This window comes from Oxyura jamaicensis, chromosome 1 (assembly GCF_011077185.1).
Source record: "Oxyura jamaicensis isolate SHBP4307 breed ruddy duck chromosome 1, BPBGC_Ojam_1.0, whole genome shotgun sequence".
NCBI lineage: Eukaryota > Metazoa > Chordata > Aves > Anseriformes > Anatidae > Oxyura > Oxyura jamaicensis.
The window spans coordinates 81,001,843-81,069,975 of NC_048893.1; the positions used below are offsets into that span (position 1 = coordinate 81,001,843).

The 68,133-nt window shown below is 51.6% G+C and overlaps 4 protein-coding genes and 1 long non-coding RNA gene across 9 annotated transcripts; 2 read left to right on the forward strand and 3 right to left on the reverse strand.

The window, feature by feature from the left end:
- Positions 1-11,996: 11,996 nt before the first annotated feature.
- PTMS (parathymosin) lies at positions 11,997-14,353 on the reverse strand. The gene is made up of 5 exons (XM_035313982.1): positions 14,252-14,353; positions 13,730-13,801; positions 13,052-13,133; positions 12,825-12,889; positions 11,997-12,258 (listed from the first exon to the last, which is right to left on the reverse strand). Exons 1-5 carry the CDS (start codon positions 14,297-14,299, stop codon positions 12,208-12,210), a joined length of 318 nt encoding a protein of 105 aa, XP_035169873.1. The 5' UTR covers positions 14,300-14,353; the 3' UTR covers positions 11,997-12,207.
- A 4,617-nt stretch (positions 14,354-18,970) lies between these two features.
- Positions 18,971-25,855, forward strand: MLF2 (myeloid leukemia factor 2). Of its 3 annotated transcripts, none has more exons than XM_035313972.1 (8): positions 18,971-19,277; positions 20,920-21,046; positions 21,410-21,445; positions 22,980-23,033; positions 23,753-23,878; positions 24,240-24,399; positions 24,491-24,656; positions 25,274-25,855. In XM_035313972.1, exons 1-8 carry the CDS (start codon positions 19,228-19,230, stop codon positions 25,284-25,286), a joined length of 732 nt encoding a protein of 243 aa, XP_035169863.1. In that variant the 5' UTR covers positions 18,971-19,227; the 3' UTR covers positions 25,287-25,855. The 3 variants fall into 3 exon arrangements, 2 of the variants coding, with proteins under 2 accessions (XP_035169863.1, XP_035169858.1); XR_004747092.1 differs by having other exon boundaries at positions 19,228-19,277; positions 24,491-24,731; XM_035313967.1 differs by having other exon boundaries at positions 19,228-19,277; positions 24,491-25,855.
- A 2,184-nt stretch (positions 25,856-28,039) lies between these two features.
- LOC118160886 lies at positions 28,040-33,735 on the reverse strand. Its single transcript, XR_004747726.1, has 2 exons — positions 33,702-33,735; positions 28,040-28,167 (listed from the first exon to the last, which is right to left on the reverse strand). It is a non-coding gene; the product is annotated as an uncharacterized LOC118160886 (long non-coding RNA).
- A 2,032-nt stretch (positions 33,736-35,767) lies between these two features.
- On the reverse strand, positions 35,768-38,845 carry COPS7A (COP9 signalosome subunit 7A). Of its 2 annotated transcripts, XM_035314013.1 has the most exons (8): positions 38,616-38,845; positions 38,453-38,528; positions 37,952-38,040; positions 37,674-37,876; positions 37,106-37,211; positions 36,702-36,853; positions 36,319-36,384; positions 35,768-36,043 (listed from the first exon to the last, which is right to left on the reverse strand). In XM_035314013.1, exons 1-7 carry the CDS (start codon positions 38,775-38,777, stop codon positions 36,345-36,347), a joined length of 828 nt encoding a protein of 275 aa, XP_035169904.1. In that variant the 5' UTR covers positions 38,778-38,845; the 3' UTR covers positions 35,768-36,043; positions 36,319-36,344. The 2 variants fall into 2 exon arrangements, with proteins under 2 accessions (XP_035169904.1, XP_035169897.1); XM_035314006.1 differs by having other exon boundaries at positions 35,768-36,384; positions 38,616-38,844.
- A 5,665-nt stretch (positions 38,846-44,510) lies between these two features.
- On the forward strand, positions 44,511-60,748 carry PIANP (PILR alpha associated neural protein). Of its 2 annotated transcripts, none has more exons than XM_035313998.1 (6): positions 44,511-44,901; positions 51,006-51,075; positions 51,226-51,791; positions 51,937-52,018; positions 52,172-52,399; positions 60,108-60,748. In XM_035313998.1, the coding sequence occupies exons 2-6, from the start codon at positions 51,059-51,061 to the stop codon at positions 60,112-60,114; spliced, it is 900 nt and encodes a 299-aa protein (XP_035169889.1). In that variant the 5' UTR covers positions 44,511-44,901; positions 51,006-51,058; the 3' UTR covers positions 60,115-60,748. The 2 variants fall into 2 exon arrangements, with proteins under 2 accessions (XP_035169889.1, XP_035169882.1); XM_035313991.1 differs by lacking the exon at positions 60,108-60,748 and adding an exon at positions 52,583-56,776.
- The last annotated feature ends 7,385 nt before the right edge of the window (positions 60,749-68,133 follow it).

A 68,133-nucleotide genomic window follows, 5' to 3' on the forward strand; every position in this document is an offset into this window, starting at 1 on the left:
GCTCCGCAGCACGCCGCCATTTGGTCCCCTTCCCCTGCCGCTGCCCTGGGGACACACAGCTCCCTGCTTACCTCTCTGTCCCACCTCGTTTTTCACCCCTAGAAGCAGTTTCCTCGTACAATTCCCACCAATACCCAAAGCCACCCTTAGGTGAAGCCATGCCCATGCTCTAGGAAATGCTTCTTTCTCGTAGAAACCAGCAAAGGAGAAAGACAACATGCTCTTGCTGCTGCCGCTTCCCAAGAGAGGCGGTCACAAGGGGCTGGTGGGGACCCCAAGGCATTGTAAGGATCTCTCTGGCACTAGGGGTTGTTTGGGGCCGAGGGATTGTTATGCTGAGCGAGCATGTTGTGAAATGAAGGTTTTGGAGGGACTGTTTTACTCAGCACCAGGCTATCTTTAGCAGACACCTGTGACGTCTTTGCCTAACGACACACTTTAAATGCTGACTCCCTTGAATGGCATTTTCGTCATCTCCCAGAACAGGACCCCACCGCGCAAATAACAGTGGTGAGAGAAAGATCAGCACGGGGACACCTTCCCCAGGTGTCCTTCAGCCTGACTAGCAAAGCGGCTGATAGAGAAGGGTGTGGGACTCGGGCAGAGCTGTGGGAGACAAGGGGCTGGCTATGACTGGGGCAACCCAAAGCTGGGGCACAGAAGCCCAGCTCACTAAATCCTCCTTCATCTGTCTTAGGCGTTAAATGGCTTCAGCCAGGTTCCAGGCTTACCTGTGGTCGCCTCACTCAGAGCCTTTACACATTGCTTTTCTTGTCTTGCTTGGCATGCTGCATGGTTGCAAACTACCCATGTGAAGAAAAAGAGAAATAGAAAACACTGTTCTGCAGTATCATTGAGTTAATCTTGCTGAAGGAATTTTCCGTTGCATTTCCAGATTTCTGTGATATCATGTTTTTCTCTGAGTGATTCCACTTTCATGTTTTGGTCCTTGTAGCACCAAGTCTGAGGCTGGTCGCAATTTTCTGCTTTGTGCTGACTTTTTAAGGTGGACTATAGTTTATCTGCAGACTTTAATTGCCGTAAGAAGCCGTGCTGTGACTTGAAGACTGTGAGATCAGCTGCACGACTTGAGATCAGCTGGTCTGAGTGTTCACCAAAAAGGAGCTCATTCAACATGTCCTGACTGCTGTTTGCCCAGAGCTAACAGCAACAGCTAGCAGCTAACACCTCGTATCTGGTCAGCATTAACTGTGGAGAAGCGTGTAAATCTGTGGTCTTTAAAAAGTGCTCCAGGTCCCTCCTGGAAGAGAGATGGGATGCTGCTGGATCCTCTTTGGACATTCACAGCTACCCATAGAGATGGTGATGGGTATTGGCACTTTGGCCAATGTCTAGTTAAAGGATATCTATGATGCCACAGGATGTGGGTTTGCAACCCAGAGGGTAATGCTGACAGTGGAGCTGGGTGGTGGAATAACAGCGATGGTTCTGTGGGTGCCCAAAGAGAGAGGCTGATCCAGATATGCCAGGCACAGATCCCCAAAGTTGCTGTTGCTTTCAACTGACAATGCAGCGACTGTGCTCCTCAAAGAAACACTGCTACAGAAGGATGTGCCTTCTGCTCACGGGGCTCAAATCCTCTCTCTGTCTTACTCTAGGCAGTAGCATGTGTCTTTGACACAGAAGAGGCACCTTGAAAATGTTTTGGATGCCGAGGGATGAGCATTGCACAGGTCACAGAGGGAGTCTGGCTATAGGCTTAGTCACACGTGTCCCAAGGAACTGTGAAAAAGTAGATTTGGTCCATGTGCTGTGTTTTGACAGAGCATCATGCCAGGAGAACACGAACCTGTAGTTTATGGTACACTGGAGCTCTGAAGGCTACAGGCAAATTCCACTTATTATTATTATTTTTTCCTTAGTAGGAAAGCTAGGAATGAAATAAAAGAAGATGGGTAACTAAAGGAACATGTGATGCTATGAAAAATCATTTGCAGAAGAATGCCACCCCTGGGAAGGTTCGTGTGGATGGTGGCAGAGCAAAGAAGGGGAGTAGAGCAGTGCTTCAGAATACTGATAAAGAGAATAAAGTCTCTGCTTTGGTGATCTCCAACCACTTTGCTTTGAGCAATGCGAGGGAAGGAGATGGTGCCTTTTTAAACTGAAAGGGTTCATTGTAAATAAAAATGGATTTTTTTTTATGGTTTAATTTTCAACTGGATCAATTCTCTGATGGTCATCAGCGTTAACAAAAGGGAGGTAGCAGGAAAGAGATGAAAGTAAAGATGGGATCACCCCTTGCTACAACACTGCATTTACACTGGATTAACATGGTTGTGTGATAGACTGAAATTCAGAGTGTGGTGGCAGCTGAGATGGTTTTTCAATTTCTTCCCCATTTGTCACCTCATGGCTGGTAGCAGCCTGCATCATTTGATAAGATTGCCTCTACTGCCCCACTAAGAAAAAAAAACACAAAATCAAGTAAGCCCACTTGTTAGTCACAGAATCACAGAAAGATTCATATGGAAGGGACCTCTACGGGTCTTCAGTCCAGCCCTCTGCTCCCAGCAGGGTAACTCCAAAATGAGATCAGGTTGCTCGGGGCAAATCCTCAACACCTCCAAGCACAAAGATTCTCCAGCATCTCTGAAAGCCTCTTCCACTGCTGAAACAGCCTTACAAGAGAGGCTTTTCCTTGCATCCAGTATGAAGTTCTTCTGTTGCAAACTGTGCTCCTTGTCTCTTGTCCTTTCTCTGTGCCCCTGTGAGAAGACTCTGGCAGGGTCTTCTCTCTGAACTTCTTTAGGTATTAGCAGACAGCAATTAGCCCCCCCTTGTCCTCCTCTTCTCCAGGCTGAACTAACACCCCTATTTATGTCCTCCATCCCACAACCACCTTAGGGCCCTTTGCTGATTTTGCACCATCCAGAGTGTCAACATCTCACTGTATTGCAGATGTGGCTTTCGATGTGCCATGAAGAGGGGATTGATCACTGCTTGCTATATTCTTGTTAATAAAGCCCTGCATACAGCTAGCCCTCACCAGTGCAAAGATACCTTGCTTGCTCTGCTAATATTATGGCACATAAAAAAAGCTTTTGTTGGAGGTAGAACTGGCTCTTAGTTATCCTCAAAGGAGGCTGGGACAAAAAAAAAATAATAAAAAAAAAAGGCTGTAATTAAATATCTATGCAAAAGGGGCTTCAAAATTCACAACAAGGGGTGGGACCTCCCATGTCACAACGAGGTCTGGGAGAGATCTAAGTTCTGAAGATGTAGCTCCAACAAAGTAAATTCATAAAAACAGAGGAAGTTCTGACAGGAGTTAGTCACCGGGATTTAGCAATTTAGCAATTAAGGTCATGTGGGGAATATATGTTTTTAAGCTCATTTTTGGGGGGTTGGTGTAGTTTATCATTTTTCCTGGCTCTAGGAATTTTTTCTTTGCAGATATCAGCTCCTGTTCTCCAGGAGGCATTTGAGCACCATTCACTCTGCTGGCTTCTCTGTCAGGCTTTTCTCAGAAAGCCACAAATGACCAAAGGGCCCTCTCTGGCTGTACAGTGTGCATGAGAGTATAAGACAAAGTGGCTAATGTTTTTGTGTCCTGTGTAAATACTTCAGACCCTTTGCTGATGAAATGAAAGCGTCCCTGAAATTCAGCCTCTCTGTGCTTCCAGTGCTAGGCTGCCACATGACTTGTTCAACATCCAAATGCTTTCTGATGTCCATGGCTGTTTCATGCTGCCAAAATGTGGTTAGGAGGGCTTCACAGCTCTGCAGGTGTGACTGTCTCTCCTGGGTTCATGTTTGGCAAGGCTAATGGGAAGCAATTATGGACCCCCGGTAAAATCACACTTGGCATTAAAACATGAGGTTATATGTTGGGGAACAAAGTATGGGGACCACACTTCCAGAACAAGATACCGAATCCTGGGCAGCAAAGACTCCAGGGAGGGAGGCACTTGACAACATGATGTATAAAATGGGATCTCCAAGAGCGAACAGATTGTGTTACCTCTGTTTACAGCACAAGTTACTGGAACGTGTCCATAATTAAAAAAGGATGTGGAAAATGGAAAAGGAATTAGCAGAGTGATACAGAAATAAAACCTGACTTGGGGACTAGAAATCTTGCTTTCAGATGTACAGGGCTTGAGCAGTTTGATGTATTTTACCTAATCCAAACGAACTACTGGTGAGCTCAGGCAAGTTTAGTGCAAACAAACAGACACCCATTTTGCATCTCATATAGATGGTAGAATTATTGTCAGAGGATGCCGTGAAGGCCAAGAGTACAAACGAGTTCAAAAAGAAATTAGGTAATTTGTGAAGGATCAATTCTTCACTGGCTTTTGAATATAATGGCCTGGGTATGACTGCCAGCTCAGGATGTCCTTAACTCTGGCTTACAGGAAGCTCCTATAGATGTCTTGTCTCTCATTGCCTCTTCTTCAGGATTGTACATCAGGATTGTACATTATAGCAGAGCACCAGACTAGAGAGACCATTGTTCTGATCCAATACAACCATCTTCATGCTCTTACATTTGCAATCTGTCATCATATTTTCTCCCCATGATGAGAAGATGTAAAATACTGGCAGGTTCTCTGCTCTGGTAGATGAGCATTAGGACAACCAGTGGCTCTAAGTTAAAAACAAAATCTGGCTGGAAATGAGGTTCATGTTTTTCACAGCAAGGCTCTGACATGGGAATAACTCTTGTGGTAGCCTCCTCACCACCTGCAGACTGTTAACATGAAAAAAAAAAAAAAAGCCAGCTGATCTTGCTCCACAAGGAGACACCAAGCACTGGGCTGGGAAATGGCAGAGGAGCGTGATTGCTGAGCTGAGGCACGTAACCCAGAGGGAGAAGGAAGGGCGAGGGATCATGGACTCAAATGAAATGAGGTAGTGGTATGTGGGTGTGGGGACTTTCCCCTGAGTTTAGAAGGGAGATGCTGTTTTTTCCCTAGCTACAGGTGGTCAGAGGGCTCACTTGTTCCAGACTTGAAGAAGCTTTAGGGGTTTCTTTATATACATATATTTTAATTACTTTAGTTTTCTTCTGTCTGTTCCTTACTAACTTAAGATAAAAGGCACTCTGAAAGACTGGCAAACCCAAGGGTTCTCTGTGCCCACTGTAAAAGCAGATCAATTTGTGGACAATATGGACAAAATTGTCTAGTCATGAGGCAAGGTAAAGCTCAGTATCTTTAACAGAAAAGGGTGCTACAGTCAAAACACCGGCACAAGAATTAGGGAGGAAAAAAAAAAAAAAAAAAAGTGTAAAAAAAAAAAAAGGCACCAAGACTAACAGCATTTCCTGCCCTGGTTTGTGAAAAACAAATGTTTGGTTGGGTGTACAAATATGACCTAGAAACCTTCCCAGGTGCTTGAAGGTGGGAAACCAATCTAAGACACTCTCTTCCAGGTTTGCCTTCTCATCCCAACACCACTGGGAATGACTGCCCCTGCTTTACATACTCACCCAAGTACGTGGTGAGCGTACTCTAAGACTCTACACAGGGGGTCCAATGTGGGAGGGAATGCTACTGAGAAAGAGTCTAAAAGCAGCTACAGATGAGAAGACTGCAAGTGACTTGAATGTATATATGCCTTTCAGGTGGAGGGACTTTTGGACTTGCATGGGTGGATCCTCTCCCTGGCTGCAGAAGAAGAGATGTGAGTCCTGGGATTAGCAGAGCCTGCCCACAAGTGTTTTAAGGCTCCTGAACTTCTGCAAGAGGCTCACGGGAGCTGTTTTGCTCAGCCTTACCTTCCAGACAACCTTCCTCTGACAGCAAAAAACGAAACAGATGAGAGAAGGGTATAGTTACACTGTGCCCAATGCACCTGATAGTATGGTACAACCCCAAAGAGACTGTTTTTTGAGAAAGGACACACTGAATGAAACATCCCTTTTCTGATCCAGAGATGTACTTGTTCCAAACAAAAAACTTAGTAAGAGCTGTGCTGGGCCAGGAGAGAGTTCTTGGAGTAGATGTTAGGCAAGTAACACACTGTCTCATTTAATAGAAATAGGTCCAAGTAAGGATGAGTCTCCTTCCAGGTTCCCTAGACCTGCCTTGGGCTCTCTAGGCAAAGGACTGTTCCTCCTGGAAGCCCGAGAGCAACCTCAGTGCGTTCAAATCACTCTGTGGACAACTGGCCAAGACAAATCTGATGCTAATTGACCACACGGGGACTTCTTGGTTACTCAAGTTTGACTTAGGCATGATCAGAGTCGTTTTTGCTTCCTCCAGCAAGCGAAACGTGGCTGACCGTTCATAATTTTTTGTACCAAACATACCAAATTCGTTGCCACCAGGGGGCACTTTAGGCAGGAAAGATAGAGCCGTGTGCTCACGGGACTCCAATTCACCTCCCACTAATGAATCCCTTTGAGAGGCTTAGGAAAAACAGCGCAAGGTGTACCCTCCAAGCTGAAGTACTTATCAGTTTAAGCTACATGTGGTTGTGATGCCTGTTGTCTTGGAATGGCGCTCTGTTTCAAGCAGAAGCATGGATCCTGAAAGAAGAGATGGAGGCTTAGCCTTTATGTACCAGGTAATGCAGGAGGAGCTGAGCACTGAAGACTTCCCTGCCACAAATGGGAGAGATGGTAGGGCAGGGTTTGTTCTGGAAACCCTTTAAAACGTAGAAAAACTGAGGTGGAGTAGGATCCTCTCCTGACAAGAAACTGCAGTCAACACCATTAGCAGAGCCTTTCCAGAATGCTTATTTCTGCAGCTGTGAAAGGGATCTGCAGAAGACCCTGAAGTATTTCTTATGAGCAAAACCTCAGGGGTCATTTGAATTACGAGGGTAGATTTCCTTTTTTTTTTTTTTTTCTAATGAATCTTCTGTGAAATTTGCCTTATGGAGAACCGGCAAATTCCTAGCTCAAATTTTGGTCCATATTTATTACACTGGTATCTCAGAAGATCAGGTTTGTTGGAGCCACATCCTACAGCCTCAGATGGTTTTGAGACTTTGGATATGACACAGGAAAAAAAAAAAAAAAAAAAAAAAAAAAAGTGACATTTAAGAAACTGTCCTTCATAAAGGAAAACAGCAAATAGCCATAAGCTTTCATATATATTTTCTGGAGTGCTTATGGATGAGCCTAGCAGAGTGCTGCCTAAATTCATGATCTAGAGTGCTGTCCAGCAGGCACCCTTCTGTGAAATCATTTGGATGTGCAATAACAAAAAAGTTGCTGAAGGATGTTTCAGGTAAGGGTCTTTGAAGATTTTCATAACAAATTATATACCATCACTGTGTTTAGTTCCAAAGTCTGATCATTGTGTTTGCTTTTGTACTGAAAAAAAAAAAAAAAAAAAAAAAAAAAAAAAAAAAAAGGTTTCTAAGGTTTCTGATGTTTTTGCACAGACAATCACAGAGCTCTGGGAACTATTTATTGATACATCTTACAGACTTTACTGGTTTTAGGATCTCCAGTCTGGGTTATATGAAGCCTCAGCAACATTTGGCAATAAGATTCTTCATTGCAGGACGTGTGGCCTAACACTCTTCTGACATGACACTACTTCATGGATTAAGCAAATAAATAGAGAAGAAAGCCTCCTGAACATCGTTAGGACACTGGAAATGTTGGACTAGATGTTTTGAGAAAAAAAAATAATAATAATAATAAGGTACATGGTAGAGAATGTGAACCATAAATATCATTACAAAGAACTCTGGAGGTCTGCAGAATGTGCAGCTCCTACGGCCTCCCAGTGACAAATAACATCAGCTCCATGCTTATTTTTGCAGCTATGTAAAGGGATCCACAAAAGACCCTGAAGTATCACCTACAGTTCATATGTGGTTTGCGTGTTCGTCTGTCATCTTTAATGGGTGATTTGCAGCAAGTCAGCTAAGCATCTGCTGTAGCCTGCCTGCAGCAGTACTCCTGACGAGGCCGACAAGGTGAAGCTTATCTGCTCTGATACCGCAGCTCACGGAGGCTCAGCTAAGGAACGACTGTTGTGCTAGAGACTTCCAGCTGGGATGTAGGGCCTGTTCTTCCTGAACAGCCTGAGATGGGAACGCATCCTCTTCCCTGTCTGATTGAAGATGCCTCCCACAAGAGCAAAAACTATACTTGATGACACCAAGCTTGGCCTATAATCCATACTGTGTGGCTAGGACCTTTGCATACTGACACCCTGGGTCTTTCCTCACCCCTGCGATTGTCCATGTTTTGCTACAACAGTGAAAGCTCACCGGGAAACAAACCCCAAACTCATTCACTGGCGGGCAGTGCTCCAGCCCTGTCCATCTGTGACATGTCCCCAGTCTGAGCCCACACATGTAAACACAGACTCCTTCCCCGAGGAAGCACACAGCCATGAGCGTGTCTGTCTTTGACTCCATTCTTGAAATAAGGGAGAGAGGTGGGAGGGAAAAGTACATGGGCTTCTTAAGGATCTGGGAAGGCAAGTTCTTTGAGTTTCCCATATGGCGTATGGGAATTGGCTGAGCAATGAGACTCCTAAGCAGAGGGCCTAAAAAAGCCCCTTAGCCCAGAGAAGTGTTGGGAAGAGAAGCGATTTCATTTACTTATTTATTTTTAAAGCTAATACAGCAGTGTGTTTATGGGCTTTCCTAAAGCAAGGAAGGTTTTTCCCTCCCAGACCAGCAGTGGCTGGAGGGCTTGCTTGTTCCAGGTCCGAAGCAGAGTTCACAGTTCTGTCCATGTGATGGTTTTCAATACGCCGGTCTCGTTTCATTTATTGACCCTAGCAGAGCCTGCAAGTGCACGACCTCCACAGCTCCCTCGAAGCAGGCAGTCCTGGAGGAGAACTATGAAGAAGGAGGTCTCTGGTTCGCTGGTTCTGCTCTCTTGGTGGGAGGAGAGCTGCTGGAAGCTGGGGGCAGCTCCCACTGGAAGGGGCCGTGAACACCAAACATCTCCTTGAGAGCTGTGACGACACCGTGATCAGGGCAAGGAAAGCTGCTAAGAAATTTGCCTCCTGACAGCAAAACCTCTCTCAGATAAAACCCCTGAGGGCTTTGATTGAAAGCTGAGGTCCGGCCTACAGCTGCACTTGGCGCAGTGGTGAGGCCTGACCAAACGGCAAGTCCAGCCCGTGCACATTCCTGTGCAGGCAGCCTCCTGTGTTTAATCCCGGCGTGCGCCGACTTCTGGTGTGACCTTTGGACGGCGCTGAGGGAGTCCTGTCCCCAGCTGATGAGGCTGGCAGATGGTCACAGGAATTAAATGAAATGCGTGGAGGATTAGCAGAGAGCCGAGAAAGGTGAATAAGGCTCCTGCATAGCGCCGCTGCTTCTGAGGAGGCACCGGTGAAGACGGACTTTGTTCCTGCCTTGTTGCCTTCATTGATTTCCCTGTGGAAGAAGAATTAGGCTCAATGGCAAAATATTTCTTTTCAGGTCTAAAGAAAGGGAAGAAACTGTAATATCCCATTGTTATCTGCTATCTCTAGCCCTCAGCTCAAGTCAGCAACGATGTCCCACAGGACACGGAGGTGACCAAATGTGAAAGCAGATATTCTCCTAACTACTTCCATATCTGTAGCTGTATCTTCTAACTATCCATAGGTAGTGACAAAGGTGTTTATTAAAACTGAATAAGGTGGAAGAACCAGTAGAAGCTGTGGAGTCGAGGACTCCATAGAGACGTGTAGAAACTGGCTGGCGGCCCTTCATGCTGGCAGCCCTCTGTCCTGCAGCATTTCCCTCGGAGGAAATGGGGAACGGCTGCTCATACAGCTAGTGCTCATTCAGCTAGTGCTGCCCTGACTTGCAGGTGCTGCCTCACTCACTTCTGGACGATCAGATGGATAGAGCCAGGAGTACTGGTGTTGTACCTACACAGAAAGCAGAGAACTCTCCACACTTTCTCATTTGCAAGCGCAGTCTTCACTACTCATAGTATGGCACTGCTGCAGCGGTGGGGAAGACACATGAAAATTGGAATAGGCCTCTGTAGAAACCGGATTATCCTCTAATCATTTATCTTCAGTACCAAACATTAAAAGGTGACTGGTCAGCAAAATTGTGGGGAGAATCCTGAGGACTTGCTCCGATATGAAAGTATTTTGAAATGAGCATGGACTGGAATCCATCAATTTTTAAAATGGAGCAATAGTAGGAATATAAAATTGCACAAGTGCAGTTAGACGATACGTGCAAGTTGAATCAGCACATTCATCATCGTGCCCAAGGCGAGCGGGAGCAGGGAGAGGCGTTGCAAGTCGGTCTGATGCAAGAGCTACCTGCTTTTGAAATGCTGCTCACCAGGGGAGATGGCCCAAATGGCTGTAGCTGCAGCTGCCAGGGGAGCTTTGTGGAAGCAGGACAGAGCCGCGGTGAGCATGGCTTTCAGACAGGAGCACCAAGGCTGAGACGGGTCCAGACCCAGCAGAGCCTACAGCAGCAGGTGGGGGCAGCGGGAGCAGTGCACCTTGACCCCGGTGTGCTGCCAGATCCCACCAGCCAGGCACACACCTCCCTGAGACCTTCACATGTGTGAAGGGGCTTGGCATTAGCTGTGCCATTTGCACCATGTTTGTGTCCCTCTGTGCCCTGAGCCGGCCCTGCAGCCAAACACCGACATTTGGATAAAACGATTGACGCTTTGCATCTCCAGAGACTAGCAACTGTTTGTGCTGCCAATATCTCATCTGTTGCCGCTGTTGGACATGCACAAAGCCGCTGATGCTCAGACAAAAGTTGGTATTATTTACAGCTCCCAGTCCCGGTTACTCATCGTGTGATTGCCAAAACAGAGTTTAAAAAGGAAGAAACACTAACGGCAACTTTAAAGGTCTCCAAAGATAAAAGACAAATATTTGACAGATCTCTCCCGGGCAGCTGGTGGGACAAAGAAGCGAAGCTCTTGCCTCTCTAAACACTTTCCTTTCATTCTGTGACTGATGCTGCATGGGTCATGATTGATGTCAGCCAGGGCAGGGATGCTGTAGAGGAGTGCTTGCCTTTATACAGCAGCCATAGCTTTGGTTCCCCTTCAGAACCTCCGTTGTCTGGTGAGGAAGCCTGATTTTGGTTTCAAGAGCTTCAGAATAGCCCTGGAGCTTTACATTTGAGGCATTTCCTCACTCAAGTGCCTGGCAGATGGAGCAGCACAAGAGGGAGGAAGTAGAGCCCATGCACACTGGTCTCCAGCATGCAGGGGCCATTCAAAGAATTATCACAGGTCTTTTAACTGACGTAAGGCTGTCCTTGCCACCAGCTGCTGTCCAAACCATCATTTTTCTGCCAACTAACTTCAACGGATCGGATCAGAACATAACCTAAGACATACAGACACAACCATCCACACAAGCTGTTTGAAATATTTTTAAACGCTTTTATTTACAGTGCTAGTTGAAAACAATATATATATTTATATTTATCATCCTCGTGATGTCTGTGCCATAGAAAATGCTGTGGCTATATTGCCTTTAATTTACAAAAAATGGTCACAAGAGAATCTAAAGGGAAAAATGGAAATCAAAGTTTGGTCCCCAATTTACGTATCTCTTGATTTGTTTTAAAAAAGCCTCCAAATTAAAAAAAATATGCAGTTATGATGAAATTCATATATAAAAACAACCCTTATCTTCTGAAAGATTCATGAGGGCCAGCTTGCTGTCTGTCATGTAAACTTGAAAAATAAAAACCTAAGATAAATCCCATCTCTGTGTATGGTTTAATAGAACCGTTATTTGCTTGTAATACTTTTTGTCTCTCAGGGTTCAATGGGAAAGCAGATGAGAGGAGGCCTAGGACTGGAAAATGCACCATGAGATCTGTGCCTGCAGCCTCCTGGACTCAGGGAGAATATCTGACAGCAGGTCCCAGGAGCAGAAGCTGCCAAGAATCTCACTCATACTAGTGAAGAAAAGGGAGGGCAAGTGAACAGGAATGATAGGTGCTTGCCATGTGAAAAGCCTGGCATATGGGCCTGGTAAGGTTATGCATTGGGTCACAATGGGAAACAATGAGATTCTTGAGGGAAGAGGTTCAGTTTTTAAGTGGGGCACAGCTGGACGGACGTGGGGGATTGGAATAATTCCAAGTGGGGAATGTCATAGATGGGATGGATCTTCGGGTGGGAAGGAAACTGCTGTCTTCCCTGTTTGAGAGCATTTCTAACCTTTCCTCATCTGAGATTGTGTGAAAGCCAGAGGCTAATGGACAGTGCAAGCACAGGCTGGAATGGAGGAGGAGAGATGGACGGAACAGAGGAGATGGAAGGGGAAGGACTCAAGCTGAAGACCCGTTCTCTGTCTTCTGTCTCTTTGGATCCACTTCATCCTGTGCATCACAAAGAGAAGGAAAAAAAAAAAAAAGGAGTTACTGCCAGTCATCATACCAAGAAACACAATGTCTCCACAAATCTCTTACTGCTGTTCTTTACTCCATATGGAAATCTCTGCCTGGCCCACCCTAAACCCACTCCTCTTTAAAGCATGCTTGAGTGTCCAACAACCGTTCTGTTGGTGGCCATAGCTAAGACGTGGACAGCTCCATTTGCAGGAATACATGCACTTATGCTTTCAGGAGGTGCAGCAAGCCCAGGCTCACGTTACTTCTTCCAGACCTTAAGATCCACCCTTACAAATCCATCTTCTGGCCTGAAGCCCAAAAATCACAGGTCTTTGAGGGGTCATCCCCCAGCACCTTAACTGGACCTGGACCCTACAACCAAGTTTTATTGTCCCCCTGCCACATCAGATTTGTTGACCCATCTGCTGCCAAAGCAGCAACGAGACCCGAGGGTGATTCGAGATGCTCAGCAACAGCATCCATGTGGATTTAATCAGCACACAGCTGGCAACCTAGTACCTTCTCAATGCCATTACTCTCACACGATCACTCACCTCTTCCTCTTCTGCAGATCGTTTTTCTGCATGCCCATCCTGCTCTTGCCCGTTCTCGTCTCCTTCTAAACGCAAAGAAGGGAAGATTCACAGGATGACTGAAGTAGCATTTAAGGCAATGTAATCTCAGTCAGAGAGCTCAGAGAAGGAATTTCCCTTTGCGATCTTTCATTCCCCCACAGCCTGATTACCCGCCCACCTATTTTCCCTGTATTAATTATACGTACCGTCATCCTCATCGCCACCTTCCTCTTCATCCACATCCTCAGGATTCTCTTCCTCATCCTCTTCAGCTCCGTTTTCCTCATCCTGAATTAAACAAATTGGTCAGAGCAGAAGCTGGCAGCAGGACGACGTTTCCATGCGCTCCTCGCTGCAGGAATTACCTCCACACCTCCAGCCACTTCAGACTCCGGTCTCAGGCATGCATCAAGTGAGTGACCTCTGCACTGTTACATCCTTCCCGCTGTCCCAGTTGTCCCGTGCAGCCAAAACCCTCCTCCCACCCTGCCTCCTGTACAAGACCAGTGCCCCCAGCACGAACCTCGGTGAGGCCCACCTGACAGGGCCCATCCCAACGATGCGAACACCCCTCGGGGATGCTGGGAACACACCTGCAACCACACTGCCTCGGAGCTTCCTCCGCCCGTGCTTTTCCCTGCTGGTCCTCCCTCCGGCCTTACCCTCCTTACGGACCCCAGGGTGCCCGAGTGGCGCAGGACCACCTCCCCGCCGCCACCTCCCCCCGACTGCCGCCCGTCTCTGCTCTCCTCGGACCTTTTTTCAGCCCGCGGGGCCGCGCTGACCGTGCCAAGTCCCGTTCTCCACGATCGCCCACCAGCCCTCCTTCCTGCACTGCCCGTGCCCCCCGCGGACTGGCTGCGCACACAGCCCCGGCCGCTCACCTCCACCGCCTCCTTCTTCTTGTCTTTGTGGGCCGCCTTCTCCTCCGCCTTCTCCTTCTTCTCCTTCATCTCCTACGCGCCAGACGAGAAAACCCATTCCAGCGGGCAGCAGCGAGGGAAGACGCCGGGCTGCCGCTTCGGGCGGGTTTGGGGCTGGCGTGTGCCCGTGTTTTTGGCACGCGAGACACGCGCGGCGGCACCCTGGGGGTGGGGTGGGGGTGGGGGGGTGCGGGCGCTCTTTCGCCCACATTCGCGCCGCGCTCCCCCCACCCCCTCCCTCCCGCCCGCGCCGAGCAGCGCGCGCAGCCTCCCGCGCGCGGGCCCTCGCGCCCCCCGCCCCGCCCCGCCCCAGCCCCCCCATTGGCGGAGGCCCTCGCGCGCCCCCCTGCCGGCCGGGCGCGCGCGCGCGAAGGAAGGAGGGAGGGAGGGGGGTGGGAGCGCGGCGCGGGGCGAGCCGCAGTCCTCTCCCGGCGCGGGACGGGGGAGGACGCGGGGCAGGGGGGGGTGCTCCGCGCGGCTCACCTTGGCGCTCAGCTCCGCCGGCGCCTCCTCGACGCGTTTCTCCGACATGCTGGCGCTGGGGGGAGCGGGGCGGAGGGCGGTCGGAAACGGCGGGGGTGCGCGCTGAGGAGCTCCGGGTCCCGGCGGTGCTGCGGCCGCGGCTCCCGCCCCGGGGGCCAAAGTACCAAGGGTCTGCCGCGATGGGGGGATCCGGCGGCGGAGGGGATTTATACAGCGCCGGGTGACGAGGAAAGGAGGGACCTGGCGAAGGGAGGGGAGAGGGGACGGGCGGGAGGCGGAGGAGGGACGGAGGGCGGAGGCCGGCGGAGCGGGGCCGCCAGAACAATGTGCGCCGGCGGCCGGCGCCCCCCCCCCCTCCCCCCCCTCACACCCCGGCCCCGCGGAGCCTCGCCGCCTCTCGCCCGGCCCCTCCCCGCAGGTGCCCCGGAGGTGCCAGGGAGGGGCCGGCGCGGCACCGCCGGCGGCCTGGCGGCGTGCCCGGGGAGCCGCGAGGCCCGCGGCCCGCCTCACGCCGCCCCCCGCGCGCCGGCAGGAGGAGCTGCGGGGCCGCGCGCGTGCCGCGCTCCCGCCTGGAATTTTCCACTCGCGCCGCCGCTGCCAGGCGCCGGCCCCTCCCCCCCCCCCCCCCCCCCCCCCCACGGCCGGGGCCCCGCGCGGGAACGGCCGGTGGGGGCGGGGAGGCGGGCGGGCCGTTTTTCCCGCGCTCTCCCAGGCAAGGGGGGCGGGGCCCGGCCCGCGCGCGCGCGCCGGCGGGTGGGGGAAGGGCGGCGAGCGCGTCCCGCTTCCCCATATAAGGAGGGACCGAGGGGCGGGAGCCCCATTGGGCTATTCAAATGAGCCGTCTGCCTGGCAACAGGCTTCCCATTGGCTGCGGGGGAAGGCCGGAGGGGGGGGGGAGCGGGGGCGCGGGGACGGTTGTTGCGGCGAGTGAGGGGGCGCGGGGCGGCGGCTGACGGGGCTCGGGCACCCGGCGGGGCTCGGCGGGGCTCGGCGGCTGGAAGCCGACCCCGGGCCGAGGCAGCCGGCCGTGCTGCCGGCCTCAGGGCGGGGGCCGGGGGCCGTGCGGCGGAGCCGCCCGCGGGGGGCCGCGGGGCCGGTCGGTGCTGCCCCCTGCTGCCCGGCCGCGGCGCTTCTGCCCTGAGGGGTTGTGGTTGTGTCCGCCGAAGGGAGGTGTGAGAAAGACAGGGTAAATAAATCATAACGTGCGCGATGTGGAGGCGGGAGGGCCCCGCCTTGCCGTTGTCTCCTCGGTAGCCACTGCTGCTTCCCTCGTGGTCTGATAATGTGATCCTCCCACCGCGCACAGCGCATGGTGCCCCAAAGAAGCCCAGCAGTAACCCAGACGCACAGAGCGAGATCAACACAGAGCAAACAATGAGAACACTTTAATTACTTTTTCTCCTCTTCCATAAACCCTTCTAGGCAACTTCTTAGGTCAATCTGGTCAGCACTCGAGCCCGGGTATTTGGTTCAAGTACCCCTCTTTCATCCCTCCTTCCTGCAAGAAAAAAAAATAATAGTAATTTCTGGAGCTACACCCAAAACCAGGAGCTCCAAAAATCGACGAGGTGGCTGGACGTTCTCTGCTTCTGTTTGTCAGGAGACGCGTGACTCACGGCCCTGCTGTGCCTCGCACCGACCCGGATCTTTTTTGCCCTTATCTTTACAGGCTCAGCTGCCGAACGCGCGGAGCTGCGCCACCGCGTGCCCCCTGCTAGGGACGTGTTCATGCCAGCGCACAAGCGGGCCTTGGCACGACGTCCTCGAGGGCAGAACGCAAGGACCGTATCCAGCGACGTCGGGATGCCCAAGGAGCTTAGACGCCGCTCCCACAGATGCGTATTGGCAAACAGCTGTTGGTGTAAGGGAAGTGTGCTTCCGACAGCCTGTAGGGTGGGACCATTTGGTTCGCTCTGCAAGCTGATATGCGGCCTGTGGCCTCTTTCTTCTCCCTCAGCACATCCAGTGTGCAGCCTTACTGCTTCCTATCCACAATCTCCACCATATTCCCTTTGCATTTTTTTCCCAACTCTCTTGATTCTTTTATCCATATTCTTGTGAGCGATCTTCCTATGGCCCTCTCTCTGTCTTCCCTTTGTGCCGTCCCATGTACAAAATTCAGCTCAGATACCCGTTCACAATTTTCACGTGTCCTGTTTTTCCCTGCATGGCTGTATCAAGAATGTTTTTCCACTTACATCCTGTGTGAAGCTCCTCTTCATGCCTTGCAACATGCCCGCTTCTGCGCGCCCTTCCTGCCCCTCAGATCCTGATGGGGGGATTCTCCAGGCTTCTAGTGTGCAATGGCTTCACTCCTGAGGGCCTCCCTTCACAGTCTCACCTAGCTCTTCCCCACGCCTTCTCTTCTTCCATCATTTTTGCACCGTTCTACATTGCACCTGCAGGGTCCGTTTGCAGCTTTTCTCTGCTCCTCTCTCCCGTCTGAGTTTTCCTTTGCTGCGCACTCAGCATGCAGCATGCAGGTGCGCCGCCCTTCTCAGCACGTTCGGCAATCTTCGCTTCAAGTTGCTTTGCAAACTCAGCAGAGTATGTTCCATCCTTCTTGGGGTGTTATGCCCTTAGACAAGATGAAGGAGGTTACATGACACGAAGCTGTTTGGGGACATGGACAGCATGCACGTCTGCAGCCCGGAGAGCAATATGGATGTAATTTTCTCTGTACAATAAATTAAAATTTTTATGGTGCGTGCTGTTTGTGCTTTGTGTTTACGGAGGTGTGCGCGTGTGTACACACACGTTTGTGTACAGTGGTGGTGTTTTCTCTCTGTCTTTACGTGCGTTTACTTTGGTGAGTGTAGAAAGTATGGTATTCTTCTACAGATGTGTTTTAAGTTCGCACGTATGTCTTCATGTGTGGCCATGGGATTGTTTATTTCCGGGGGCCTTCCTGTGCCATAAGTATTTTTCTGCTTCTAGCTTAGGCAGGGTGCACGCACCTGAAGTAAATATTTATACGTTTTGTTTTAATAGTTCTTCCTAGTCCTGTCACTGTATCGTCTTAGTGGGGAGGGGAGCTCATAGTTTATGTTGGAGGCTGAGGAAACTCTGAGCAAGGCCAAAACATGATACCGCATATTTTAAGAGTTTTATTCAGTGAACTACCTCAGAAGGGTCACATATGAACATAACTCCTCCAAACTGTGTACTGAACAGCAGAAGGCCATGTATTTGCGTTTGCTTTTCTTCTATTTCCATAAATTCAGACACAGAGTTTGTACCCTTTCACGTAAAGTGAAACCAGCAAAATCTCAGTGTGAGGAGGGGATGTGCACTTTTACGTCTTTAATACGCGCTGCTCATCTGCTTTTGTGAACCCGTCTTTGCTGGCATAGCGCAGACAGAGGCCGTGGTTCTCACCCACGGTGTGACAGGCACATTCTTAATACCAGCAAAATATTCCGAAAGTAATCACCGCCGGCAACACGAGCTGCGGGCACCACGGGCTGGCTCTAGCATCCCAAATACGAGCTGCCACGCTTGAGGATCAGTTCAGAGCTGTCCTTCACTCGGGACGCCCTCCACCTGAGGCCAGAATTAGGTGTTGGGTGAGGGTTTCGTAAGAGGCATGGATGCAGGGAATCAGGGAGGGAACGGCCGCGCGTAGCTCTGACTTTGGGTAAGGAGGATTTCTTTGTTTTACAGGCGTCCACAGGGGCTCTGGGATATCCGGATTTACTGAGAAGCCGCTTCTGTCTTCTTGGCCAAGGCGACCAGGCCCTGTAAGAAGCAGGTAAAAAGGCACGATTTTCGCCGCGCTGTTTATTTACCTTCGCCACGTGGCGCGCGGTTTGCTTTCGGAACGCTGGCACCGTGGCCGCCCCTGAGGCTGGCTGTGCCGCCGGCGGTGCTGGGGATGTTCGGGGGGGAAGCGCCGTGGCAGCGAGGCAGCGGTAGGCGGGAGAAGGCGGAGGCCGGGGCCGTGGCGTCATTCGCCACTTCCATTTTGCCCTTCGCTCACCTCCTCCTGGCTGCTGGCTGAGCTCCTTCTTCCTCCCCTTCCCCCCCGTCCTCCTCCTCCAGCCCGACCTCGGCGGCTTAAAAATGCAGGGACACGGCTAGCGGCTTTTGTTGGTGGCAGAAAACGGGAACAGCCTCAATGAGGAGCGTGACAGAAGCAAGATGGGAGTCCTGTGTTTTACGCCCCTCCTCTGCCCCCGTGCTTAGTTGCTCCATGCCAGCAAACGGCCATCCGCATGGGGCACGTTGGACACAGTGAGTGCTGTGCAGAAACCCCACGTACGAATCCTGCACGGAAACGCAGATTCTGCATTTCTCAGAACGGGGAGCGTGTCCACGTTCCAGAAAAATAATAATAATCATAATAAAAAGGTAGCATTTCCAGTTCCTCCTTCCAGGGTTTCGCTCAGCGTTAGCCACCGGCGTTAAGTGTTTGCAAGCGGGACTCCCCCAGGGTTTGCGGGACGGGCAGTACTGCTGGGAACGCAGCCTTTGGTAAGAGGGGTTACACCGACATCACCCACAGCTCGAGAAACGCCCTGCGAGGCGCAGCCTCGGCCCCCCCGGCCCGGGCACTCGCCCCCCGGGGCTGCGGGCAGCGGTACCGAGGGGCCGCCTGCGGCGCGCTGCCTGCTCCTGCCGCGAGGGGGCGCGCTGCCGCCGCTCGGGGCGGGCCCCGGCCGTCACTTCCCGCCCTCCGCCCCGCGGCAGTGCGCGTGCGCGGGGCCAGCCGGGGGCTGCGGGCGGGGCTGCGGGCGGACATGGGAGCCCGGCCCTGAGCCGCCTCCGCCTCCTCCTCCTCCTCCTGCTGCTGCTGCTGCCGCCGCTGACCCCTCACAGGCAGGGGAAGGGCCGCGGGGCCGGTGTCGGTCTTGTCCCGGCTCCGGGGGGCGGCCTCGGCGGGGTGAAGCCGCCCGTGAGGCGTGCCGGCCTGCTGCTCGCCCCGCGCGGGCCGCGCTCAGCCCCTGCCCCCTGCCGGGAGCCCGGCCGAGGGCAGCATGTTCCGCCTCATGAGGGATGCGGAGCCGGAGGACCCCCTCTTCGCCATGTGAGTCGTGCCGGGAACGCGTCCCGGGGGGCGGGGGAGGATGCGGGCAGGCCGGAGGGGCCCAGGTGCGCCCTGCCCCAGCGGCCGGGTAGGTGGGCAGAGCACAATGCAGCAGGGCGGGAGCTGGCCGCAGAGGAGCGCGAGGGGAAGCGCAGGGAGCAGCCAGGCTCGCTCTGCTCCGGTTTCGGCAGCGCCAGGATGCGTTCGTGGAGGAAGGCGGCGTTGAAGGAAGTAGGCCAACGTGCCTCGTCGCTGTCTGACAAAAAGAGGAGCAGAATGCCTGACGTATCGCTCTGCTTGAGGGCTTCGTCTTTGGAAGCTTTCAGCTCAGATGGGCGATGTCCGCTCTCCTGCTTGTTAGTCGCCGTTCTGCGGAAGGTGAAGGAGGCTGTTAAAGGAGTTGTCAAGTTGTAAGAAACTAAATAAATAGAAAATTAGTAGTTCTGAAATGCAAACCTTGAAATCCACCGAAGGTCCCAGGGACTGTTCTTGGTGTCCCTTTTACTGGAGTATTTTTTTCTGTCCGCAGACCAGGTGCTGCTTGTCGTCAATAAACTTGGTAGTTCTTGCCAAAGCGGATCAGGCTTAGACTGTGCTGCAGTAAGAGTTTGTTTCCATTAAATATGGGACTACCATAAATCTGGTGGAATTTATGTAGGAGGAAAAAAAAAGTCATTTTTACGTTTATAAAAGTGATGATAACCAAGAGTTTTATCAGCTGTAAACAAATTAGCAGGAGAAGAGACCTTGATGTCTCAGCTAGTCACAGAATGAGTGTATGTTCTTATTGATGTGGCGGGGATGAGTCTGGCTTTTATTATGCAAAGTATTTCCAGTAGAGACAGAAAAGTATTGGTTTGTGCTGGGTGCCTTTGTGATCTCAGGAAGCTATATGCCGTTCAGGTTATTCATGCTCAGGAAGGATAAGTGCAGGCTGTAAAATGTGCAGAGAAATGCTATGGTATTTCTCAGAATCCTTACTGTGGCTGCCATCTTTTGTGACAGTTTGTGCCTGTTCTTTCTCTCTCCTTGCTTCTCCAGCATGTACGAGTATATACTGACCTCAAAGTGGAGGCTACAGAAGAAAGAAAGGAAAAGCATTTAGGGACCCTAATTATTGTTTTCTTTCATTCTGACAGTGAGACTCGGACCTGCGAAAGCTTTGTGATCTCAGCCTTGCAGGTGTACACCTAACATCACAGGAAAATAGCAGGTGGAGATGATCTGGGGCAGAGGGATATCAAAGAGTGTCAGGCCATACAGCGTATTCGGGAGGTTTCAGTCCCTGTATTTGAATGTGTTTGTGCACAGGTACTTGAAGGGATTAAAACAAACAAACAAACAAAAAACACAGTTAATTACAACTGGAATGGCCTTAGCCATGCTTAGCCCAAAAGGAGCAGAACACTAAACTGCTACCGAACAGGCATTGGTTAGCACATGAGAAACGAGAAGAGAATGAGATCCAGAGTTTTTTTCCAGCTACAGGGATTACCGTATATAACATTGAGTTCTTGGGGTTCTGGATTTTCACCTTAAAAAGTACAGTCACGGTTACATAAGAGAAACTCAGTCAGTATTATGCAGGGCTTTGCCTTCTGTCACGCTTTCCTCACCGTTGTTCTCCCAACCTTTTCAAAAGGGACCCTTTCGCTATCCACCGGCAGCATATGAACCGCATGTTTTCTGGAAGTTTTGGCTTCGGCCCGCTGCTTGGCATCACGGATGGGACCACACCTGGGGCGCGCCAGGCTGGCCGTAGGATGCAGGTAACAGAGGGGTTGAGTACAGGGTAGTATTTCCTAAAAACTGACAAGGCAGTTTTCTACCATTATTGGGTTGGGCATGCCCCTTGCCTTCTTCTGTTAAATGGAAGGAAGGGAAGGTGTACGTGTTATTTCTCAAGGCCATAAATCAATAAAACTGCGAGTAATATGGAAGCATTACTTCCCTCTGATTTGTTAGCAGTGATACAATTTGAACCACTGTGAGTCTGTGGGACACTTTCTTAACTTGTTGGGTCTGAGTGTTCCTAGTTCTGTTTCCAAGAAGCGTGAAGGTGTTCCGAGGAGGATGTAATATTTGTCTGTTGCAAGATCATCCCCTGTTCTGTTTTTCTGTTGTCCTGGCAGGCAGGAGCTGTTTCACCCTTTGGGATGCTGGGCATGGTAAGTACTCGTTTTTTCTGTGCCAAGTCTGAAGCTTCACAAATTGTGGCTTCATACTGAGATTCATTAGTACTCTGTGCAACTAGTAGCTAAAATATGAGCAAGACCGTGTGTATCTCATATATAGTAGGTGGTGAGGATGAACAGTGGGGGTGGGATGGCTTGAGGAGACCTGAATAAGCTCTGTTTGTTTTCAGATTTATAGTAAATGGAGTACTGAAGAGGGTATTGAACTGGAACTGAATGTAGCTGGCTTTTCTTGGACCTCTTGCAATGAATTGCTGTATGACTTTAGGCCTTTTGCTTGTTCCCCTCTAATGTTTTAACCCGGCCTGTGAGCTGTTTTAGAGGAGAGAATCTGGTTATATGGATGGGTTGTATCTGAACCTTGAGCAGAGAAGAGGTCTAAAGCTGTTCCAGGACAACAGGTAGTGGGAATTGTTATAGTTAATACCCAGGAAGAGCAGGAAGTCTCTTGATAACCTCATGTGTGTGAAAAGAAGCAACAGATACATTTAGAGGTCACGGAGGAACTATGGCAATGTAAGGAAAAGACTTGGCCATCGTTAGGCTGAGGTGATTATTGAACCTCCTTTGCCAATGGTGCTGGATGGAAGAGCCAACAGAATAATTGAGGGGAACAGGACTGGAATGAGAAAGGTGTTCTCACGTACGTACAGCCATTCTTGGAGCGTGCAGATCTGTCATCTGCTGAAATAATACAGTGGAAATAGGTTATTACAGATCCAGCAACTTCAGCTGCCTTGCGGGATTGCCTCAGCAAAAGAGGCTAGCGTCCCGGAGTTGTTCTAGCTCACAGAAGGATTAATAACACAAATAAATAGACTTCAAAGGATTATAACGTTGCATGTGAGTACTGGTCTGCTGAAAACGAGAACAAGAATCTACTCGAGGAAGCAAAAAATGAAAACAAAAAATCAGCACATTTAAACTGACATAGTAATTTTGTTTACGTATTGCACAATCAGCCTGTGAGACCTGCTGGCCTGGTATGTTACTGCAGCCTTTAGGTTTACACGATTAAAAAATGAGGTGTTTATAGGGGAAGATAAGAAAAGCTATTATGTTAGGAAGAACATAATCTGTGGAAACTCCCATGTGGTTTAAATTAATTGTTGATAGTGATGAGGTGAAAACATCCCTGAGGATGACTGTCTTACGGCTAAGTCCGCTGTTAGTGCACATCCTGAGATTTTGTCTCTCAACTTTGCTGAGTGCCTGGGTTCACAAACCCCAGTTCAACAGTCAGACTCCCACTAAAAGAACACCCTTTGTCCTGTCCGGGGATCTGGGGAACTGGAACGTCTGGGCAATGCAACCTGAGAGACTGGAGAGAACAGCAACTCTAAATCCTCTTTTTTTTCTGAACTACTTATCGAAAGGGAAAATAACATTTTTTGTTTGTTTGTTCTTGGACATCAGTTTCATGGCCCTTGCAAACCGCTTACTGTAGTTCTTTTCTCCTGTATCCTTCCAAGCTAACTGTTCCTCTGCTCTCTTCTTCTTTCCTCAGGCAGGTGGCTTTATGGATATGTTTGGCATGATGAATGACATGATTGGGAACATGGTAAGGACCCTCAGTGAATCAGTCTGTATTAAGGTGCTCCTACCATCCTCTCCTTTGTCTCCCATCTTACTGTGCTGCTTTTGTGTTGGCTGCACTCAAGCTGCTAGGATGGCAGAGCCTCTAACTGTTGTGTGCTGACCAGGGTGAAATGACAGAGCTGTTTCATGGGGCATAGCTGCTGTGAGTGCAGCGAGAAGAAATAGGGTAGGAAGTTAGTGTGGGGGTGGACTTCTTCGGAAAGAAACAGGAAGAGCTGTTCTCCAGAAAGATGGACCCATGAGAATTACACTCAGAATCCCAGAATGGTTGGGGTTGGAAGGGACCTTTGGAGGTCATCTGGTCCACGCTCTGGTTCAAGCAGGGACACTTGGAGCAGGTTGTCCAGGACCATCTCCAGGCAGCTCTTGAACATTTCCAAGGAGGAAGACCACACAACCTCTGTGGGCGACCTCTCTGTTAGAGCGCTCAGTCACCCACACAGTGAAGTGCTTCCTGATGTTTAAACAGAACCTCCCGTGTTCCAGCGTGTGCCCATTGCCTCTTGTCCTGGCCCTGGGCACCACTGAAAAGAGCCTGGCTCCATCTGCATCGCATCGCTGGGAGAGCTGGACAGTCTTCCTTTTGTAATTCCCTCTTGCTTAATTGTACAGAGAGACGTAACTGCAATCTCTTCTTCCCTCCCTTTTCTCCTTTACACCGTTGCTCATTTCCCCTTGCAGGAACATATGACAAATGGTGCTAACTGCCAGACGTTTACCTCCTCGACTGTCATCTCCTATTCCAACCTGGGTGATGGGCCCAAAGTCTATCAAGAGACCTCAGAGATGCGTTCAGCACCTGGCGGGGTAAGAGAGAGGCTGCGGTGTGTCTTCCCAGCATGAGGCTGCTGGCTTTGCTGACGGTGAATAGATCTCATTGGGTGCCTCAGTGCTGGCCACCCACAGCAGTTCTGTTTTGCAGTCAGCTGTGGTTTGAGGAACGCATTGTGAGTCACTGAACCATGCTGAGGGCCATTGGGAAGGGATGGGAAGTGCTGGCGTGGGGGGTGGGTGTCATTTTTTTCCCCCTCATTATTGTGTTGCATCTGACATACGGGGGATGGTGGCAGTGCAACGTGACTGAAGTACTGTAGGCAGGAATCGGAGTGCCTTACGGGGCTGGGAGAACGAATTAAAACACTGATCCTGCGCACACATCTGCCCTCAGATCCGTGAGACTAGACGGACTGTAAGGGACTCAGACAGTGGCTTGGAACAAATGTCTATTGGGCACCACATCAGGGAGAGAGCCCACATCATGCAGCGATCCCGGAACCATCGCACAGGTGACCAGGAAGAACGGCAGGACTACATCAACATGGACGAAAGTGAGTACTGTGCACGTCCTCCTCCCCAGCAATCCCAGAAACCACTTCCCCCTTTTTCCCCAGCTGAGCTTGTTCTTCCGTCCTTACCTAGGTGACGCAGCTGCATTTGACGATGAGTGGAGGCGAGAGACCTCCCGCTTCCGGCCACAGCGGGGCCTGGAATACCGACGTCACGAAGGCACCGGTGGCCACCGGGCCGAAGGGACTCGTCTCGCCATCCAGGGCCCTGAGGATTCTCCCTCCAGACAGTCCCGTCGGTATGACTGGTGAACCCGGAGCAGACCTTGTGGGGGGTGCAGCGTGGTCACCCCCAAATCTATCTACACACTATTGTAAGTCTTAGCAAGGTTTGATTTCTTTCCTCTTTTCCACCTTCCACTGCACGGTTGCTTCTTAGCCGTATGGACTTTCTTCTCGTTGCCCCGATCCTGCAGTATTTTGAAGTGTTGGGTGGAAGTGTGTTTTCCCAAATATTGTAAGAGCAGGGGAAGGTGGGAGTTTAGAGAAAATAATGTTCTGAATGGAAAAGTGGAAGCTGTCGAAGTTAGTATAGTCATCAAGAAAAAAGCATGCTGTCAGCCAAAAGTGATGGTTGAAATGGTATGAGATCATGTAGGACCGCACTCTATACGGCATTTATATTGTCACTGTGTGGAACGTTTACTGTCAAAAACAGGCTGAAATACAAATAAGTGCTAATGTCTGTCGTCCTGTGTTTTGAGGGTTCTCTAGGATATGATCTAGTGCTTGAAAATCAGTATTTGTTTTTGATCTTTAACCATCAAGTTTAAGATTGTCTTTATCTGTCTTCTGTGCTGCTTTCTAATCACCACTTACTCTTTTTATGTTCTCTCTTTGTTTCCCTTCCTCCCAGGTACAGACAGTGAAACTCTGAAGCCCCTTCAAAGCTCCACTTGGACCCTCCTCAAATTTAGTATTAACCTCCTTCCCACTTATGAATTGAAACAAAGCAACTAATCTTCTGCGTTGTTCTTTTTTGCCCCACTTGGGTGCTGCAGTGGGTCACGGAGAATCTCACTGATGTGCAAGGAACGTGTTAATTGCCCATTCCCTTTCTGCTCTCCTTTGGTTCTTTTCTGCCAGTAGTGGTGGGCATGAGGAGCTGCCACCTTGCCTCTTCCGTCTTTTCCACTCTTCCTGTGCTGGGTTGGGCTGGTTCTGGAGTTTGTGTTTAGTCCCCTGTGAAAGAAAGATGAGGGAATCCTGCTAGACCCCTGCGTTAGTCCCCTCACTGGGACAAAGGCTTCTATTCCCCTCCTGGTCCTTGGTGCAGCTGTGGAGAAGCAGAAGGATATGTGTTTTAGAGAGGTGAGGAGCAGAACAAAAGCTGGATAACCTGTGGGCCCCCCAACCTTTCTTCAATTGGCTCCCCCACTTTTTTAATTTGTGGAACTTGTAACTAGATGTTTACTGAATAAAGAAACAAGCTAAAGAATTCTCGGATGGCTTTTACTTTCTGCTAATCTAATTGTTCCTGTTGTGGAATTAGGTAACCTCTTTCATATCCTTAGGAAATAGCTGAGTAGAAATTTGGTGTCTAAGGCTTTTTTTCTATAAAGCCTTCTCGTATCGTTAAAGTGAGATAATGCTCAGTGACAACATGGAAATTGTAAAGGACCCAACAACCCGCCACTTGCAAAAAGACACTCTAATTGCTGTAGCTTCACTGCATGTTCAAGGGGAACTGTGGATGTTTTTTCTTGCTGCCTGGTCATCTGTGCAGCTCTAAACGAGGCCTCTAGGGTTCCTGCATGGCTGGGGACTATTTCCATGATCTGCTCATTATTTCTCTGCAACCGAGGCTGACAACGTTTGACATTTTTACCAGCGATCTCTTAACTTTGGTAATAGGTGAAGCTTGGAAAGCATTGGGAATGCAGGACTAAGAAAGATCACCTGGTTTCTTGCTCTGGCATGTACTGTTACGTAAACTATTTCATAAATTCATGTGGAACAGAACAGAGGAAATTAATGCTTGACTTGTGCTTGAAAATGGTGAGCCAGGGTTTTGCCATGTCTTACCGTGTAGTACCTCTGGGCACTAACAGAGGGACAGACGCCTCATTGAGTACCGATTGTTTTGCCCCAAAAATAGGGTGCGGGATCTGGTGTATTAATGGTTGGGTCAGAGTTTAAGCGTGTTCCACCCTCCAAGGATGCACAGGGAAGAGCCTTAGCTGGTGGCAGGCTCTGTCCCCACTTCTATCCCCTGTTCCATAGTAAACCCCAGCAGGAGTCCTGTACTTCAGGTGCTGGCTCAGCAAGGCCTCCACCTCTGGGTGCAGTTGGAGAAGTCTCCAGTGTCCATAAAGGTGAGGGGAGGAGACTCGGTTGAGGCGGTGAAGTAGTTGGTGGAGGAGGAGAAGCCAGCTGTTCCCTAGAAGTGGCAGGAGTTCCTGGAGATGTCATAGTCCAGGCAGGCCACAAGGTCAAAGCAGTAGCTGCACTGAAAAAGCAGGGTTTGTTAGAAGGAAACAAGGCACCTTGGTGTTGCCAGGCTGGGAGAAGAAACTGAAGCCACAGCAGCCCTCATCTCGGAGGTAGTATCAAGCTGACCCAAGATGTGACACCTGCTGTTTTGATCCAGCACAGAACCAGCTGAGCTCAGGAGGGGGCTTGCAGCACTGCATTGAGATGGTGGCGGTAGCTGGCCATGAGTTCCCTCGCCGTTCTTTGAGGTGAAGTCTGAGGATTAGAATTGCAGAAATGCTTTCGCTTCGAAGGGACCTTAAAGATACCTAATTCCAGCCCCAACCCGCATGGGCAGGGACACCTTCTACTAGAGTAGGGAGATGGACATGATTATGGTGGGGATTACTTTGACCTTAAAGGCGCAAGGATCCTGTTCTCTAAGGGCACAGAATCCCTAATCTTGACAAAGGACAGAAATGTGGCAGCTGGGATGTTAATGGTAAGACCTGGTGCAGCAGCCACTCCTCACAACCTGTGATGGTATTGAGCAGCTGTGTATCTGGATTCAGCCTCTGTTCCCTGCTAGGTGCCACCCTGCTGATGGATTTTGAACCACTATGTGCTCTAGCAGTCGGGGGTGGGAAGAGGGGGGTGACAGAAAAGATCTACCTGGCTTCTTGAGCCTTGTTAATGGCTATGCCGTCATTTCCAAGATCTCTGCCTTTCCCAGGTATGAAAGGTCTCATGAGTACAGAGGGGACGAATCACTTCCCTCGACCTATTGGCACAGTATGTTAAACTCTGGCTTCAGGCAGGTTGCTTTCCAAAGGGGGAATAGTACACCCCCTTTGACTCTTTCAATCCTGGTTCCTCACCTGCTGCTCTGGGTTCTGCTGAAATTTTTTGCAGCTGCTCCGGGCTGACATTGATCCGGGCACGGCAGTGCCTTTCGATCAGTGGTTTGAGGGACCGTGGAAAAGGGGAAAGAATGTGAAGGAAAGGAGAAAGGGCAGATCTGTACCTCAGTGGGAATAGATTTTCTGTCTTCACCGCCTTTTGCTGAGTGAGTGCTAGTTGTGCTTGGGGCTTTTGCTTTCACCAGAACCCCAGTTTGATGAAAATTCACTTACTGATTACAGATGTAGGTTATTAATCAAAAGGAAGGGAGTGCAGAGAATTGCATGGAGACAAAGAAAAAAAAAAAAAGGTATGTGTGCACAACCATTTATTTACTCCTGTTTCTGTCTTTAGACAAGCTGTGAGAAGCCTGAAGTTGTTTTAAGAAAGCAGGTGAAGTCTGTGTGCAGAGAAGGTGTGCTGCAGTAATTGAAGTGCCTGAAAACGAGAACACAAACACACGATCAGAAAGCCCACTTCTGATTAAACCACTACAACTTCTGCATTTAGACTTGAACAACCCCAACTCCCTCAGCCTGTTTTCGTAGGAGAGGTGCTCCAGCCCCTCGATCATCTTCGTGGCCCTCCTCTGGACTCGTTCTAAGTTGAACGGGTTCACGCCACGCTGGGTGGTCACGTAGCTTGGCGGTAGAGCCCAAGGGGTTGCAGTGAATGGGGCTACATCTGGCCGGCAGCTGGACACCAGTGGAGCTCCCCAGGGAACAGAGAGCAGCCCAGCAGAAGGGGTGCTTGTTGACAGCAGGCTCAACGTGAGCCATCAGCGTGCCCTGGCAGCCAAGAGAGCACTCTGCATTTTGGGGTGCCTTAAGCACAGCAGCATAGCACGCCGGTCAGAAGAGGTGATTCTTCCACTACGTTCAGCCTAAGAAAGGTATGAAGGGATGTTCCCGATATGAAAGTCAAACGTCATGTTTAAGTTGCAAGGGGCATACTGCCAAATCGTTTTTATCCATCTGAAGGAGACAAAATCAGTTCTCGGTCTCTATCTGGTATCTGTCACCTTCCGACGAGGCTTGTTGGAGCACCAAAGCAAGGCAATTTGGCGATACTTCTGATTCTTGCTAAGGAGCAAGTAGAGCACCTGGAGCTGAGATAGAGGAGCCTGCCAGTACTACCAAAATAAAAGACAAGGTTTTAAGTTTTCCATATATAAACATTTATCATGAAAATGGGAACTGTTAGAGCTACTGGGAAATTTGTCCTTGAATAGTTTCGGTGGTAGCCCAGAAGCTCTGCACTTTTTAAAGCCGTAAAATATTGGGGAAGTAAGATGAACACAGGAAAATTAACCTTGTGCCAATATTTGTAAACAGTAAATGAGATGATATCCATAGCCGTAAATCAGTTAAACTGGCATTAAGTTAAAATAAGAGAGTGAAAACGCAATAGGTTTAACAATTCAGATGGATGTATCAGTGTTCTCGTGCTGGCTTTCCCTCAGTTGTTCCTAACAACTCACATCTCTTCTGATGCAGTCGTGGGCTGGGTTAACAAAGGCACTACGGGAACCTAAAGTTACACCAGCACATGCTATCTAACTTGGCCATGCAGGCCTGTTCTCTGATTTTTTATTTATATTTATTTATTTAACAACAAAAGGGCCTATAATATAACTTCTAGTTTAATGGTGGATTTCAAGTAACTAGGAGGAAAAGAGTCCTCAGAATACTAAAGTATTTCTAATAGGATGCTGTTCTGAAACTAACGCTCATTAGTAGTTTGATTAATGATCTGAAAGAAGAAATTAAACCCGTGCTGATGAAGCTTTTGGGGAACACAAGGAAAGAGGGAGGTAATAAATTATGGAAGGTGATGAGACACGCAGTGCAGCCCATAACCACAGTGTTTATTTATAAATGGTAAGTGGCTTTGGCTGCACTGAGAGCAGAAAGGCATTCATCTGGGAACATAAAGGTGTTAAAGATGGAAGACTTTTCGGAAAGGGACTCTAAAAAGAATTAGGGGGCTGGGAGATAACCATGTAAATTAATTCTAAATGCATAATTATTCAGTTGTACAAGTGCGGTGCACCTGGACACATCAGCCTGACATCACCAAGAAAGGAGGAGAAATTTTGTCCCCGTACCACAACAGTGAAACCATTGCATGAACAGTGGTTTGTCTGAGAATCCTGCTCTGAGAAAGACACCAAGGATTCAAAGGAGTCAAGAAGGGAGGAACGGGCATGACTTGAAGCCTGGGAATGAGGAGAGGCACCACAAAATGAAATGAACTGCAAGTCCAGCTTGAGCCTGGGCTGGCATTACTCCATGGGAATGAAGTTTCTGACAGTAGAGGGCTCTTTAACCTAGCAGAAAACCTGCAGCTTCCTAATGAGGAGGCTGGAAAGGAGGTGCAGGCTTTCACTGGAGAGAGCGATCATTAGAAGACATCTGGACTGTCCAGATCTTGCTACACCAAAACCCAGATGGGGATGCCTCAAACAGAAATTGGAGAGCAGACACGGGAACTGGGGTAGGTCGTTTTCAGGAAGCCTCATGAGAAGCCAGACTTCGTGATTACATTGTTCCCATCAGGCTTTAAAAATCCATGAATCAGAGAAGAAAAGCAGGCCAGCACAGTACTAGACTGCAGGGAAGGGTGGGAAAGGGAGGAAGAAAACTGGTGACCTAACAAATACTTCAAAGCAGAGAGGACAAAGGACAGAGTTGCAGGAAACAGCTGTCTGTAGGCATGATGCTCTGTTTGGGAAATAAATATAGATTGCGAGCCTGGAGTGTGAAATCCCCAAACCAAATAGCTATCCCACAGCACAGACTCAGGTATTGGAGGACAGCAAGGTTTAAAATAGATCTCAGTACGGAGTCTGGGTTAAAATCACTTGTGTGGTTTTTCAACGTTTATCTATCTTCCAAAACATTCTGAAAAATTACTTAGTTTTATTTTTCATCCCTGATTTAAATGTAATTTTTTTTTTTTTTCCCTCCTGGTGATTTTCTTTTATAAAGACAACGCTTCACAAAATATCCCCATGGGGAAACTCCGCTCTGATTATTATCACTTCCACTGTTTCCTTGCATCTGGCTGTTTTGGCTGGCTGGGTTTATGAATCCTGAGGGCACTTAATACAAGCCGACGGGGGCGAGAGGAGATACAAAGGAACAATCATGGGATCGACACTGCCTGTCTCCACCTGCTGCTGCCGTAAGCTGGAAGCAGCGATGCCAGCCTCACGATATCCATCCCCGGTTATTGACAGGGAAAAGGGAAAAAAAACAAAAAAACAAACAAAAAACAACAGACACATTGCCAGGCTGCATCAGAGTGTCACGTAGGAAGAAGTAGGTGGTCTTAAGGATGTCAGTAACAGCAAAAGGGACTGAAGTTAGTAGTGCAAAGTGAAAGGCACATACAAACTAAAGTCAAGACTGACTTAGCTGTGAACTCTTAGCTTTAAATGGGAGCCTCTCTTATTATAAGCAGCGAAAAAAAAAAAAAAAAAAAAAGGAAGACTTGGGATCACCAGTAAATGATACAATAACTGTAAGCGCTTTCTGCAGCATCAAGAGAAAGACGAACACAATCCTGAAGGCATTTATAGCAGCTATAGGTATGCGTTACTGCTGCTGTGCAAGACGTTGATAAGACTTGATCAGTGGATGAGAACTGTGCTTGTTTCTAGCCAAGAAAGCTTAATTTGAAGTGCGAGTAAGAGCTTGTAGGATACGACCTATGAAGAGCTCATAATATATGAGGAGACAGGTTAGGCAAAGTGAAGTCTATACACAAGGGAGAGAGATACCAGGGAGGAAAAACAGTTTAATCTAAAGCCACATTGGCACGGGAACAAGAGAATATAAACTAGCTGTGAATACATTTAAGCTGGAAATTAGACCAACTTCCTAACCACGACAGCAGTCAGGTTCTGGGGCAGCCTTCCAAGAGGACTACTGGGGACAATAAAATTAACCAGCTTCTGGTTGGCACTGGAGAAGCTTGCGCAAGGGACAGTGACACAGTACCAGCAGCGGGAAGAGATCACAGCCGGTCACTGGGAGTCTCCTTATCAATCCTGCTCCTTTCAAATGGATGGATTGTGTGTCTTCCTGCATCCTGAAGCCATTACTAAATGCCTCAGGAGTCAATGCAAGGAATCCCACAAGGAGGCAGGGCGAGGGCTTCCCAGAAATAGATTTTCCTGATCTGTAGGGGATGGGGCTTCCCTTGTGCTTTGGAGCAGGAGGGCCTAGAGGTGCTTTTAACACATGCACAAATGCTACAATAATGCTGGACGCTCGTGTTATCCATGTGAGGTTCACAGTTCGTGAATCCAGCTGACATTTTGGTGCTAAATGAATTGCTAACCAGCGATTTCTGGCAGGCACTTTGAGACACGCCGGCCCATCCATTCTCCAAAAGACAAACACGAGTAACCTTTCATATGTCTCATTTGGGGAACAGCGACAAGGACAGCCTCAGCAACCCCAGCAAACAGCCCGGAGCCCTACTGGGAGCTGTTGAGCAAAGAACCCACCTCTGCCTCTGGAGCTCCTTGAGCTCAGGGCAGACAAGGGGCAGAGGCAGCTGCTGAGACCTTGGTGCGACCCAGAGCCATTGCAGTGACTTCCCAGCCTTCGTGTCTCTTGCCTGGACCCCCCAGCCCCTGCCACAGCCTTCCTTTTCGTATCCTGCTCCAGGCTGAGCCCCCAGCTCCCCAAGGACCTCCCCAGGTACTTCCAAGCTCCTGGCTGAAGCTGCTGATGCCCGGAGCTGCAGGAGCGTGTCGCTGCAGCTGGCAGCAGGAGCCACAGCCGGTGATTTCTGCAGGCAGAAAGGTGGCAGGCAGCTGTGCCGCAGTCCTGCAGCTTCCAAAGGGCCACTCCGGGGCACGGTGCTCTACCAGAACAGGAGCAGACAGCTCTCTGGTAAAAAATTGTTCCCTGGTCATGCAGTAGGGAGAATTGCTGCCGTTAACCCTGCCTCCTAATAAAAACCCACGGCTGCTTCTCATCGTAGGAGATGGAGGTGTCTGGCAAAACCCAGACATCGCTCTCCACAGTCAGGTGTAAGTGGGGAGGAGCAGGGATGGAGCAATTCAGCCCCTGTCTGAGCGGCTGCCCTCTGCCCTTGTTTGAACCGAGATGTGCAAGTCCTGCGTATAATGCACAAAGAGGGCTGCAGCGAATGACTGCTCAGCCGGCCTTAGGCTTTGCATGCCAGGGCTGGCAGAGTTCCTGCTCCCAGAGCTGGGACTCGCACATCTCTTCACGCCTTCCCCTCTACAGCCCACTGAACCTCATTCTTTTGCCTATGCTTTGGCTGTCGTGTGTCCAGATATTTCTGTTCTGCTCATGGCCTTTCTCTTTGGGAGAAAACAGGGTTAAAAACACAAAGAGGACATTTAAAATTAAAATGAAAACTCACAATAATAATGCTCGGTACTTATCTCACTCTTGCCATCTTCAAAGTGATTTACAAATGTTAACTAATTAATTAATCTCCGCATCCTCCCTGACTGAAATTCAAAGTCAAGGCTGAAGCGAACAGGAAAACGCAAAGCATGGTTTTCAGGTGAAGGGCAAAGCGAAACCTCTGCTCCTGCCTGCTATTTGCCACCAGGCAAGGCAATTTGCAGCGATGTTTTCATTCTGCGCCGAGCAGCTCTCATTTATTTTTCAGTCATACAAAAGGTCTAAAGTAATTTTATCTGCTGCTGTCTGCTTCCTTTTTCTTAATCTCCCCTGTTAGCCCCTCGGTCCGCGACCAGCCCTTCCCAGGGGGCGGGAGATTGCGATGCCCGCAGACATCGCTGCCTCTCCCAGGCACTGGGAAATGCGGAGAGCACGGCGACCTTCCCCACCGAGGGAAACAGCTGAAGGTGACGTGATGCAGAGGGAAGAAGGCTCAAAATAATTTAAACAAAAGCTGAAGGTGTAGTCGCAACCCCTTGCTGCGTTTTATGGAAAGCAGGACTCATCAAGTAAACTCACTACTTCTGCCAATTAGTCAGGCATCCATGGGAGACGAACCTCTGCGCTCCTGCAGGCAGGTTCACATTTCCTGCCTGGACAAAGTTCAGGGACTTCTGTTGTCCCGTTCATTTTTTGGTGGTTTGCTCACGCACAGAAACCCAGGGTCAGGGAAACAAATGTTAGCATTGGCACAAAGCGAGAGGCAGAAGTGAGCGGGGGCAGCAGTCACGGTGTCAGCGTACATCAGCTTACGCTGTCACAGAGCCACCACGCAGTGTGACACCCGCAGCTGCCTGACTCCGCTCCAAGACAGTTTCAAGGATGCATCCTCCGAAGAACCTGATGGCTTTTTCAGGGCACCTCACAGCAGCCAATTTCACTGCTTTTTATTTTTATTTTTTCCCTGACAGACTCTTAGTATCACCCAAGAGTGGGTTAAGCAACACCTCGTCTGTGAAACCCCCCCCAGATGGTCATTAGCTGTGTTACTGTTACTTCTTTATCAGACGAGTCCCCTTATCACTTTCCATTTTGTCCGGGATCAATGGGTACATACTACTGATACAAACAGGAACTTTTTTCCTCAGTGTCTGCAGCTACCTCCAAGAATCCCTGAAAAGCACCTCCTTTAAATGTTCTGGAAGCAAAGCAGTTACACAAGAAACTCTTTAAATAAGATTTACATTTCATCCCTGCATTACAGACGTGTTCATAGAATGGCTTGGGTTGGAAGGGACCTTAAAGATCCCTTCCAAGCCCTTACCATGGGCAGGGACGCCTTTCACTAGAGCTGGTTGCCCAAAGCCCCATCCAGCCTGGCCTTGAACACTTCCAGGGATGGGGCATCCACAGCTTCTCCGGGCAAACAGTGCCTCACCACTCCCATAGTAAAGAATTTCTCCCTACTATCTCGTCTAAATCTCACCTCTTGTAGTTTAAAACCATTACCCCTTGTCCTATCACTACACCCCCTGACAAAGATCCCCCCTCCTGCTTTCCTGTAGCCCCCCCTTAGGTACTGGAAGGCTGCTATAAGGTCTCCCCGGAGTCTTCCCTTCTCCAGGATGAACCACCCCAACTCCCTCAGCCTGCCTTCCTAGGAGAGGTTCTCTGGGCCCGATTGTCTTCGTTGCCCTCTGGACTTGTTCTACCAGGTCCATGTCCTTGTACTGGAGGCCCCAGGGCTGAACACAGTGCTCCAGGTGGGGTCTCACAGGAGCAAAGGGGGACAACCACCTCCTTCACCCTGCTGGCCACGCTTCTTTTGATGCAGCCCAGGATACCAGTTGGCTTTCTGGGCTGCAAGAGCACATTGCCAGCTCACGTTGAGCTTCTTGTCAACCATCACCCCCAAGCCCATCTCATCACACCTGTTCTCAAACCATTCTCCACCCAGCCCAGGTGTGCACTTCAGAGTGCCCCAGCCCAGGTGCAGGACCCTGCACTTGGCCTTGGTGAAGTCCATGAGGTTTGCGCAGGCCCAGCTCTCACGCCTGTCCATGTCCCTCAGGATGGCGTCCCTTCTCTTCTGATACTGACCACACCACACAGCTTGGTGGCAGTGGCAAACGTGCTGAGGGTGCACTCGATCCCACTGCCCCTGTCACCGACAAAGATATATATCAGCGCCGGTCCCAATGCTGACCCCTGAGGAACACCACTCGTTACTGGTCTCCACTTGGCCATTGAGCCATTGACCACAACTCTTTGAGGTCATCCAGCAACCATCCAGCCCGTTCCTTACCCACCGAGTGGCCCAGCCACCAAATCCACGTCTCTCCGAGTTAGAGACAAGGATATTGTGCAAAGCGTCTGACACGGTCCCACACAAGCCCGGGTAGGTGATGCCAGTTACTCTTCCCCTACCCACCAATGCTGTAACCCCACTGTAGGCGGCCACCGGGTTCCAACAGAATCTGCTATTCTAACGGAGCTCATGCGGCACTTTCTTCTGGAAGGAGAAGTACTTGGAAGGTACCGCACCCACCAAGCGGGACAGGGACTCTCACCATCATGGTTTATTTTGGAATATCCAAATTCAGTCAATATCAGTATAAAGAGGCACCATCACAGGAACACAAGTCTGTATAGATATGTCCATAGATCTATATTTTTATTGTTTTATATATATTTATAATATATTTATATATTTTTAAAAGAATCCCTTCAAAAACTACCCTCCCACCTAGCAAAACAAAGTTTAAACAACCAAAGATGGCAGCTGCATCCTGGAGCAAAGTGTCCCAGGGGTCTCATAGAGCCAAAATGATTGCTGAGCACCAGTGCACTCTTTCCAAGCTTCTGTGATGCCCTACAGATGCAAAGGTGACTGACGGACTTTTATGGCTCTTTAAATTTACCTGTCAGAAGACAGGGAGAGAGAAAGAAACACATGATCGTGATGATGGGAGCCTGAGGGGCAGGGGAAACAGCAACGCATTGAATTGGAAGCTTAGTGTGTGAAATGCTATGATGAAGAAGAGGGAAGCACTGCCTGGAAAAGAAGTAAAGGAGATAGGAAAGAGAACAAACATGCAGAAGAATTAGTTGGCAAGATGGATCTCAGAGATGAGCTCAGAAGCATCACACTTGGGACCCTTGCTACCCCTCCATCCCCCAAGTCTCTTCCTCCTACCCTCCCAGTTGTGAAGGGAGATCCAACTAGTTTGATTTAGACCAAATCTTCGCACTGCCCCGGAGCCTGTGGAGAGAGGAAAAAAAAGAGAAATCAGACTGAACACTGAATTTCATGCCTGACTTCCTCTGCTAAATGTACACAGAGAAGAGCAGCTGACATTCTTTGTGAAAGAAGAAGAGAACGCAAGGAAGGCTTATGAACTCGGCTTCAGATCAAGAGCTGCAGAGACCTCACTCCAAGTTAGCAGGAGACAGAAGTCTGCTGGGACCATCCCACCTCCAGGGAGCAGACCCCTGCAGTCCCTCACCTTACTGCTTTGTAACAGAACCCCCCTGAATGCGCACAGACAGTGGCTCTATTTGTTTGCCACCACTCCTCACCCTTTGGCTTTGGAAGTTTTCTTGCTGGCCTGGCGCTGGTTGGTGCCAGGGGCTGGCTCCCTGAGCTCTGTTAGGTGCTGTTCCGGGTCTTGGGATGTGGCTGCTGCAGCAGCTGCTGTTGTCACTTTAATTGTCTTCTTCAGATTTGCTACCTGAAACAACAACAGAACAAGAACCGAGGAATTTCCTCATTTTTTTCAAGAGCTGCAAACACAGGTCAAAGTGCTAACAGCTGCCCAGACCTCGGCACTGCAGAGGAGTGTTTAGCTGATTTAGGGTTCTTCAGGCACAACCACGCAGGGGGTTGCAACCTTACTTAAGCAAAGACCGTAACAATGACAAAATACTGGTTCCAGTCATTTTTAAGTGAGGGGTACTAGCAGCTCCCTCCTCAGCCCACTCACCTCGCTCTCTATCTGCTGCTTAAGTGCCAGCTGTTGCTCTTTGTGTTGGTTGGCTCGGCTGACCTGCTCTTCGATGCCAGACAAGACAACTTCGCAGCCCTGGCACCTGTGGAGAAGAGGTAAAGCTGAACAGGACAGGTCATTTACACTGCACAGAAAAAAAAACGTGAAAGATGACAAATTTAACTCTAGAGACCAGAAAGCCTTGAAGGCTTCCCTGCCTACACCAGGCAGTGAAGGCACAGGGGCAGCAGTCCAATGTAATAATATAGTGCCATTATTACCTGGGAGGGGGACAAATAACAAAGTCACACTAAGTTAGGAGCTACAGATGTATATTCAGAAAGCCTCCTGCTGGCAGCCAGGGCTTGTTGCAAAGGTTGCTGCAGTTTTCTCACCCCTCCAGCACGGAGAAATTTGGAAAATTGTTTTCCACTGTGAGATGGGAAAGGGGATAGAGAAGGCCACCTCACTACACTACCCCCCAACAATACACAGAGAGCCTGGTGAAGCCCCTGACCACTCCTGCAACCTTTTTAGGTGTTAGTATGGGGGGCTTCCTCCTCACCACTCCTGCAATGTGCGGGTGATGGTGCTTAGCTCCTCCCTCCGGATGTCCCTCCCAATGCTGTAATCCACCTCCAGGCGCTGGTTCCGCTGATCCAAGCTCCCTCGCAGCACATCTGCGTACACAGCCTCAATCACAAGGTCCTCCAGTTGCCGGACATTCTTCAGCTGTAGCTGCTCCAGCAGCACTGAATAGGGGATGCACTGTGGAAACATGACAGTAACTAGCATGAGGTAATCCCAGAAGGACGAGAACTAGGGGTAAAATAGGGGCATTACCTTGATCTTGGCAGCCAGAGTGACGACTGACAGGTGCCTCAATTTATTCTTCTGAGCCTCTGTCAAGGGAGGGAGGTTTGCTGCTTCAGCTATCGCCAAGGGGAAAAACAGGTATTAGAATTTATGCCTCATCTTCCATTTCCCAGTCCTGCGACAGAAGCATCTGCACCGTACCCGTTTCTTAGAGCTTCTGCACAGCAATCCCCAAAGCGACACTTGGTCTTGGTAAGCTATCACCGCTAATTCACAGCTCTAAAGACCTTTTCCTGAGCAGCCTTTCCGTGCCTTATTTACGGAGGCCTCCACATCCCAGCGGGTACCTCAGTCTTCCCCCCCAGCTCCTCTAAAACGCCTAGGCCAAGATGTTTTTGGAAATGCCCCGTGCAGCGGGCACGCGGCAGCGTTAGTTTCCGTCAGGTCTGCACCGGCCTCAGGCCCACGGGGGCCGTGCGGGCCCAGGGCCGGTGTGGGGCCCGGGACGGGCGAGGGGCCCGCGCTCACCCAGGTAGTCGGCGTAGGTGCCGTAGGCGAAGATGGTCAGGAGGCGGAAGACGGGCGAGAACTCGCTGTCGGCCAGCTGCGGGACAGAGGGGTCGGGTCAGGCCCCGCGGGGCACGGGGCCGGGCCGCGGGCGGTGCCGGCGGCGGCTCGGGGCGGGCCTCACCTCCCGCACGGCCGGCATGTCCAGCAGCTCCCCGAAGACGTAGATGCCCGGGGCCTCCAGCACCTGGTGGATCAGGCTGGCCAGGGCGGCGCCGCGGGCGGCCTTGGCGAGCAGCAGGAACTGCTCCTGGCTCTGCCCCGTCACCTTCCCCTCGGCCGCCATGCCGCCACCCGCGGGGCTCGGCCCGGCCCCGCCGCGATCGCTTCTCAACGCAGGCCCCGGCCCCGGCCCCGCCGCCGGGAGCCACCCCCTGCCCGCCCCGCCGCGGCCCCTCCGCCGTCGCAAGCGGCCGCTTCCGGGTGTGGCGCCGCCTCCTCCTCCTCCTCCTCCTCCTCCTCCTCCTCCTCCTCCTCCGCCCCTCCGCGGCCCGGGCGCCCCCTGCGGGCCGCGGCCCTGGCCCCGAGGCCCTGAGGGGCCCGCGGGTGGCGGCGCCTGTCGCTGAGGTGCGCCCTGAGCGGTCACACGGGGCCGCGGCTCAGCCCACCCGCATGGGGTGTCCCGGCCCTTTCCCTGGGTCCCCTCAGGTCCGAGGAGGGCTCCTAGGGCTGTGAAGGCAGGTCACAGGGCAGCAGTAACGAGAGGAACAGCTATCGCCTTCCTACTGCTCTGGCCCTTTACTTAGGTGCAGCTCACCCTTACACCTGATGCATTCACTTACACCGGCACCGAGTGCATGCAGATCAGGTTAAAGTGTAGCCCTACTGATCTGTCGTGGTTATTGCTCTCCCCCACCCCCTTGCCAGCTCCTTCCATCTCAGTTTTATCTCTCTATCGATCTGTTTCTCTCACACACTCTGACAGGCTTGCTGCCTTTCATTATTAGTCAGATAAAGTCAGGCAGCCTGAGCATCCCAGCTACAGCAGCCTCCCTCCATTCTTCTCCTCCACTTGCACCCCATGTGCTGTGTGCACGGACCCCACGTCTTTTTCCTGCTCCTTCTTTGTCCTGCGTGGAGCTAAAACAAGGGCAAAGAATGAATCACGTCCTGAGCTCACTAAATCAGAAGGCTATCGTCTTAAAATACGTGAGCTCTCATGAGAGCACAGTAATTTACCCATAACTTAGCAAAGTCTTTGCCTCATCCCTACGTCAGGGTAGTGGGTATTGGGATTAAATTCCATACTCCTTGGAGTCATTATGTCCCATGCTTCCATTTCGTTTTGCTAAAAAAACACACACACAAGTGCCTATCTTTACGGTTACAGGGAAATTTTGAAATGAGATCTTTGTGTAACCCAAAGAGTCAAAAGTAGGAAGCAAAGGGTGAAGATGGAAGTAAGCCTTTACTGCATTTCAAAATTTTCAGATTAAAAAAAAAAATAAAAAAAATCTCATAATACCGTGAGGTTGTGGGTTATTATTTATGAGTGTTTGGGATTTCTAGTCCTCTCTGCAACCACCTCTGGCATCACCCTTCTCTTCCTCCCAGAATGAAAGCCCCGCTCTCTCCTTGCTGTAGACCCACCTTACTCCTCTGCCTTCCCTGCCCCACTTTAAAGCCCGCAGAGCCGTACTGTGCCATTCCAGGCTGTTTCTCTCTTTACCACTGCAGAATCCAAATAACTTGTCAACACGCTGATGGTATTTTTTTCTCCAGCCCTTCTCCAAACATATCCAGGGTCACATCTTCTGAGATGATTTTTCACAGCTCTCTGCAAACACCGCAAGCTCCTAGGCAAAGGCCTTGTAAGAACGAGGGAGCGAATCTCTTTGGGCAGGAACATGACTCGGAAGGGTTTTAACCCTATAACCTGTACTAGGGTAATGCACACAGGGTCGTAAGACCTGTACCTGGTTACACATCGGGCTGTGCAACGCCAGTTGCTTACAGAGGAATATAAAAGGAGGATAACTGCACGGTAGCTCTTCTTTCTGTATGCTCTCACAGCCCTCAGGACTTTGCAGATCAGGAACTCCCTTCCAGACAGGCTTCCAGTCATGACTCAAAGACTCCAGAAGAGAGAGGACCTTTCACTTCACGTGGTAGGATGTTTCTGTGATTATTAGTCACTCTTCATTGACTGTCTCTTGTTACTCTCTGCCAGAATACCTGGTATACTCTTCCTCGGGAAGGAAATCATGCTACAGTCAGGTCATGTCTCTTCTTGCCTTTTGATAAATTAAACAGGTTGACCTCTGTAAATTACTGAGATCTCCAGCCTTCGGATCATGTCTGATTCAAAGTTGTTTTGAAAATACAGACCATGAAGTAGTGAATGGTCTCCAAGCACGGGCCCACCCAAGTCACAAAGAGAGGTTTGATCATCTCCTCGCTTCTGCTGCTTAGTCCTGTCATTGCGTGGTCAGGCACCATGTCAGATCCATTGCTGCAGCCTGGCCCACGGGGACTGGGTTGATTTTTCTGTCTGTTATGATCCCTAAATCCTTTACAGACGAACATATCTACGAAGTGGACATCTTTCCCTGTCCATAGCCATACAGTTTGCTTTCAGTTGTCTTACAAGAAGTTTTATGAGAATGACCACCTTACTGAATGCAGCAGATCATTCTGTGCTGGTCCTAACCCCATTATTTTTAACACCCTAACAATATTTGTGCCCTCAGAAAACTGTGTCAGAATAAACTGTATCTATTCACCAAGCACTGAATAAAGTGTTGACTCATACCTGACCCAGGATTCATTCCTGGGCATCCACAGAAGAAACACCTCCATTCAGTGGTGGGCTTCCAGGGGCAGCCCCCTTTGCATGTGGTAAAACACGGTTAATGAATTCACTTAATCTCCTGCTCTGTTAATATTGCATAATGCTATTTTTTTCTCACCAGAAGGCTTTGGGATATTAATGCCTCCAGGAGCCTAGATAGATCTAAGCCATCACCTTTTCCAAAAAAAAAAACAAACACAGTCACATCAAAGACTGACAAGAACAAAACAAGTTTACGCAGCAAGATCAGTTTCCTCCAAATCAGACTGATTGGCATTAGCTGGAGAATCTCATATCAGCTCCTCTCTTGCCCAGAAATGTTCAGGTCTTCTGTTTGCTCTTTACAAATACCGGCACAGCGCTGCTCTTCTCCAGCCTTCTGGGAAGTCTCTGATATTCCGGAGCTTATTATAACCAGTGGTTTCGTGAGCAAAAGGACCGAGGAGCCTGGCTTCTCTATGGATGTGTCGCCTGTATTTTCTATACTTCCCACTGCCGTGCCTTGGACCAGGGTGTCTTGATGACACCCTTTCTGCAGTCTGCCACAGCTGCGAGTCCTTTCCCCTTGCCTGCAGTCTATGTCACTGGGCTGCTTGTCCAGTGCTCTCTAACATACACAGCTTTCTCCGTATTTTCTGCTTAATTTATTTTGGCCTGCTGGCGGGACTTCTCTGACCGGTGGGGTTTTGCCCAGCGGCGTGGCTACGGGCTCTCCTCCAGCACGGTCACCGACAGCATCTCTCCTCTGTCAGGCTGCCAGTTTTCATACAACTTACTGGAGCTTATTTACCTCTCAGACCCTGTTTCTTTGGTCAAACCTGGCTGAACACAGCCCACGGCAACTGACAGACAAGCAGATGGACAGACAGACAGCAGGGCAACCGCAGGGGCCTCACTGCCCTCAGGACACCATGCTAAATAAGAACAGCAGCGGTCCACTTGGCCTCAGGACTCTGGTGGAGATGATCTGTACACGATGACTGTACCAGACAGAAATAACAGCCGTGTGTCCTTCCCAGTGAAGATGGGGCAGGAAGGTACTTCATGCTCCTCACTGATCCTCATAAGATCAGTGAGAATTCATAAGAGTCCTGGCCAAATGCACAGCAGAGAGAATTTTTACACGTCCATCTTTTCCAACACCCTCGGAGCAGTACTTCATGCTTAACATCGCTCTCGTTATCCTCTTTCCACAGCTATCCACCTGCACCTCCACCAGCCCACTTGACTCCATCTCTTCACTCAGATTTCCCCGTGATTTCTTGCTAGCTGTCCTTTGAGCCCACCCCATCCAGAGTACCTCCTTTCAGCGTTCTGCTTGTCCAGACCTGTGCTCTGAAACAAACACGCCTGATCTAAGTGCCACATCAGCCCTTGTGCTCGCGGTTCCTGTCACCTCGACGGCTTTCCTGACTTCCCTCACACCTCCCAGGGTTTCCTTGGTCCCTGCAGCACCTTCCTCCTCCTCATTCTCTCCCCTGTCTCTGGCTCCTTTTGCTTCCTCCTGCAGTTTTGCTCTTCAGGGGGATTTTCAGTGTTTGCGTCATTTGGATTTTCGCCCTTTAACTGACCTTTCCCCGGTTGAATTTTCTCGTCTGTTTTGTGCTTCCCAATTATACTAAACACATTCGTCATAATTTGAAAAGGTCACAAAGAGCCTGTGTGGCTGAGGTAGCCCCTTCCAGAGCCTTCTACCCTCAGCTACCCCCCGACGAGTGGCAGGAGGGCGCAGAGGGCAGGGAGCCGGACGGAGCTCGCAGCGCACGAGGGTGCAGACGGAGCCTGCGGTGGGTGAGAAGCACGCCTTGGATGTGCCAGGGGCCGCCCCGGCCACGTCTGTACAGGTGGTTGTGGACAAGCGTGCAAGGATTAGCTGAGCAAGCCTTGTACAGATCACTTGTACGTGTCCCAGGAGGGTGAAAGATGAAAAGGCTGGCGAATGCGACGCAAGCCCAGATAATCTCTGACATAAAGCCCCGTGTACGTGAGGGGGACAAAAGCCGAGGCTCTCAGACACGCACATGCCTGTTGACACACAATGGCGTTTGTCTCGCCCAGCCCCAGGCTGTGACAGCTCCCCAGGCAGCGCCGTCCTCCCATGCCCCGACCACCGTGGGCGCTGACACCGGCGCACCCACGTGCCGGTACCTCCAGCCGCACACAGATGTGTGCAAATCCCCTTGACTCTCCCAAATACTTGCAAAAGCTCACTCGAGACATGAACGCCCTGATGCCTGACATTGAGTTCAGTCTGGTCCACTATCAGGGGAGCTCGTGGAAGGCCTGAAGAGCAACCGAGCACCCTCGGGTGCTGCCACGAGCTGGCACGGTCTGTCCCCGGCGTCGTGCTGTGCTCGGGCTCGGTGCTGTGTGCCTGTTCGCTACCAGTGTCCATCCCTGGTGGAGTGGCGGGTTGCTTTATAGATCGGTGCTGTCTCTGCTATTCCTTGCTGTTTAGCCAGGGTCAGACACGGTCTTCCCTCATCGCTTCATGATGAAAAGTTTGATTGTTTCTGAGGATGTGAGGAAATTACTTCCTCATATGTCAGTCCCTGGAGTGGAAGCCGTCTTTCTGCCTCTGACTTTCTTCTCTCACCCGTGGGTTGCTCGGCAGCCACCTTCCGATTTGGACTCGGCTCGGTCCTTGATGGTGGAGGGAGACGTTCCCCGTGAAACACGCGGCCCCTCGGGGGCACACCGCCTCCCCCAGGCTCTAATCCCGCTGCCACATCCCCGCCGCTCCCAGACGCATCCCATCGATCCCCGGCGGAGAGACGCGCTCAGCCGAGCGGGGTGGTCCCCCAGCCCGGGCAGAGCCCCCCCCTGCTCCCGCAGCCCCCCCGTTCCCCCCGGACGGCCGCAGGGCGTCCCCCTCGAGGGGCACGGCGGCGGGGGCGAGCCGGGGGGCGTCGCGGGGAGGGGGGCCCCCGGGGGACGGAGCCGTCCGGGGGTAGGCGTGCGGCGGGGAGAGGGGGGGAGCGGCGGGTCCCTTGGAGACACCTCTCTCCATGGCAACCTAATCGCTTCCTGTGAGGAGCCCGAAATAACCGGCACGACGGGAGAGGCGCGGAGCGGGCAGCGGCGGCGGGGAGGCGGCGGCGGCGGCGGGCAGGTCCGGCGGGGCGGCCCCGGGGGAAGGATATGGGGGGGGGCACCGGGGAGCCCTCGCCCCCCGCCGCCGGGGAAGGGCTGAGGGGCCGGGGGGCGGCGGGGCACGGGGCATCCCCCCCCGGTGGTGCTGCCCCCGTCGGGGCTGCCCCCCCCTTGGGCGCCCCTCGGCCCGCAGCAGGGCTCGGGGGCGGCGGCGGCGGCCCGCGGCCGTGCCAGCAGGCATGGGGTTAACGGGAGGCTGCGAGCGAGGGAGACGGAGACGGAGAGAGAGAAAGAGGGGCTGGACCAGTCCTCGGCAGCTGTTTATTTCAAGGCATCTCTCGCTCCCTCTCCCTCAGCCAGGGCTGAGCCTCGCCGAGCCTTCCTCCTTCTCCTCCTCCTCTCCCTCCTCCTCTCCTCCTCCTCTCCTTCCTTCGTCCTGGCCATGAGAGGCACCGGCAGCGGCAGCCCTGCTCCCCCGGCCCCCCGCTCCGCCGCCCCGGCTGCGCCCCACTCGTCTCCCCGCAAGGTAAGTTCAGCCTCAGCCCCGGGGGGGGCATGGGGCCGCAGGGGTGAGGGGCAGGGAGGGACGCGTGCCCGTCTACGAGTCATCCCTCCCCGTCTCCTTCCCCGTGTCCTTTCTCCCCCGTTTTCCTTTCCCTCTCCCCATCTGGGTGCTCTGTCTCCTCCTCAGGCGGCTCTCCTTCCCCTCTGCCGCCCCCTCCTCTCTCGCTCTGGGGCAGGGGGTGCCCGAGGGGCTGGCAAGGAGGGGGCACGTCCAAGGCATCGCTGCCTCTTGCCCTCCAGCTCCGGGCTCCATCACAGACCTGTTGTGCTGGAGCACTGGAGCCTCTGCTGAGCAAGGCGACTTCAGCCAAATTGGCGCAGCTGGAGAAAGGAAACGGAGGGGTCAGTCCCTCCCCCCGCCCGGCCAAGGGTGCACACACAAGGGAGAGCAATTCGGATGTGGAGACTCAGCACCTGAAGCACTCGGATGCCCGGGAACAGTAGGAAACTGGGAGGCAGAAGATTGGCAGACTCATGACATGTATTGCAGGCAGGCACTAGATGGCAGGGGACCGGCATCCTAGAGTGCTGGCTGGAATGGGGCCATGCTCACAGTTCCCAAATGCAGGGAGACTTGAGCTCAGAGGACCGCTGCTGGGGTTCACACGCCCGTTCCCTAGATACCGAGCTGTCCAAATGTGCAGGCACTGCCACCCTTCCAGCCCTGGATTATGCCCTAGCCCAGGATTTCCATGCCCAGCTCATAGGTGCTTGCCCCAGTGCCCTGGCACTGGAATTCCTGCCAGCAGTCACCGAGTGCTGCAGGCAGGACCTGCACTATCACCACCGGCCCCTCCGTGGTCCTGGGCAGTCCTTGTGGGCACTACCACCAACCTTCACAGCCTCAGACACCAGGGAGAGCGCCCGACGCGAGGCACTGCATTCAGACTGCCAGCCCCCAAATCCAGCATGCTCTGCAAGCTGTCGCCCCCAGCCCCATGCACAGCAGGAGCTCCTTCCCCAGATGGGCTTGGCAGCTCCCACCATGGGGTACCAGCATTTGGCTTCGTGCTCCTGGCTCCTGAACTCCCCCGAGCACAGCAGAATTGCCTCCCTGGGGCAGCTGCTCCAGGATTCCTGCCTTTCCCTGTCCCCACCCAGCCGAATACAGCAGGACGTACGATTCCTTTTCATCAGCACTGGGGTTCATGCTTCCTGCTGCCACACCAGCGATGACTGCATCTCTGCAGCTTGGGCTGTGAACCCCAGGATGCTCACGGCCACTGAGAAAAATAGAGGTGTGGGGTGCTCGGGGCAGCAGGCGGTGTCGGGGGGTCTCACTGCCAGCGTCTGAACTCGCTCCGCTCGATGCTCGGAGATAGCTGCTAGGCTCCACAGTCCCGGATCGCTGTCTCCTATCAGTAGCTGTCATCATAGCACCTTAATGCTGGCCGGGAGTTAAAAATGACAGGCAACCTAGCTTTCTGTCTCCGCGAGGAGGGCTGGGTCCCCCTCCGGTTTGTTTTGATTTTTTATTACTGTTTTGAGTGGGATCGTTGCTGTGGGGGAGCTGGGCAAAGGAAGGATTTGCATGAAGCTCTCGGTGCTGCGGGGTTGCTAATGGCGAACGCTATTTCAGCCGGCAGTAAGTTTCATAATCTTGGCCCAGCTCCTGTGAATGTTCTGTTCCTCAGGGTCATGAGCCTCTTTCCCCTTCTTCCATCCCTTCCCCCTCTACCCAAACTGGTTGGCAATTTCATTGTTCCAGTGGAATATATCCGTCATGTGAGGTCATCGCTGCATAAGGAGAGGTGATTGATTGCTGAGGTCACCGGGGCCTGTCCCATGCTGGGCTTTGAATACTGGGCTGGAGACCTTGAGCTGGACTCTGTGCTCGCAGGAGGGCCGGTGTGGGGTGCAGAGAGGCACGGTGATGCATTCCCGGCAGATTGAGTGGCTGAGCAAACAGACTGCTGCATTCCGAACTAGCTGGAGCGCTCAGAGAGCAGACGGCTCCATTCCTAGAGGCATAGTATCACAGCAGTCAAGCCCGAGATGCTACAGAAATACAGATAGATCATCGTCTGCCAGCCGAGCCAGGCAGAATCGGGTGCAACTCTCTCCCCATCCCCAGGTGGAAGGAGGCTAGCCGCTTCTCGCTGACACGTCCTGCGTGTGCTCGGCTTCGCCCAATTGCTCTCCGGTCAGAGCTGATCTCTGCTAAGCATCAAGAAAGCTGCGAGATTCTCAGATTTTAAGGCCAGGGGGACCGTTTTGATCATCTAGTCTGACCTACAGCATTGCACAGGCCAGAAAATTTCACCAATTTCATTTCCTGCGTCAAACCCATAACCTCTGATTGAACTACGGCGTCTCTTTGAGAAATACAGCCGTGTAAAGGCTTCGGGCAGGAGGGAATACACCGCCTCCCTGGGTAAATTGTACTAGTGTGTGACCCTCTTTATTAATAGTATTGTTCCTCATTTGAATTTGTCAAACTTCAGCATTTTGTAACAGAAGGTTACAGATTGCATTTGATGTGAGGGAGCTACAGCATGGGTATTGCCTGCACGCGGCTGGCACCTCAGCTCCTTTATTCCGGTGATAACTTCCATATTTCAGTAAGATTTCTCTTGGGGACCACTGCATACTAGAGTCCTGGACATGTAGGAGTTATCCCCCATGAATCCCAGGGCTTCACCAGGCAGAGTAGCACCTGAACTCCAGAGTTCAGGACGTCACTTCTGCGGTTCAGCCTGTGCTTCCTGCTCAGAGCAGGCATGCAGCCGGCTCTGCTCCCAGACAGTAGTTAGGATGTAGGTTCCCATTCCCCTTGGAGGAGTGGCGTGCGTGCTTTGGGGCATGGCTGCTGAGATCTGTTTTCTCACATCCCAGCAGCAGTGGGTCTGGGCTGCAGGAGACTTACCAAGAGGGAGGAAGCATGGCTGGGTCACTGACTGGGGAAAATTCAGTGAGAGCAGCTCCTAACAGAATAGCCCCAGGTCTGTGGTCTGGCCCTGTAGTGGGGTCCATATGCAATAGCAACGAGCAATGTAATTCCTCCTCCCAGCTTCCAAGCACCAAGATTCGCAAACTGAGCTCAGTGAAGTGCCCCGGGGAAATAGCTTTGTCATTCACTCTCTGTCATCTGTGCATAACAGGACACTGGAACGCTGCAATGAAGGCCCTGTACCTAGAGTGAAAGCACACAGGTCCATCTTTGGACCCTGGGACCAGCTCTGCCCATTTTTTATCACAATTAGACCTGGGAGATGGACCTGAAAGCAAAAGCCGTGCCAGGCAGTACTGGTGCTGAAATCCAGTCTCTCTGCTCTGGCACACAACAGCCTCCTGAGTGGCGTAAGGTGCGACGATACTGGGACTCATACCTCCAGGCAGTGAGACTATTTGAGCCCTCTCCTCCTCTCTGAAGATCTACTCTTTTATTCAACACCCACAATGGGATACAGAGCTGAATCAAGCGCATTCTCTGTGCTTGCCCTCAAGCACAACAGCATTTGTGCCCAGGACACAATTCCTACTGCCAGCAGCTAACTGCAGAGTACCCCAGACATGTTTTATCTGCTGCTGTGCTGGTAAGCCACAGGGATGTATGTCCATGCTGTGCTCTGAGCATTGGTACTCCATGTGCAGTGGGGTCTAGCCCTTGCTGGCCGGCAGATCAGCTGGAGCTCCTGCTCCTTTGCTCTCATGGTACTCATGCTACAGGAGACACCTCTGTGCTCCTCCACAAAAGACACCTGGCTGTGCTTGTGCCAGGGCACACTCAGTCTCTGTCCCCAATACCATTAACAAACCGGAATGTGTGGACTGGCATCGACTGATATCATGTTCTGCACTCATCTGGAGCTGCTTTTGGGGTAGAGCCTCCAGGATTCACCTTCTTTTCACTGCCTGCAGTGGGATCTGTGCACAAGGGTGCCTTAGGTCTGAGGCTTGCACCCAGCTTCCAGCCTCTCACCGTCACAGCGGTCTGTGTTCAGGAGGGGGCCAGTGCTGGGCTCACCCTTACCCCTCTGGTCCAGTAACAGCCATGACCTGCTCCCTAGGGCTGAAATTCAGGTTTCTGGGTGTTAAAGCAAGCACAACTTGGCTCTGTAGGGATCCTTATTCCCAGGCTTTAGACCCTGGGAATGCTTGGTCCTGGGTGCTCTCTTGGAGTGCACAAATACAGCCAAGCAGTACAGCAATTTCTGCTTCTGCAGTGGTACTGCCCGGATTCACATCTCCTATTGCTTGAGGCAAAAATCACACATGCACCCTCCAAAGACCAGGGCTGTTAGCTGATAATGTGGTTGCAGAGCATGGCTCTTCATCACCAGGAGCTACTCCCGAGTCCCACCCATGGCCCCAGGCACTCCAGGCCACCTTGAAATCATCCGGATGCTTTGCGTGCACCCTAGCCTGGGGACTCACATGGAGAGGGATCCACGACGCTTGGGATTCCCTGCCTTTCCAAGGTCCAAAAGAAAATCTGTCACAGATTTTTGTCTTGCCAGACGTGATCTTCCACAGCATCGTGATTATAATCCAGATGGCCAAGATCTTGCCAGCGCAAGGGAGCCTCTGGCTTTGGAAGAAACTTGCTCCATTCTGCTGGCTCTCTGCAGAGCTGCATTTTAATACGAGTCCCCTCTAAGGCTTAGAGGTTCAGGAGCAAAGTACAAAGAAATGCTGAGAATAGCTGCTCTTTTCTCCTCATCTTCATCTCAGGATCTCTCCAGAGACTGATCTTGCCCCGGAGGGAAGGGCAGGGCACATTAGCCGACAATTCCTTTTTTCCTGTGAACTTTGTTTAAATATTTAACAGAAGGAAACTAAAAATATCCCCAGTTAATGCAGCAGGAGCCAGACAGTGGCTTGCTCCTGGGTGTCCTTCCTCCCAGCCCCTCTCCTCAGGTGCACGTCATGGGGCGCGAGCCCCCCCCAGCCCACGGCAAGCAGGGGGCTGCAAGAGGAAGACCTGCTCCTCAGGAGGGGCTGCAGCATCACCAGACGACATGGACCCAGCAGGGGGATGGCTATTACTCCTTGGGAGCATCAAGACACAGCGTGGTAGGCTCAGGGCTGGAGGTGCAGGGTGTTTCGTCTCCGTGTTGACTCCCTCCTTAGCCCCCATGGCCAAGCACCCCCTTTTCCACGCCCCACAGCGGCATGAGGGCACGAATGTGGGATGTCGGTGCTCACGCCTCCCCTTCACAATGAAGGAGCAGGCTGGATGTCTTGAATGATTTTTTCCCATGTGTGCGTGAGGTCTTTGTTGTGGAGCAAATCCCAGGTCAGGTACACAGCAGCTCAGTGGGGAAGGGCTGGCGCTGCGCCACGTGCTGCCGAGGGAAGGGGCAGGCAGCATGAAGGGCAGCCGCGCTGCCGTCAGGATGATGCCGGAGGGCGGCGTGTGGCCGGTGCTGAAATCCTGCCGGGGTGCCGGCCCTTGCTCCGTGCCACTGCTGCTGCCCAGCGCTGCTGGGTTTTTGGGATTGCTGGTGGGAGAGGCGGGGGAGGAGGGGAGGGATGGGACCTTGCAGAGGATACTCGGGTAAGGAACATGGAAAGGTAATTCCGTGTTAGCGAAGAGGAAAGTAAATGCTAAATATTTGATAGGTACGTTTTTGCTCTTAAGTTCCTTAGTAAGGCTGGACTTTTCTGGCTGATTCACTCTCTCTTTTTCCCAATCTTCTCGGTTTATCACTCTGCGAGCTTCCCCTCTCACTCCCTCACCCCGGCAGACAATGAAGAGGCTCCTTTTTAATAAATGGATTACACGCTCCGCACTATAAATAAACACAAGAATTAAGATTCCAACTTGTTCTAGCGATAAGCAAACAAAGACGCCGAATCCCTCCCTCGGCCCTCAGACAGGAGAGTCCCCCGGGAGTCTGTGCACGCGTCTCCGCACGTGTACTCCAGGGGCGGCTCACTTCTCCCCGGTGTATTTGCTAGCGAGCGTGTTTCTGTGGGCTGGGGGGAGCAGCCCCGGGCAGGGGAATGGGTGCATGTGCATGCTCTGCCTCGCTCTGCCTGCCGGGGCTGGCACCAGCAGCGGGGAGGGAGCGATGGCCACGAGGTCCAGACGCAGCTCAAGCTCTCTCTCTTGCCTCCCAGTGAGGAGCATGAGGCGAGACCTCGCCGAGTGACGAGGCGCTGTTGCATCTGCGATGGAGCCTGGTGCCTGGTAGGTTCACAGCCCCCCCGCGCCTGCCAGCGATGCGGGAAGGAGGAAGGCATGTGGGCAGCAGGCTGCTGTCGGCTGCTCCACGACGGGCCTTCCCAGCAGGAGGGACGTCCGGATAATGCGCTCTTCCTCCTCCTCCTCCTCCTGCAGCAGGATGCCTCTCCTGGCCTCCTCCATCCACTCGCTGCAGCTATGGCACTTCCTCCTCCTGGTCTCAGCTGTCCCTCCGCCCGCCGCCTGGTCCCTGCGCCCTCGCAGCCCCGTGGCCACCCGGCCTCTCTGTGCTCGTCGGAGTCCCTCCGCCCACCGGCCCATTTGCATCTGGGACAGGACCTCGCTGCCGGAGCGGGATTTGCGCCTCGCGGTGCCGCGCCAGCGGGCCCTGTCCCCCCGGGGTGGGGACCTGCGCCACGCCGTGCGGCTGAGGCGCCAGGCAGCGGGGGCCCGGCCCGCCACCCCCTCTGGTTTCGAGGATGGCATGCCCTCCTCCCAGTACCCCTGGGCCATCGTGTGGGGCCCCACGGTGTCGGATGAGGACGGAGGGGACGCCAACTCAGCCAACCCGGGCTTCCCACCGCTGGGCTACACCTTCGTTTCACCGCGGGGCATGGCGACGGCGCAGCCCAACTCCCACTCGCTGCTGCACAACGCGGGGCTCAACCTCCGCGAGACCCCGGCCACCCTACGGCCGTTCCTGTTTGGGCCCCGGGGGGAAGGTAGGTCTGCATTGTGCTTCTCCCAGCCCTGTCCTTGCAGCAGCTCCTTCTGCAAAACTTGTCATTGCCCCAGCACTTGCGCTGCTGCTCTCTGGGGTCTGATGGGGGCGGCTGTCACACTGCCCCTATCCCCTCTGCCTCACAGGTGTGGACCCCCAGCTCTACGTCACGATCACCATCTCTATCATCATTGTCCTGGTTGCCACCGGCATCATATTCAAGTTCTGGTGAGTGGGGCACGGGGCCAATTGGGATTGTTCCGTAGCGGTGCTCTGAAGCCATGCCGGTAGGCACAAGGACTGTGGGCTTGGGCACCGGAGAAGGCATTTGACCCACGGGTGCAAGGGGCACTCATCGCCTTGCCGCTCTTCTCTCCAAAGCTGGGACCGCAATCAGAAGCGCCGGCGCCACTCCGGGCAGCAGAGCGGTGGGAGGCAGCAGGAGAGCCAGCAGCCCCTCACGGACCTGTCCCCCACCACCGTCAGCATCCTGGGGCCCTACGGCGACTCCCTGACCCCCACGCCCGAGGCGGAGGAACCCAGACATGGGCAGGAGGGTGCGGAGAAACTGGGGGGCCACGGGAAAAGCACTGCCTTCCAGCTCAACCGGTGAGTCCGCCGGGGAGCCAGGGAGCCGTGGGGTGGCAGGGGGCAGAGGAACAGCAGGCTAGGGGTGGGCAAGGCAGCTCAACCTTCTGAGGAGGGCCCACACAAGGCTGGCTGGCTAGTGGGGACGCCGGGGCAGCGTGAGCACCCGTCTCTAATTCTTTTCCGATTCCCTTTTCCCCCCAGAATCCCACTGGTGAACCTGTGATGCACACGGGAGAAGCAGAGCTGGCTCCCCCACCCTCCTGTCACAGCCGGGGAGCCCACACTTCTGCCGCCTCTGCTACCCCAGGAAAAACCAAACAAAACAAAACAAAACAATCTCCTTGTGCCACGGCCCGCTGCCACCGTTGTTAACTAACTCCACCGGGACGTGCCTGGGCAAACGGACGAGCCGGGCCTCGCTAGTGTCCTGCGGGGGGAAGGTTGGGGACCCCCCCGAGCAGGGCAGGAGGATGAGCGAGCAGGATGGTGGGAGGGAAGGCGGCTGTCGCTGGTGTGAAGTCGTAGCCTGCCCTGCCCCTGTCCTCGCACACACGCACACGCACTCTTTGACTTCCGTGACTCTCCCACCAGTGCATGCCTGACGTCGGGGGTAGGCGAGGTGGAAAGGCGTACCCCTGTCCCCGTGGGCCCGAGCCCCTCTGTGTGTCCCTTTCCATGTTGTGTGCTTTGACGTGAACGTCTGGAGTTCAGTGGCTGCAGCGATGCCTGCTGGGGTTCGGTCACCCCGAGCCAGGGCTCAGGTGATGGCAGGTCCTTCTGTTCCCAAGGTCTTGGCTTTCCCGAGGGTCCTGGGAGTGGGTGAATCGTGGGAAGAGGCTTACATAGCACCTGACCCCCCTCAGCAACACAACTCCTTGAAGGAAGCATTGCCCTGCCTTTAATATTCATATCTCCCCATCTTCTTTCTGCCTAACACCCCTCTGTTTTCTGTCTTCAGCTTGTATCTTTCATCTCCCAGTCCCCAATGTTTCTGTTTTTTTCTCTCTGTTCCTCCTCCCCTCCTTTCTTGCCAGTTAAGGTTGGAAGAAGTTCCTTTAGCTTTCCAAATGTTTTGATCTCTTGGAAGCCTCCTCGCTGTCCCTTTCCACCCCCTTAGTCTACTTCATCAAGGTTTTCTCTCTACTCTATGGAGGTGTTCTTTAGAAAATCATTGGTGAAACCTTCTGCCCATAACATCATTTAGCAAGTGTCCTGTCCATTGAGATACTGCTGAAGCAGCTAAAAGCGTCACAAGCAGATATAGCTGGGCACAAGGAACATGAGTTTGGCTGGGCTGGGGTAGGGAATTGCTTTCGGACAGTCCTGTCACAGGCAACAAGCAGCTGAGATGACTGTTTGCCTAGGATGGCAAAGAGCAATTTATAGATAACCTCGGGAGCGCTTGGAGGGTTGCAGTGTACTGCTGGTAGGTTTCTCCTGAAATGCCCCGTGAGACAACACTTGCCAAGGGCATGAGAGAGGGGCCGCAACCAGGCAGGGAGGCCAGTTTCCATGACGGTACATTGACAACGACAATAGTTGCCCTCTCTTGGCTTTTGTGGACACCTTCAAAGAAATTCACAAACCCATGCTGACAGCCACTGAACTGAAATGATGCTGACTTAGGTAAGGTCACCCCTATGGTATACAAACACCTTCAGCTGCTGGGCTGATAGTGTCCAGAGATGGGAAACTCGCCCACAATTTGAAGGCTGTAGTGCACCATACAAGGTCTTTGACAAAAATTTATCTGTCATCCCAGAGAACAGGAAATAGCCTTTCGCCCTTTATCTCTGTAGCAAAAGCATATTCTTTATAGAACAAAGCACATGGAGTTCCCTACGAGGCCTGGTTCTGCCCATTTACCCAGATGATCTGCTGGTGATCTCAGGTCCCACCTGACTCACCTTGAAGGACATTTAAATGAGAGTGTAAATTACAGTAAGCTTCGCAGAAAACAGTAGAGATTTGGAGAAAATGACAGGTCAAATAAAATTATCGGCTTATTAGAAGCACAGAATGGCTGAAAGATGTAGGTGGAAAAGGACTCTGGAGGTCTCCAGTCTAAGCACAGGTTCGGTCTCTGCTCACAGCAGGGGACATTATTGCTTTACTGTAAATCAATCTGTTACTGAGCCTTTTCCTTACTGAGGCCCCTCTCAAGGCTTTGGTGGACGTTCAAGCTGTGGATGGACAAACAAGGGGGCAGATGGCTGCTCCTGCCCACGGCCCCCCTCAGCACCACCCCTGCCAGCTGAGGGCAGGTCGGGGGCTGTTCTCACTCACGCTGGCACAACCAGGGATGGAGATGGACATCTGCACACGGTCTGCACAGGGCTGGATTGGTTACGGTGGGCAGTTTACAATATAACGCCTCAAACTGGTTTAAGTAATCTTCCAGACTGGATTAATTAGATTGCTCTTTGATCAATAGCGCTTGTTGAAATGAGGCCAGAGTTTAGACGCTACCACTTCAAGGGCTGTCCTGGGACTTTCCCTTTGCACACGCTGTGTGGAGAGAAGGTCTGCAAGAAAGTGGCAGGGCACTGCAGGGGGTGTAGTGAAAACATTTTCCAATACTTGCTGCAGGGAAGCCCTGTGCTCTGCTGGCCAGGCCTTTGTAAACTCTGCAAACACATCAGATTTAAGTGTTGTTTCTGTTTGCTTGTTCGTTTGTTTTCCTTTAACGTGTCTCTGCTCTTGTTACCTCCAAGTAATGAAAGTACCTCCAAGGAATGAAACCTTTCATGGATGTTGTGGCAAGAGGGAAGATGGGAAATGCAGTAGAGAAAACTCTTACAATGACAGAGGCTTCGATACGCTGAACATCTTTTCCAACACCAATTTTTCTAGTCAAACATTTTTATGACAGTCGTGCGCTCTCTCACTTGAAACAGGTTAGATATGGGAAACAGCTTCATTGTCCTGCCCAAACTTTCACTGCTACGTTCTGTCCCTGGAGTAAAACGTTCAAAACATGTTTGGCCACATAAGCTTCTTCCAGTCAATAAACAATCTCACTGGATCTGTTTTCTCCATGGTGGGAGCCTTATAAACCATCTTTCCCGATGCAGAACGGAGCCTGCCTGGTCCAAGATCGTGTTCTGTGAGCTGCAAGCATGGAGTGGTTGACAGCACCAGGTACAAAGCCAGGGCAGAGGCCAGCACCTCCTCAGTCACAACCTGCAGGTTTCTCCGTCTTCCAGCTGACTGGAGGAAAAAGATCTGGGTTATTTTTTTATTTTTTTTTTTCCAGTGGAAATTTTAACAGAGAGAAAGGTGTGTAGGGAAAACTTCTGCAAATGTCTGTAGGCTTGGGCTGAGCCTGTCCAACATTGCTGGCCAATTAGCAGAAAATATCTGGGTGGGCCGAGCAACTGTGTCTGTGCAAACTCCTCAAGGGACGTGGTTTTGTTAACAAAAGGCTGGTCTCCCTGTGGGCACAGTGGGAAGGAGGGAAGGCCTGGGGGACAATCCCTCCCCTCCACCCTGCATTGTGTTGGAGCAGGAACCTGAGTCTCTCTCTCTCTCTCCCTGTTTACCCAACAGTGACGTGACCGCAAGGACAAATCCTGTTTGGGCTTCCCGATCTGGTTGCTCATGATGGGTAGGCAAGGGAACAGAGCTCAGCCGTGTGCTTCCACACCTCTCCTCCAGTCCAGTTTACAGCGACACATCCAGCCAAGAGTTCCAGGGCTTCAGAGAGGGCTATCTACCTCTTCCTCTGTGGCACCTAAGTGCCCTTGTAAATCTGGCCCTTTCAGCCCCCTCCCCTCCCTTTCCTGCTAAGGAAAAATGCTTGGAAAGGAGCTTTTTGTTCACTTCCCACACATTCTCAAATGAAAACATGATCACCTTCGGATTGGTCTGACTTAAACTGTGGTTTTGGTTTTCACTCTGAAAAACACGCCTATGGCACAGCCTTAGAGACGAGTCCTGCAGCACAAAAGCCCTGGGCCAAACTCCAGCTCCCTGACCATGCCCCAGCTGATGTCTCACTGTAGTCCTGGCCCTACCTTGTCAAGACAATAGAGGGGACCCCCTTCTTTCACTGTCTGACAGCTCTCCATCCCTTCTTTCCTGTTGTTTTCCCTCTCCCACTCCCTGCTCCCATCTTGTACCATGGTCTCCCTCCCGGCTCTCTCTCCCCTCCTGCTGTTTCGCTCTCCTCTCTCCTCTCTTGTTCTCTCTCTGCCATTTGGTCTTGTTCTGCCGCAGCTCCATCTCTCCATCCTCCCTCCTGCTTCCCGCTTGGTCTCGCTCCCCCCCTCCCCTGCCCTTGTGCGCTGTGATATATATTTTTGTAGGATTTCTCTTCTCCTTGTGGTGAAATATTCAATTCTTGTGGGATGTTAGTTTCAACATTTTTAAATAAACCTTTGCAAAATACTGAAAGCAGAGCTCTCGCTGCTGTGGAAGAGGCCATAATGGAGGTGCCAGGGGTGGGGAGAGAGGGTCTTTGCCCTGGGCAGACCCCAGTGGGATGGGGACTCACCTATCTGCCATCCTACGGCCTTCTCCCGGGGGAGGGGGAGGTGGTCAGGGCTATTTGGCCACGTGTCCATCTCACCCTGGTTTCCTTAGTGGCCAAAGAGGCCTGTCAGCCCTCCTCACAGATTTCCACAGGAGCTCTCCTTTGCTCAAGGAAGCCGCAGGGGCTTTGCACACCCACTTCTCAGCCCCGAGTGGCTGTTTTTGCACCGGAGCTGCTGCCTCCCAGCCATGCTTTGGGGCTGCTTGTCACATGCTGATCTGTGCTGGGAGCCAGGGTGGCTGTGAGAGGTGAGAGAAGCTGGAGAGAGACGGAGAGATGCTGGAGCAGAAGCCTCCCTCACTCTGTTCCCCGCGGCTGCCTCCGCAATTTCTATTTACAGCCCTGCTGCCTCCCCTCCTGGCCACAGTGCCGCTGCTGTTGCTAGTTTCCAGGGCTGCTCTGTAATTAAGCATCCTCTGTCTCCTACGACTCCCCCACTTCACCAGCTCCGTCAGTGATCGGTGCTGGGGTGGGCAAGGAGGGGGGTGCTGGAGACCACAGCAGCGCTGGTGGCACCTCCGAAGGGCTCCCTCCCGGCTGTCCCGGTGTCTGTGCTCACGTGAGCGGCACCCCTGCTGCCCCCGTGCCGAGGGTGGGAGGAGGGAGTCCCTTCAGCCCTGCTGCTTTAGTGGGCTGCTCGCCGCCCCCCAGGCTGAGCCTCTCTCATCCCCTGCACCAGGAGGCTGTGGGGCTGGGCAGGCTGGGGAGATGCGGCTGAAGGGGTGAGAGATTCTCACTGTGCTGACATTACAGGCTCACAGACTTGTCAGCGCACTGAAATGTCTTGCGTAAACCTCAGCTGCTTCCAGCCAGTGCTTCATCCCTTCCTGCTGGCTTCTCTGTCAGCAGATGCGTTTTCTCCAGTGCCCTCTCCACAGAGGCTGAGGCTACAGACACTCAGTGAAACCTTCCTTTCCTTTTCCACGAGGTGATCCTTTTTCTTCTGATCTCCTGAAGCACTGACTCCCTGGTCTAGTCCCTTCTCACCAACACTTCCCACGACGTGGTTCTTGCCCACCTGCTCGCTTTGACTTCCCACCCTTCCAGCCTGCTCCCAGCCCTGCCTCCTTCCCCAGCACCTTGCTCACTGATGGGGAGCTAGGAGGGGGAGCTGCATGCTGAACACGGGGCAGTGGAGATGGGAGGAATGGATGCGATCAGATAAATCAAAGAAGAACACCTAAGAACTGCACATCAAGACACACGAAAGCCCCCCCGAAAGGGGTCAGAAACCAAGCATGAGGTATTGCTGAGCACTGAGATTTACCGAGTACCTCGGAAACACATTACGAAAACAGCTCCCAAAGCTGGGATTCCCTCCAGCTGAACACTTTCTGTAACCTGCAATAAATTGTCCCATTATATTTAAAACAAACAAACATGAAAAACTAAGGTAATGGCCTGCTGGCAGCGCCTGTCAATGTATGGAGCTGGTGGTGAGCTACAGTACTCGCTTGCCTCCCCTGCTCAGGGAACTTCTGCAGACCTGGGGCTGCGAGTGCGGCCCCTACACGCTCTGTGCTGCTCTTCCCTGTGGGGCTATCATGCTGCTTACCACTGCTTTGTGGTAATGCCTTCATAGCATGCCCTGTGAGACAACTGGCCCAGTGTTATGAGCATGAGGGTAGCAGTGGGAAAGCACTCGTGGAGGTGTTGGGCATCGCTGTCCTCCTCAGGCCTACCGTACGGACTGGGCATGGCAGCAGAGGGGACGATCAGCTTAAGGTAGAGGTGTCTCCTCGCCTAGCTAAAGGGATGTGGCCGTGCAGATGGCAATTTAATTAGGAGCAACGCACAACTTAAGGTTGCCTTGAAGAATGACCCTGAAACAAGCTCATTTTAGTGTCATGTAAAAGAGCTGAGTGGTTCCCTTGGTTTGCTCCTGCTTTGAACCTCGGAGGCAGAGCTGAATCTTTATCAAGGGCTGCTGTGTCTCTGAGTGCACATTTCACTTGGTGAATAATAGGCCATTCAGTGGCGCATTCCACATTGATCCAAAGCCCATCTTTCTCAGGGAGTGACCGGAATACAAGCAAAACCATCTTCAACTTCAGATCAATCCCCACAAGGGATCTGGCAGGGAAACAAATTCCAGTCCCTGCTCCAGGGACCTGTCTTGCATCTCTGTGGCTCTTAGTTAGAGCTCCAGTACCTGGAGGACAGTCACTCTAGGGCAGCCAGTCTAGCTTGAAGTCCAGGCTTTGTCAAGGGCTGGATATACCATGAAGGTTCAACAAACGAGCAAGCCTGGGGTGACTCATTTTCTGAATGTCAGGAGAACATAGCTTGATGTCTATGGCATGCACTGATCAAATTTGCATTACAGCCTGGCTGGAGAGCTGGTTGGTTTCCCTGTTAGTTTGTCCAAGAAAAGTGCCTGGACAAGCATCGTGATTCTCTCAGGTACCATCTGAGCCTTGGTAAAGTGACCAAGACAGTAGGATCTTTGTGAGCTCCTCCTAAATCAAGGGACAGTCTGATGGGTGTCCTCTGCTAGCATCAGGGAAATCAATCTGGACATGTTAGTGCACTGTTAACACGTGCAGGTTTGGTTGAGTGTGTTCACACCTGCAGCGGAGGCTTGCTCCAGTGCCATTAGATTGACTCAGAGCCATTTGACAACACCAGGATGAGTTATTTAAGCCTGAAATGGTTTCCTTCTGATGCCTTTTTCTGCCTTACAGATTTCATTCACGTGTGACATACTGCATGTGAGTGAACATCACGCAGATGAGGTCCGAGGCTGTGCTCAGCATTACCCTGTGTTTGTGGATACGCAGCAGGAACTGTCAGAGGTGGTAGAGAGGCGTTATTCCCTCCTTTATAATGAGACTGCTCTTACACCAAGCATCAGGACATCCATAGCAAAACTGAGGACCAAAAGACTGACCTATAGCCAAATGTTATTTTCTTGTAGCTACTCATGTTGGCCAACTTACTTGTGGCTATCTAAAAACCATGGTGCACTAAATCTGAGCGCAGCTGATGAGGAAGAGACAGATTTTCCCATGGTACCTGCTACTTACAGGAGGGCTGGGACGAAGTGGTGACTGAGGATAATAACAGTGCCTCTGGCAGGGCTCTGGTGACAGTAGTTTGATGCTCAGGCAGTACCATGATGCATTCCCATGTTGTTTCCTTTTCTTGTCGTCTTCCTTTCCTGATGTTAATTGCTTGGTTATCATTTTCCAGGAGCTGAGGTGGAGGCCATGTCATCGGACTTAGAGGGACACCAAGAAATGAACTGTGGGGATGGAGTTCTGAATTCACACAGCACGGAGACCACCAAAGTTGAGGCTGTCAGCAGCAGCCCTTGGGCTCACAGTGCTGGTATATGGGCCTCTGGCCTTTAGAGCTAAAGAGCAAGAACAGCACCACCTGGAGTGGCATATGCTGAGAGGAGAGCCTCTCAGACTCAGCGATGAATGCATGAGGAAGCCCGAACAGAATGACACATGAGGAGAGCATTTTGCAAAGAAGAAGCCAAGGATATAAATGTGAAAGGGTGAGTAGTGTCGTGATGCAGTGAGCACCGTCCTCAGCACCAGAGGTGCGACTGCCTGCTGAAGTAGAGCCTGCTAACGTGATGGTAACGGGAATCCAAGCGTCTGTCAGGATGGTGGAAGAGGCTGGTGTTTCCCAATGTCTGAGCTGACTTCACATCCTGGGCGGTTGCTGCCATTTGTTTTCTTCTTCTGTGGTAACTATACATCATTTCTCTGTACAGTTCGCTTCACAAATGATTTCATGTACCCGCCCGAAATGTGCTTTGCTGTGTTTTGTTTAAATATGCAAAATTGCATGCAATTCCATGTGACGCCTTATGCAAATTACTCCTCGTGTTACTGTGCTTATTTGAAATTAATTTGAGTATGATCACAACCCTGAACCTGAAGCCGTTGTTTAGGCTGAGCACTCACCCAGCTTCCCCGGTCCTTGCAGTTATCTTGGGAGCAGCAGCACGATCCTCCCCTGCCTGCCTCAGCCTTGATCCGGAGCTGACACCCGCTGCGGGTGTTGCGGCTCACATCAAGGTCGTGCTCCAGTCCTCTGCTGAGATTGCCAGTCAGTGCAGCCGGACGGTGAGGATTTAATGGGGAAGCTGGGACTCCAAGCTCACGTCTCACAAGAGTCCACAGATGTGCACTCACAGGGGGAGATTTTTTGAACCCACAGAGCCAGGCTAGACAGTGGCCAGTGATCAGCCATCCAGCAGCTCGACAGCTCAGTAAAGTGTCATAAGGCATCAGATGAAAATGCTGGTGTTACAATGTCAGGAATTAAACTTGCTTTCTGGAAGAGCTTTTTTCTTAATGACTGCCCCTTTATGGCAGTGAATCTGCAGATACAAGCAAAATGCTGCAGATATAGGTGCCCCATGTTCTTAGAAAGATCAGATTCCATCAAAAAACATCCACTTAAAACAAGAGCCATAACACAGGCAGCAATACAATATCTACACTAATCTCTAAACATATACAAGCCATTTCAGCAACATTCTTCATGGTAATTTTCCCTTTTTTCTTCCGCCTGGTTATGAGTCAGCAGATAGGCTTGAAACCCCTAGCCTTCATCACCGAGGAAGATGTAGACGTCACTCCAGCAATGCCTTAATCTTCCATTAAAAAACAGAAAACAGTCAACCACAGACTTTGCTGTAACTCCCATTTTATCCCTTGTCTCACGTAACCCGCTGTGAATTGGCAGTGAGATGTTTCATGAAAGGCTTTTTGCTCTGGGCAACTGAGTGTGGATGGGTGCCTGGAGACAGGGGTGGCTGAGAGCTCTGCGCCGTGTCCAGGGCTGCTGGTGTCCAGCCGAGGCAGGAGGTGCTCCAAGACAGATGCTGCTGGTTGACTGCAGCACCCAGCAGCACGTCCAGCCCCAGGCTGCCCGGGGAGAGCTGCTCTCCTCCTTCCCCAGACAGCTGCTCCTGAGGCATTCCTTTCTCTTGTCCCCATTTGTTGTCCTGTGCTCCCTGCCAGCAAATGGGTCTGGTCTCATCCACTGTCCAGATTGTCCTGCCTGGAAAAGGGGTGAGGTGTGAGCCCTGTCCCAGCCTGTGTGCAAAGCCTCGGTTAATAAAGATAAATGAAGGCAGTGGAAGAGATGGCCTCAAAGCCTGGAAGTGCCCAGATCACAAAGGCGCTGCAGCATGGAGGAGCTCTCTTCTGCTCATTAGAAATCCCATCGGATCTGCAAGACTTGCACCTGTCACGCAGGGCAATTGGCCGTGGGCCTGCCTGTCACTTGCTGTTCTAATTCCCATCCTAGCTCTTCACACTCTGGAGGAGGCTGTGCCACCCGTGGGATGCACATCCTGCGCTCCGTGGGCAGCTGCAGCCCCACAGCTCTCCCTGCAGCATCCCATGGGCACCGACCCCACCACCCCAAGCAGCTGGCACCAATTCTAGTCAAGCCCCAGGTGTTCTACTTGGCTTGTACTGTTAAAAGACTAAAGACATGAAAACGTCCTGCGCTCACGTTATAAGAAAGACCTCAGCGAGAGATTCCCTGGCCTCTGACAGGGAGTCCCCCACATTGCTCAGAGACTCCCAGTCTCAAAACAGCTCAGCCTCCTGGCTTTGGGACTGCTGTTGAAGGCTGTGCTAGGTACTTGCACTGTCAGGTGGGAAGCTCCTTCTAATTTCCAGCCTCAGTATATTCATGGCCCAGCCTGTAATAATTCATTCTTGTGCCAGCATTGTCCTTAAGCTTAAATTCAATGACAAAGCCCTTTGTTAACAGAGAGTTAATGTTGCTTGGTGATAGCTCATTCTTTCCCAGAACATTGAGTTCATGAAAATGCAAACTTGTGGAAAAACAGGACATTTAGAGTTAAGATGCATGCCTGAGCAACCTTACTTCTGCTCATCCTGAGCTGGTGGCTGCCAGGGGGACTGCCAGCCCTCCAGCTGCACTCACTGTGTCACGTATAAAGTCTTCTGCTGTGTCGGGAGGGAGCAGGACCATGAGTACCGGGGGAGGTGATGAGGGAAAAGAAGACCAGTCCTCTGGGGCACGCAGGGGGCTCTGAGCTGGAAGGCAAGGTGCTTCTGTCCACGGGATATCCAGGCACTCACAGTGCAGGGCTTTCAAGGACAGAGGAAGATGAAATATAGTTAGGACATCCCCGGGTAAAAGATTCTCCAGGCACTCTCTACTCTGCAAAAACACTGAAGGGAAAAACTTTCTGGTAGGAGCTGGCTCATAAAAATGGAACCACGTGGCATCATTTCCCCAGGAAGAGCAACGCCAGTGTTCACTAGGAGCATGCCCTGACTCCTGCACTTCAGTCACTGAGGTGGGCAAGAGCCATTTCCAGCAGCCAGTGCAGCTAGCCCAGCAGACTCAATCCTACCACAGCTGGGGAGGACTCACGTGCTTCCTGGCAGCAGCAAGCTGCTTGCCCTTTGTGCAGCTGCAGGCATGCTGCTTTGCCATGGAAGCTGCTCTGTCTAAAGTGAAGGGATGCTGGGAGGCTGCTGCAAGCGTCGGCCCCATCCTGGACTCCTCCATGCAGGGAATTCAGGCCAACATTTCCACCAGGGTCACAGTGATGCACAAGGCACAAAGGTCAGGATAGAAAATTATGGCAGCTCTAAAACATAGTGGTCGCAGAAACTTCAAGCACAGAAGCAAAAGAATAGCCAGAGTGACTCCCCCTCTGCTTCCCTCCCCAGTTATCCACGCAGCATGCTGCGGATGAAGGGAGCTTGTCTGGGAAAAGCTGGGGCTGTCATCTGGCAGGGGCTGGAAGGCTCCACTCCAGAAGGAGAGAGGGAATGAGCACAGAGCAATTCCTTAGGCGGCAGCTGCTCCCCAGACAGAGCCAAAAAGACTCCTGTGACAGGTGCTCGCCCAGCCTGTGAGGCTGGGAAACAAAGCCTCAGGTGACCGTGGTGCTGAAGGAGTCCCAGGAAAACGCGAGAACCCTTGCTAAAGGGAGCTGCAGGGATGATGCACAAGATTTTCGAGGAACATCTAGGTAAAACAACAACTGCCCTGGGGAGGTGGAGGCGGTAATGCCAGCCCACCTGTGAGGAGGAGCTCGGCCAGCCCGCTGGGCAGGAGGCACTCCACCTGCTGCAAAGCTGGGCTCACTTGGCCCAGGGACTCGCTGCGGCTGATGGTTTGGGCAGAAAATGTGTGCCCCCCAGTCACGGGCCCCTCTGGGCAAAAGCCTGACCACTTCTGAGTTCCTTAAATCTGCTTGTAAAGCCTGAGGTGCTTCCACATGGCAAAACAGTGACGGCAAATAGTCCAGGACCACTGGTTTTGTGTCTGGGTGCGTGATATGGATTGAGAGAGAGTGGAAAGCTTGCAAGATGTGCTGTGACTAGGCAGCACTGCAGTAAATACACCATGAGGAGGAGGATGAAACAGTCCTGGGAGATAACCCATCCGTGGTACGCTGAGAGGAAGCTGATGAGCAGCTGATGAGTTTTCCCTGATGACACTGCAAACAGATCTGAAAAGTGAGTTCCCTGAATGTGATGCTTACCTGAAGCTTGGGAGCCCTGCCCAGAGGGATCTGCTACGGATATTAGGAAAGCTTTGGGGTACAATAAAGGTGTGAGAGCTGCTGAAACCTGAAAAACCACTCAGAGTCTTGCAGCCCAAGCACTACTCTGAAAACCTCTCAGAGTGTTGGAGTCCACAATGAATTCCAGAGGTACCCCTGGTACAGACATCCTGCCTCCCTGATGCTACAGACTGTAAAACCTTTGCAGCAGGCTGCCCCTCCAAGCTTTTGGTGCTTACTTAAGGGGCTCCTGGCAGCCAGTGGCAGCCCCAGAATCCGGAGAGCAGACTGCTTATTCACTCCTGTGTCTCGCTTGCTTCTGCATTTCATCCTGAATCCTTTTGCCTCCTTTCCCTTCAGATTGCCACAGCCCCAGACGCCTCTCCCCTAATCCCCTTTCTCATCCCTTTCAGGCAGCAATTTCACCTGTCAATTAGCCTCCCATCCAATGTGTATTTCAAACCTGAAAAAAAAAAAACCCTCTGACGTCAATTTGTCAGGAAAATCACATCAGCCCTTCTAACTTGACTCTCTGACAGGGTAGCTGGCCTGGCGGGCCGGGGGGATGCAGTAGATGTGATAGGTCTTGACTTCGAGGCTTCTGATGCAGCAAAAGGCCTCAAGTTCTCACAAACAAACTGGGGAAATGACTGCAGCCAGAATTGCCAAAAGGTGAATGCAATTGCCAAAAAAAAAAAAAAAAAAAAAAAGTGTATGCAGCTAGTTTGAGAAGATTACATCATCAGAGCAAAAAGGCATTTCCGAGGGGGCCACAGAAATCAGCAGGTTCATTTTCATCGATGAAGGTTTAAGCTGTGTTGTAGGAACAGCTTTTGAACTATCGAGCAATAAAATGCTGGACTAGACTGGCTGAGGGAGCCTTGTCACTGGAGGCTGTTGAGAACAGGTTCAACAGAGATCTGTCAGGGATGAGCCGTGCTTCCTTAATCTTGTCTCTGGGTCAGGACGATGAATTAGATGATTGCCTGAGGTCTCGTCCCAGTTTCATTTCCCCTAACTAAATTAAGCAAACCTCAGAAACCATTGGCAAAAGCAAGCTGCAGTGGGCTCTGCTCCCTGCCTTCCTGCAAGCTGGGCATTAGACCAGCACTAACCTTGTCCAGGTGTAAGCCAGGCTCAGAATCTGTCCCCCTAATGCTGAAAACCCACATGGCGAAAACCTTTCAGCTCTGCTGTCTGTGCAGGCATGTCATATATGGAGTTCAGGAAGGTTTTTGTGTACCTCTGCAGAGATCTGAGCATTTTCTGAGAACCTGGGTTTTAAACTTCCTTCTTCAGAGGGTTCTGGGAGCAGGTGTCAGGTGGGAGAGGCACCGAGCGATTGTCTGCATTGAGAATATCGGGCCTGGGACTGATCTCTTACCCTTGAAGGAAAAAACTCTTTAGGGGATGGAGAAGGAAAATATGGGCTTGTGGACCTGTGTTCAACACCTCTTTTTTTTTTTTTTTTTTTTTTTTTTTTTTTGGTCATGCTGACCTGCTCTGGAAGCACAGCAAAGCCCAGGGAATAGTAAATCTGTACCGTCCATAAAAGAGCCAGACTCTGAAGGGAAAGGGACGGCATGACTCAATCACAGCCGAGCTCCTTTTCCTCGATCATAGCCCTTTTCACTGGGAACATCCTCATACGTAAAATGGTTTTCTAGAGAGGAATCCACCCGTGCCAGCCTTCTGCTAAGCAGAAGAAGCCAACCCCTCCCTACATCGTTTCACAGGATGGCCAGAGGGGAGGCACAGAGACAGACTCCGTTATTACAGCTCCTCCGTGCTGCTGCCAGCCCTCAGCCTGCTCCTGAGCACGGGTGACAAATTGTATATACCATCTTCAATAAGATTAACGTAATGATCTCTTTAAGGCTGTTGTCTTTGTGACCACGTCACATCATTGCTTCATAATCACCTCGTGAATGGTGAATGCACAATGCACACAGATCTGATTTTTTTTTTTCCTCTGTCATTTCTATCCACTGAATCTCCATGTACAAAATAAATCCCTGTTAGCAGGAGCAAAGAACAGGACCTCACACTTCTCCGTTCCGGTCTGTGAGTAATTCTTCCAAATGCATTTAATCAGCAAACTTCCTTTTCACTCTGCCTTTTTTGCTGAGCCAGAGCCATTACTGCAAACAGAATTATTCCCAAGGCCAGTAACATTCCTCCATGGTGGCAGTTCAGCAGTTCCCATTTGACTCAACGCATCATCTCCTTTTCCCCAGTGTTTTACCCACCTAAAATGACCCTAACAATTCCTTTCATTTCAGCTCATCTAGCTGCCTTCTACCCTTTACTCTAGCAAATGCCTTATTGAAATCCAGCTAGATTAGATCTACCTATTTTTTTTTCCCCATCCAGGTAAGAGTGAAAAGGAGGTAAAGAAAAAGGAGGTAAAGAAAAAGATCAAGTTAAGGGCACACAGTGCTTTTGTTGATAAACCCATTCTGTATTTGGTGCTGTTTTCCACTTACTGCTGTAGCTTTAATTTTGTTTTCCTTCTGTAATTTGTTCTTAACCTTATGCTCTATTGAGACTAGACTAATGGGTTTGCAGCAGCCCAGAGTACTTCGTTTTCTCTCTTCCTGAAATATAGCTCCCTTTTTCCAGTCCTGGCATGCTTACCCTGAATTTGATGGATATACTGCAAATCTTTGCTCCCCAAACTGCAGTTTCCTTGCCAGTTTTGAACAAAATACAAATATGGAGGTGAACTTGTTAGCTCCAGCCTTCACGCAATAGAGCTTCTGGAGCTTTGCTTCTGCCCTGCTACAAACACATACTGTCCTCCCCTGTCCCTTACATTGTCTTCTCCCATCTTTTTCAGCATCATATTTCCTATGGACAAGTGACACGAGGCAGCTGTAAAGACCTAGACATGCTTTAGCAGCACTTTGGTGAGCAGTGAAGGTGGTGTGAGGAGCGCATCAGACAAGCACGCACGCCCGTGCTCTGGTGCAATATCGTGTTAAATGACATTATTTCTGCAGCGTTGCTGTTCAGAAAATGCATGTCACAGCCTAGGGAGTCATCCCCAAACCAAACAGGTCCCGCTGCTACGAGATTCACCGGTACTTGGAACAGAAGTGGGATGGAATGAGAAGCGCTACAGAGGATGGAAAGCCAGCTGGAGATGAGATGTTCACGCACAAGGGCTTTGCCGATGCTAACACTGCTGTCAACATAGATGCATTTCCACAGGGTCAAACAAGCATACCACCCTTCTGGCTTCTAGCATAATGAAGACAGTGAACATTTGCTTGCTGCGTACCAGCCACACAGATCAAAATCACTGACTCACAATAAAATTCAGGTGGGAAGGGACTTGCGTAAGTCTCTAGTCCAATCCCGTGCTCTCAGAGGGGTAACTACAAAGCCAGATCAGGTTTCTCAGGGCTTTGTCCCCACACATTTTGAACATTTCCAAGGGTGGAGATTCCCCAGACTTTGTAGGCACGGGTTTCACTGCTGAAAAGCTCTCAAGGGGAAGAAACTTTCTGTTAACATGTGTTCAAAATTTCTCCTGTTGCAATTTGTGTCTGCTGTTTCTTGTCCTTCCACTGTGTCTCCTCAGAGTCTGTCTGAGAAAATGGTTTTCTCTACAAATTTCCTTTAGGTAGGGGCAGACAGCAAGTGGATGCCCCCTTGGCCTTCTCTTTTGGACAAACCCTCAAGCCTCAG

Bases quoted from the DNA above. Each gene is read 5' to 3' on its own strand.
- PIANP (XM_035313991.1), top strand. The intron at 51,792-51,936 runs GTAGGTCTGCAT...TCTGCCTCACAG, and splicing joins GTTTGGGCCCCGGGGGGAAG to GTGTGGACCCCCAGCTCTAC. The intron at 52,400-52,582 runs GTGAGTCCGCCG...TTTTCCCCCCAG, and splicing joins ACTGCCTTCCAGCTCAACCG to AATCCCACTGGTGAACCTGT.
- COPS7A (XM_035314013.1), bottom strand. From the start codon at position 38,777: ATGGCGGCCGAGGGGAAGGTGACGGGGCAGAGCCAGGAGCAGTTCCTG. The intron at 38,041-38,452 runs GTGAGCGCGGGC...CCTTGGCGATAG, and splicing joins CACCTACGCCGACTACCTGG to CTGAAGCAGCAAACCTCCCT. The intron at 37,877-37,951 runs GTAATGCCCCTA...ATGTTTCCACAG, and splicing joins CTCTGGCTGCCAAGATCAAG to TGCATCCCCTATTCAGTGCT.
- PTMS (XM_035313982.1), bottom strand. From the start codon at position 14,299: ATGTCGGAGAAACGCGTCGAGGAGGCGCCGGCGGAGCTGAGCGCCAAG. The intron at 13,802-14,251 runs GTGAGCCGCGCG...TCTGGCGCGTAG, and splicing joins CGGCGGAGCTGAGCGCCAAG to GAGATGAAGGAGAAGAAGGA. The intron at 12,259-12,824 runs GTGAGTGATCGT...TGTGATGCACAG, and splicing joins GATCTGCAGAAGAGGAAGAG to GATGAAGTGGATCCAAAGAG.
- MLF2 (XM_035313972.1), top strand. From the start codon at position 19,228: ATGTTCCGCCTCATGAGGGATGCGGAGCCGGAGGACCCCCTCTTCGCC. The intron at 19,278-20,919 runs GTGAGTCGTGCC...CCTTTTCAAAAG, and splicing joins GAGGACCCCCTCTTCGCCAT to GGACCCTTTCGCTATCCACC. The intron at 24,400-24,490 runs GTGAGTACTGTG...GTCCTTACCTAG, and splicing joins CTACATCAACATGGACGAAA to GTGACGCAGCTGCATTTGAC.